This window comes from Physella acuta, unplaced genomic scaffold, assembly GCF_028476545.2.
Source record: "Physella acuta isolate Inbredline_101_S28 unplaced genomic scaffold, ASM2847654v3 ptg000264l, whole genome shotgun sequence".
NCBI classification, from domain to species: domain Eukaryota; kingdom Metazoa; phylum Mollusca; class Gastropoda; family Physidae; genus Physella; species Physella acuta.
Genome location: NW_026731783.1, coordinates 1,238,512 through 1,310,600, shown reverse-complemented (window position 1 = coordinate 1,310,600; position 72,089 = coordinate 1,238,512). Strand labels below are relative to the sequence as shown.

At 33.2% G+C, this 72,089-nt stretch overlaps 3 protein-coding genes and 1 pseudogene across 3 annotated transcripts; 1 reads left to right on the top strand and 3 right to left on the bottom strand.

Annotated features, from left to right (window-relative positions):
- Positions 1-13,372: 13,372 nt before the first annotated feature.
- LOC131939117 (histone H3.3-like) lies at positions 13,373-13,842 on the bottom strand. The gene has a single exon (XM_059297342.1). The coding sequence runs from the start codon at positions 13,812-13,814 to the stop codon at positions 13,404-13,406; it is 411 nt and encodes a 136-aa protein (XP_059153325.1). The 5' UTR covers positions 13,815-13,842; the 3' UTR covers positions 13,373-13,403.
- A 5,669-nt stretch (positions 13,843-19,511) lies between these two features.
- LOC131939075 (KRR1 small subunit processome component homolog) lies at positions 19,512-28,887 on the bottom strand (annotated as a pseudogene).
- A 15,398-nt stretch (positions 28,888-44,285) lies between these two features.
- LOC131939119 (c-Myc-binding protein-like) lies at positions 44,286-44,606 on the top strand. Its single transcript, XM_059297344.1, has one exon. The coding sequence runs from the start codon at positions 44,303-44,305 to the stop codon at positions 44,546-44,548; it is 246 nt and encodes an 81-aa protein (XP_059153327.1). The 5' UTR covers positions 44,286-44,302; the 3' UTR covers positions 44,549-44,606.
- A 7,562-nt stretch (positions 44,607-52,168) lies between these two features.
- Positions 52,169-53,834, bottom strand: LOC131939074 (uncharacterized). The gene is made up of 2 exons (XM_059297310.1): positions 53,325-53,834; positions 52,169-52,198 (listed from the first exon to the last, which is right to left on the bottom strand). Exons 1-2 carry the CDS (start codon positions 53,832-53,834, stop codon positions 52,169-52,171), a joined length of 540 nt encoding a protein of 179 aa, XP_059153293.1.
- Between the last annotated feature and the right edge of the window lie 18,255 nt (positions 53,835-72,089).

Sequence of the window (72,089 nt, the reverse complement as noted above, 5' to 3'; positions counted from 1 at the left end):
GGTAAACCGTTCAGTAGATGCTCATTTAGTAAATGTTGACGTTACTTCTGTTACATCGTCACCACCAAGTCGGACATCTTTCTATTTTTTATTATTTTTTTTAAAAATTAAGTAAACATATTATAATTCTATACAAAAATTATGTTACATTACATTGCTATCGGGTCTTGATCTACTTATATAATTATACTTTACTGTTGCTGAAATCTGAAGATCAGCCAGTCTACATCTATTATTAGCAAATACTAAATGTTGTTATAAGACTAATATATTCTGACAGACTGTAGTTAAATATAGGCCTACACCTAACGTGTCGTCCGCGTTATAGAAAGCCGAAGAAATATGTTGTAGTTGATGCTGCCATAGTTTCATGGGCGAATATTTATACCAGTTTCCGATAATAGAATCTTCTTTAAAAAAGGGGTGTTAGGTTACTGGTATTCGGACCTTTGTCGCATTCGGGCATGTGTCCATTCGGGCATTTGTCGCATTCGGGCATGTGTCCATTCGGGCATTTGTCGCATTCGGGCAAGTGTCCATTCGGGCATTTGTCGCATTCGGGCATGTGTCCATTCGGGCATTTGTCGCATTCGGGCATGTGTCCATTCGGGCATTTCTCGCATTCGGGCATGTGTCCATTCGGGCAAGTGTCCATTCGGGCATGTGACCATTCGGGCATGTGACCATACGGGAAATCGGCCTTCGGGCTAACGGCATTCGGGCAAGTGTCTTTTGGGAAAACGTCGGGCTCCTGATCCAAAATGTCACTAAGAAAACGACACCAGTCATAATTTTGTGAGAACCTTGAAGCTGTACAATGTGGTGAATACAAGATAACTTAAATAAACAATAACATTTGTAATAATTTTTTACTTAAAACAAAATGTCAAAGAAAATGCATATAAACAATATATTTACAAGTTGGTTATTAATTAATAGAAACAAACTGCATTTTCAATGTCAACAGTTAATTAAACCAGTGTCCGATAATATAATCTTCTTTAAAAAAGGGGTGTTAGGTTACTAGTATTCTGGCATTTGTCGCATTCGGGCAAGTGTCCATGCGGGCATATGTCGCATTCGGGCATGTGTCCGTTTAGTTAACTAAACACCCACAGTGCTGGTTAATGTCAAAGCTAACCCTGTCCCTAACCCCAACCCTAGTCCATAAGCCTAACCCTAATTTCTAACCATAAAATTAATCGAGATTATAATACTACTAACAACCCAACACACCTATTTTATTATCAGACATCAGTATCTAAAATCATCCGTTTCATGTAACAACGACAAGTAATGTTATAACAACATGTGTAAGCATATGCACTATATTGTATCAAAAGCTGATTAACCCATTAAAGCCCAAAATAAAACTATATGTAAAAATTACATTTATTTTATTTATTATGACATATTGGGTAGATTATTACAAAAAACACAGAGAAATTCACATAGCCAAAAAGGTAAAGGAGTGTACTCAGCTGGTTACACTGGGCAGATTAGGAGTGAAAATTTAACACTTTTAACAGTATATATATCACATACTGTTTTATCTGGAAATTAAAGTTTTTATTCTGTATTGATGAAAGTTCTCAAATAGTTTAGATACTGGCTAAAACTAAATGTCTTTTTTTAAAACTTAAAATACATATTACTAAAGCCATTTCTTACATAGAAAAGGTAAAGGGAGACCAATCAATCAAACTAACAGAGCTATATATTATAAAAATTTAAAAAACATATGCTTAAGAAATAGGCATATTGCTCATAAAATACATATGTAAAATTAACACGTTTTAGAAAATATTAAAAAATTAAGCAAAAATGCTAAATTTTATATATAAACGCATTAGGTTTTACAACTAAAAACCGTGACTTGAATGTATAACGTTTTTAAAGAGTTATGATCCAACCCGTTTACTTAATGCTTCCTCGAATATCCCATCTGCTTGTGAATAATTTTTAACTTTCATACAATAAAATGTATTAAACTCTCATTTATCAGTCAGAAACAATATAATAACAATACAACGAACTGACCTGTCACGTGGGACGGTCAGCTGACCAAGAGTTGGTCAGTCTGATCAGAAAGGTAAACGATGCTTTTAATTATAAAATAAAACAGTGAGATGTTAGAAATGTAAATGTTTATATAAGACAATGTAACTATATTTGATACATTTAAATAGTCATATAATACGATGTAACCATATTTGCAATATTTAAAAAGGATAAATAATAAAATATAGCACTATATATGATATGTCATAGGTCTATATACAGTATAACCATACCTAATTGCGCCGGGACTTTAAAATGTATACATTGGAGTGACACGAATTATTGCAACATATGTCCAGTAGGTATGTTCTACATGTCTCTAACGGGCCCAGCATATGTCTGGCAAGGGTCTTCTTCTTCTTCTTCGTTTTTAATTATTAGTGTTGAAGGGGATCGATATTTATCTGCCAGTGGGTTTGAACTCTAGACTTTGTTCGAATTTATCAACCATGAGCTTTTTGCCGACTCGACCACGCCTCCAACACAATTAAGCGATACGTGTCAACTGGTTATGCGCCATTGAGGCCATTGACTCCGATTTCAGCCTGCTTTTCTTTTTGGATTTGCTTCCATAGCCTTTGTCCAACCAAGGACAAACTACAAGGCATCAGTTGTTTAATTTTGGAGTTGTCTCTCCTAGAAGAGTGGCTGTCCCCAGCTAACGAGCCTCATCTTCCCGATAGTTCGAACTCGAGACTTTTCGGTTTAGCAACCATGAGCTTTACCGACTCGACCACGCCGACCCCAGATGACCACTGAAGCGTGTGGTACTGTTAGCAGTTGGAGATCGATGGCGTAGTGGTCAGTTGTAGAGTTGGTCAGTAGAGGGTGTAGCGGTCAGTTGTAAAGTTAGTCAGTAGAGCGTGTAGTGGTCAGTTGTAGAGTTGGTCAGTAGAGGGTGTAGCGGTCAGTTGTAGAGTTGGTCAGTTGAGGGTGTAGCGGTAAGTTGTAGAATTGGTCAGTTGAGGGTGTAGCGGGCATACGTTTTAGTTCAGTCGCAGTTTGTCAGTAGAGCGTGTAGAACTGTTGAAATGTGGGTAATGTTAGAGTAGGTCAGTAGAGTATGTAGGACAGTTGAAATGTAGGTAGTGTTAGACCATGCGGGTTTGTTACTTTGAATGGATTAATTAGGTCATTTGATTTGTTTTAGTTATAAAAACTATCACTTTATCTACATGATAGAGACATTGAAGAGTCGGTTATTTATTCGAATATTTATCGTCATTACAAATTTAGTATAAAATATTACTTTTGTTAAAATACGAAGAAACATTATATTTGTTTAAAAGTACTTCGACTTTTTTTACGATTTATTGTTTTTAAACATATTTTGTAGAATTAAAAACTATAACTTTTTTTTTAAATTTTAGCCTATTTTTTTTTTATTGCCAAATTTTATTAAGTAAGAATTATTTGTCCATACCACTCAACCCAAATCCAGTCTCGTCAAAATCTAGAAAAACTGGACACTTTACTACGGATGATTATTGGAAAGGTCATGATTTAGAAATAACACAAAGTGATGCTGAGGATGAACAAAAAGAATCATCTCACACTAATACAAAAATGTCAGGCTGCGACAAATAGTGAGGGAGATTTGTTCAGGAAAATGGGAAAGTTGCATTGATCCCACAACTAAGGTACCATACTTAAGTAAGGACATAACGGTCACTGGGAAAACCATTTGCGAAAACAAAATCCAACAACCGAATCGAGTAGTTGTGAAAAAGCAAAAATGTAAGTGAACAGTTCTTAATTTATAAAAACATGTATACAAAAAAGTAAACGTTATCTTTTGTATTTAATCGCATTAAAGTTTTAATAAAATATTAACTTCACTATTCATTGTATGCAATTTTGCATACATTAAACTTACTTTTATTTTTATTAATCATATAAACTATTGGTTGTGTAATATTATAATGTTTCCTTGTATTAAAGTAGGTGATTTGTTGTTTACTTAGTTTTGTCTCCCTTAAATTTTCTATAAAAATGAAATGGTAAATAAATCTGCAAATATTTTATTTTAATAACATAATATTTATTTTGACATCTAAACTGATTGAAACATTTAATAAAAAAGATACGAATTGAATTATTTGATATGAATGTAATAATGTAGGCTATATGATGAAGTTAATTTAGACATTTAGACACAATTAAGTAAAACACAGGAGAGAGGTAGAATAGTTTAGAATATTATCTATTTTAAGCAGTCTCAGTGGGTAGGAGTAAGTAACAATTACAACGCCGCACAATCAAAAGAGAGTCACGGTCAATTGGTCAGAGATAGAGTCAGTTGGCAGTCAAGCGTGTAGAAAGTCAGTCGAGTGTTAGAAGCAGTTGAGCAGAGATAAGTCAGTTAAGTTACAGTTGTGGTGTTTCAGTTGATAGAAGTGTGAAAATATTGTCAAGAAATAACGGAATATGTTTTATTGAATGAGAAGTGTAGTATACTAGATATCGATATAATTAAGACTTTGGTATTTGAAATTGTGTAAAAATAAAATCGTTATTTTATTGAACTTGGAACAGTGTCAGTGGTGCTATATTTCACAATGAAGAAACTCTCAGGCCTCACATAAGAAAGTCAATCCCCATACACATATACAAACAGTATGTATAAACATTCTCGCATCACAACATATGGTAGAGCTGTGGAATGTTCAGCCAGTACAGAAGTGTGTGAATTTAGCGGATTAGCACAAAGTGGAGAAAAAATGGCGCTGTCGACTTAATGTGATAAGATAAGAACCTTATTTAATCGCTTTAAACGTATTTAGACCTGTGCTGGATTTGTTTTGTACCAGATGTGTTTCCGTCTTCTGTGTTTCCTGTGTTACTCCTGTCTGTTTATTTTTATAGTCCAGTGCAGTTATTTGATCTATTTTTAGCATTGGCTTAACCAGGAATTGATCATGGAAGGGGTTCAAATAACTGTTCCATATGTATAAAATCATATATATATATATATATATATATATATATATATATATATATATATATATATTATATATATATATATATATATCGTCCCCCTAGTATTATCTTGTTCTAATGTTCAGGATCGTGTGATATACTGGAAGGTAAACCGTACAGTAGATGTTCATTTAGTAAATGTTGATGTTAAATCTGTTACATTGCCACCACAAAGTCGGACGGCTTTCTATTTTTTTTTTATTTTTAAAAAATTAAGTAAACATATAATTCTATACAAAAATTATCTTACATTACATTGCTATCGGGTATTGATCTACTTATATAATTATACTTTACTGTTGCTGAAATGTGAAGATCAGCCAGTCTATATCTATTATTAGCAAATCCTAAATGTTGATATAAGACTAATATATTCTGACAGACTGAAGTTACATATAGGCCTTCACATAGCGTGTCGTCCGTGTTATAGAAAGCCGAATACATATGTTGTAGTTGATGCGAACATAGTGTCATGGGGGAATATTTATACCAGTGTCCGATAATAGAATCTTCTTTAAAAAAGGGGTGTTAGGTTACTGGTAGTTAACTAAATGCACACATTGCTGGCTAATGTCAATGCTAACCCTGTCCCTAACCCTAACCCCAATCATAGTCCTATCATACGCCTAACACTAATTTCTAACCATAAAATTAGTCCAGATTATAATACTACTAACAACCCAACATCTATTTTATTATCAGACATCAGTATCTAAAATCATCCGTTTCATGTAACAACGACACGTTTTGTTATAACAACAAGTGTAAGCATATGCACTACATTGTATCAAAAGCTGATTAACCCATTAAAGCCCAAAAGAAAACTACATGTAAAAATTACATTTAATTGTTATTTATTATGACATATAGGGTAGATTAGCACATGTATTACAAAAATACAGAGACATTCACATAGCCAAAAAGGTAAAGGGGTGTACTCAGCTGGGTACACTGGGCAGATTAGGAGTGAAATTGTCCAAAGCAAGGTCGCTCAACACAAAGTGGTTTTTTTTTTTTTTTTGCATTTTTCACATCGCCAGCGGATCCAACTATGGCAAATAACACAACGCAATAGGTTTTCAATTTGCTCTGGATTATGACCATAATTTGTTTTAATCCACTGTAGGAACTGTTGATGATGTTGGACGACTTTTTGTACTTTTCTCTTGTAAATACGATTATGCAATTATTCGTCTGAATGCTAACTGATCCATATATGTCAGCTTATCAATCCTGCTAATTAAAACATGCAGCCGCCAAACATTAGCAATGGTCATTTTTCCTCTTATAGACAACAGGTACAGATTGATTCATTAGGTCGACATCACCCATTCCATAGTTATAATTTATTACAAGTCTCGGGATATTGAAATGAACCTTTTGCTTCTGAGCGTTACACCACCTTTTTTTTAATTTTTCCCACATGCTCTACATGATCAAAGTTGGATCCAATAGTAACAACATTGTTATCCTTCCAACATAAAATTATAATTTCATTTTTTTGTGTCAAATCGGTAAACATACTCAGCTCTAGATTATTTTTTTCACGATCTTCACATCTATGAGTGGACATTTCTTTGTTCGGCTATCTCGTAATGTTCCAGTTGCTCTGTAGCCCGAATAACGCAACTCACATAACAACTTAAGGCTTGTAAAAAAGTTATCGAAGTATACGGTATGTTCTTTTAGGCACAATAGGAAACTTTTCTAGAAGATATTTAACTGCTCTAGCACCTAGAGGATCAACATAAACCTCTTCGGACTTACCACAATACAAATCAAACGCGTGGCAGTTTCCATCTCAACTTGTTAAAGCCCAATTATTATAAGCAAATTGTATGGGTTCTCCTATAATAAATTGTTTGGCTGGATGATGGCTTATGTTGCATGGCATACAATTCGACACTATGGCATTCCAAAATCTTCATCCAAACTCCAATAGCCCGCTTCGTATGCAATTTATGATAACCTGTTAAGATTAGTATTGCCAAAAATGTCTTCAAATCTGTTTGATTCATTTCCAAATTATGTTTGTTATTTTGATATGCGTACACAATACTGTTTTAAACAATCATGTTCGTTACACTTTCAACAAAAACATTTTCGAACAACATAACAGGGTTGTGGTCTTTTGTTGATTTTAAAGTGGTACATCATCCCCGCCGTTTCGGTCTGAATAATTGAGATCGAGATGACGAGGTATTACCTCGATCTGTCCGAATATTTGAAGAGATAACATCATCAACATTTCCTTCTTCTTCGTCATTCACAACAGCAGGATCAGATGGAACCACGAGAACATCATACTCCTCATATTATCATTATCATCAGACATTATCGCTTCAACAGCTTCTTCTAACCCTATATAGTTATTTTGACTTGTAAAGATGCGACGGTTTGCTATTGTAGAAACTGTGTAGCTACAAAATATAAATATTTTTGTACAGATCTGCCCATTGTACTCACTTGAGAACAGTGCTATACAATGTAGCCTAATGCATTGTAATATAAACAGGCTGTAAAAACAATTACACCACCTGTTTTATTTTGGTCTTATTGTATATTTCGATAAAGAAATAGACAAAAAAATTGTATTAGGTATTATTTGTAAAAAAAAATATGTATCTTACCTGTAAACACGTGCTTGTGAGCAGGAAAAACGAACTGACAATAACGACAGTTATCATTGCACTGTCGCCATATTGAATTTTGTGTAGACAACTAGACAATGTGTATATAAGATTCGTTTATCAAACTGATCTTTGTATTAGTTATAAATCGGTGTATAATGTTGACCGGCACACTTACATAATTTTACAATGGTGCTATTTATTTTACAGATCCATTATAGTGTCACTGTCATACTTCAATCAACACCAAAACCCAAGTCTTCTAATTCACCAGACTACGTCATATCTTTTACGGTACCAAACTCTCAAAATGTTCACCTTCGGTATACAGCTTTAGTCTGTAGAATAGTTTGACAATCAAATCGAAGTTGATACAAGATATTATTATTATACACACAACATTTTACATATAGCTTTTGGATAGGTATATAAATCACTCATATAGGATACTTACATAATTATTGGCGAATGGAGACATTAAAAAAAAAACAATAGGTATGTTATATTTTAGTCTATTATTGTAAAATAAATGCTTTTTTATGTTTATAATTAAAATATTAAATCAAGATAAATACATTAACATTTATTTATCTTTTACCATTTCTTGTTCAGATACAATAACAGGAAGGTAACAAACTGATTTGTATAAACCACAATTTTAAATTAATGCTCAAAAAATGTAAAATGTAAGCTAAGTACTAACATAATTATAGAAAATGTATTTAATTTTTTGTAATGAATTTGTATTTTCATTTTACAAGATATATGTAATTAGTATAAAAAGATTTGAATAATGCTAAGAAAAACAGTGCATTTATTTTATACTTGTTTTTAAAACATGCGACAAATTCAAATTAACTAACGCTGAGCTGGGTTTTCAAATGTTTCGCTTTGTTAAGTACTTTAAAAAAAAGCACACTTTCCCCGCCCTCAAACCTCAGGACTCCCATACCCCATAGCCCCCATATCTACATCCCATTTGTTACAAGACCCCACCCATGTGTTGCAATACTATATTAAAGATATAAGAAAATAAAATAAAAGAACAACTCCAGACCCTCGTCCCCTATAAAACATGACCCTCTCTCTACTTCTATGATATCATTACGACTCCACCCATCTCACATCTAGCATCAAATTTGTTTGTGTTTTCCACCTCAAATGTTGCCATATATTCTCTGTTGTCAATGTAATATCTTAAATCGTTTACTCCAACTCAACACGGCTTTTGTAAACTTGAGATGAACTTACGACGTGCGGACGTTGTACTCCACAGGCACTTCGCTTGCTTTACACCTGCCCACCCCTACCCTTTAATTTGCCCTTTAAAAGACTATTTAACACTCCAATCACTTAATTAAGTGGAATTATCTTTTTTTCTATATACTTCGATATATTTTGCCTTGGTGTCAACCTCCTAATTGGTGTCACCTTGTGCGGTACGCATCTCCCCCCCCCCTCCCCCTTCGCTACGCCTCTGCCATAGAATAATTTTTTTTTAATGCTATAGAACACGTTGACATTTTAGGCAACGTTTTTGGTTGATGTAATTATATTTGTGCGTGTTTTAGTACTAGATCACCTTTGACCCACATAGTAAATATGAGAGCTTTTGCTGGGAGTTTATAAGTTTATAATGTGTTACTCTTTACTGTTTACCAGAATACTCACTTCAGTAATATTTAGAGTATTTAGTGCTAGAATAAACAATACCTAAAATCAGCCAAGTACACCAAGCATGCATTTCAATTAGTTCATTGGACGAAATGTTTGAGTGGTCTACTCAGTTTTTGTGAACGTTAACATCAGAGGGGCGGGGTGGTGTTGGTTGATGACACGTGACACGTTTGGACTGGGTAAGCTTTAGCCATTTTGTTTTACATACGTATACAATTGACTAAAGCTATTGTATCGCGTATGTTTTAAGTCAATATTGGATTTATGCAATGTTATCAATCTTATCAGCATTTTTCAGGAAATATAATCACGTTCAATAACTTTTAAAATGTTTATTATTTTTGTAAATATGTTGTTATAGCCCGGGGTATCAGTGCTCCCACTGTCTATACAATCATATATTTTTTTGTTAATATACTTTAAATTATCGCTTGAAAATGATATTTTATTTAGAGCCCGATTTTCTGTTTTGCTAATTGGTCAAATTAAAGGCATTTAAATACTGATTGGTTAATTTATATACATTTTTTAATTACAAAAACAGACCAGGTTTACATATATAATTCATTTTCACGTTTCAGATAGATTGATTTAGATTTAGATTGTAAGGATGATACCTTAATCTGGTATATGTCAGGTCATCTGATAATGTGTTATCTCAAGAAACAGTCGATCTCTACTTCACCTGCAACATGTCATGCAGGTTTGTTACTTCGAATGGAAGAAGTAGATTTTATTTTTCAATTTTTAATTGTGATTATATCACACCAAAAAAAGACAATTAACCGGTTATTATAATTTACATTTGAGATTTCTTAAAAGTACTACATTTTAAAACATATAAATACCGTCTTATAATTTAAATTATGAAGCAATTTTATATTTGTTTAGATATCTTGGAAAACAAAAACAGTTTATAACAAAATAATTTTTAAATATTTAATTTAAAGAAAGAGTATTGTTAATTTTGCTTTTACTGTTGTATTGTTGCTTTTTTTTGTTTGACTAAAGGAATTCTTAGTTATTATTTCCCTTTAACACATTTTAAAGCAAAATGTGAAGTGATAAACAAAAAAAAATTGTGTTTAAATACATGCACATTTTTAATAAAATAGATACATGACTGGTAGGTGTGGCGTGATGGGTGGATGGGTGACAAGTCCTGCAAAGCCGGCGCTATAACAAGTTTCTAAATTAATATTATTTTAAAAAAAAACACAAATTCAATAGTCTAGCCATGTTTAAATACAATGAAATATAATTTGTGTTTTACCTAGTTTTTAACAAATTTAGCAATTTGTTTTACAAGCGTCAAATAAGTAATATATATATATATATATATATATATATATATATATATATATATATATATATATATATATAGCTGTTTGTATTACGGCTGAATGTAAAATTATTCTCTCTATAATTGGTAGGTTTACATACAGGTTTCACCCCTTCCCATATTGGAATCTTTGCTATGCTAAGACTTTTTAATTCTAATTAACTATTAATTAAACTGGCTAAATCATTTTTCTACTATACATTTTTCAATTTTTTGTCTTGGTGTCACCCCTCTTATTGGTGTCACTCGGTGCGATCCGCACCCTCCCCCCGCCCCCGCCTCGCGATGCCTCTGGTAGTACTGTATATTATATAGCTCATAGAATAAAATACAAATAATAGAACTAAAATAACTAGTAACTGGCAAGCCTATAGCTATTGAGGCAAACACCATCAGTTTATATAAACATTCTTCATGACATGTAATCTTTGTCTAACCCTACTTAACGGTAGAAAGCTGGAATGCTAACCCAAAAGTCTCGAGTTCGAATCCGGGTTCAAGTCACATCTAACTCTGATAGGTACCTAACTCAAGTTAGGATAAGTAACGGCGGCTGGGTATAGTGCTGACCACACTATCTCTTCATACGCCTAGATCACTGAAATTAGTGAACTCTACTTCAGTTGCCCCGTAGACCGTCAGGTGTAAAAGGGTACTTTACTTTTATTTACATTTTTAAAACTAAAATAAATATTTACCAATTTCATCAACATTTCAAGGCAAACAACTTTAAAATAATAAACTAGCATTAGAACAGACGCCAAAACATTAATTAAAAAAAAAACTGTTTATTTGTGATAATATTAGTCACACTAAACAGTAAAAACATGTGTTAAATTAAATGTTGTGTTGTGTACCAGTTATGTTAATATAAAAGTTAAAACTTTGATTTAATGAACATTTACTTTAAATATATATTATAATTTCAATTCGTAATTTGTCTATCTTGCAACGTTTTCTCTACAATTTGTTATTGCAATGAAATAAATAAGAAACACTAGGCTTAAACAGCTGGTTGCAAATCGTTGTTGCCAAAAAGCTTATGTTTTAACCAAAGTTTATTATTTTATAATACTTGTGAAGTAAGTACAAAATGACTTCCGGTTTTATTAAGGCTAGCAATATTCAATCAAATAACTATGTAGAGTAAATATGTCTTGCCACATCAAATCTAAACTTATCGATTGACTCAGTTGATATATATTGAAACCATGCAAAGCAATCACTTATTAGATCAACAAAAATAAATCATGATTAGTCTAGCTATGTGTAACACTGCCTCAATGGGGATGCTTATTACCCACTGAGGTGTTGTTGGCTATTGTTTGCCACCTTTGTCATAAAGGCAAATATACAGCTCGTTGTAAAGTAAACAAAAACACGGACTCGTGTGGTTAACGTCAGCAATGTTGTGATGGTCTGATGATTTCATATGTTGTTTGGCTATTACTTTTAGGAACATATAACTTCCTCAATAGTGTTTCAACCAACATCCAAATCTATATATATAATTCTCTTCTGGGAGCCGTTAGAAAACAAGCTGCAAGCGCGCCTTACAGTCCCCTCTCTTCCTCTCTATCGCTACCACCCCACCCCCTCACATGGTCTGGTGAGCTGTGGTTCACGCTGTTTACATTTTACAATCATAGAGACGGGTTTGATGACGGCTGTTAGGGGCTGATAATTTAGTTTGAAACGATTTTAAACTTAGAGGAGGTAACTAAGAGGAGGCTGCTTTCACGTGGAGGGGGGGGGGGGGGGAGGGGGGGTTTAGTGTTTTTACGCAAATATTTTCAGTGGCAGCATTGGTACTGTCGAATTCAGAAATGATAAATTACTGAAACGTAGAGAAAAAAAAAACAACTAAATAGCGGCGTATGATACGCAGCGGGTTGGCTCGTGTTTTATAATATGAGTAGAATGTTTTAGTGTAGTGAGAGGCGAGCAGTCTGATTTAAAGGTAAACACACGAGAGCTCCAGTTTTGATGATCCATGGTGACAAACCACGTCATAATTCAGATACAACACTAGTGTTGTCGGATTTTAAAATATCAGCCGAAATTTAAATTGATTATTTTAGTTATTAAAACAAACCTATTTTTGTTTGTTTTTTGAAGTTATGACGATCAGATAAATGTCTTATGTGCATACAATGACTAATTATGATTTAATGACTTACAAAGAGCATTGACCCAGTTCTCAATTTGATGTTTTAAAATAAATTAAAAAAAACAACTGATTTTACAGTAAAGAAAAACAGAAGTACACATGCTACAAAATGAAAGGATAAGTTATGGAGATTACGATTACAAACATGTTGAACATGAATAATTGAAAACATTGACATCAAAGGAAATCCGACAACATTTGAAAACTTTCACTGAGATTTATGGTCATGTAATATATATTATGAAAAGTAGATTCTGCTGCTGCACTTTTATGTCAAAGGAATATTTTATTACCTGACCACACAACTGAAAGCAAATTACAACCAAAGATGCAATGACAGCATATTTCTCCATTTCATATTTTTTAAAATAAAGAATATCCAATCATAGGTTTCAGTATTCCGTATCCATGAAGAATTTTGAATTACTCATCCAAATACACAGTGGTCAGGAAATAAAATTTTCCAAAATTGTCTATTTTGTCTGTCAAATATATGTATATATATATATATATATATTCTTAAAGAATGTGCATTAAAAGAAAATTAGGCACGCTCTCCTCGAATTCGCCTGGCCAACTGGATATATTTAGGTATGGTAGTAACACGCTTGGCATGAATAGCACAAAGGTTGGTGTCTTCAAAAAGACCTACCAAGTAGGCTTCACTGGCTTCCTGTAAAGCGCCAATAGCTGCACTTTGAAAGCGAAGATGTGTCTTGAAGTCCTGAGCAATTTCTCTTGAAAGTCTCTGGAAGGGCAATTTCCTAATAAGCAGCTCAGTAGATTTCTGGTAACGGGGAATTTCTCTGAGAGCAACTGTACCAGGCCTGTAACGATGTGGTTTCTTTACACCTCCAGTTGATGGTGCACTTTTTCTTCCAGCCTTAGTGGCAAGCTGTTGCCTTGGTGCCTTACCACCAGTTGATTTACCAGCAGTTTGTTTACTTCTGGCCATTCTGATTTATAGTTTATCTCCCGCTTAAGAACTGAAAATAACTTGGTTAAAATAATTGTTTCCTGACAGAAGTCAACCTAAAAGTATTAATTACGCTGAATAAATTGATTGTCTTAGAAAAATGTATACATTAAAGTCACTGCTTTCAACTTTTATAGCAAGAGAGATTTTTAATATATATTAGCGTGACTACTATTTTTTTATATTTTTTAAAAATTAAAATTGCTTTGTCAGATAATTTTTACTGTGACCGTTTTTTTTTAAAATATATCTTTCTAAAATTTACAAAAACCGACCGGCTAGTAATTTGCTTTGTGTTGTCTCCCTTGTAATTTTTTTCCATATAAAAAATGGCAAAGGTCTTTGACAGAGATTTATTTAAATTAAAAAACACACACACACACACATTTTGTTCCAGACATAATCTTTACTGATTTAGAACTCTAACCAATACAGTATGAAATATTAATTGTAATGGTATATGTGACGTGGCCTAGACGTTCATAGCGAAAGCGTGTAGGCACGGAGAGATTGGGTGTGAGAGTCGCCTCCCCTGACAAGTGTGTGAACTCTAGTGTGTAAGGAGAGTGTGTGGTATCGTCAACTTAGGGTAGCATGTAGTCAGTGTTTTTCGTTTTAATGTTCACTGTTTCTCTGTTGTATGTGGAAGATTATATTTTATTGTGATAAATGAACGTTGGACTCTGTTTTAATTTGTATTATGGCTAGTTACAACAATTAAATAGCCCACTGACCATAACAAGTGAGGGCTTAAGTCCGGGATTTGAACACAACAAGATTTTTGAGAAGTTTTTACCCCTAGACAAAAAGGAAAATATCCAGTATCAACAGCAGCGTTAGAGCCGACATGAACATATCTAGTATCAACGGCAGCGTCACAACCGACTAGAAACTTGCTAGTATTAACGGCATCGTTACAGCCGACTAGAAAACATCTAGTATTAACGGCATCGTTACAGCCGACTGGGAAGTGTCTAGTATCAACGGCAGCGTTACAACCGACTGGAAAATTTCTAGTATCAACGGCAGTGTCACAACCGACGGGAAAATTTCTAGTATTAACGGCATCGTTACAGCCGACTAGAAATTATCTAGTATTAACGGCAGCGTTACAGCCGACTAGAAAATATCTCGTATCAACGGCAGCAGTCATCGCCGACCGGAAAAGACTTAGTATCAACAGCCACAAAACTTGTGAACAGTGCTGCAGACATCATGGCCATAAATAATGACATTAAAAATACAGTAATAAAGCTAGGAGAGAAGTTGAGAGAACTTGCTAGCTACAAAGTGGACTACATTAGCAGAGCAAGTAAGTTATCAAATTTTAGAGCTACAATATTAGCATCTCAGTCCTTGATCACATCAGAAGCAAATCATTGCGTCGCCACCAACATGAAAGCTCAAGCTACTGTCCCACTTACAGAAGACCTAATCAACCAGAGACGCAATCTAGGCAACAAGTCAACAGAGTGGAGAACTAGGTCAAGGGCAGCTGAGCAGAAGGTAACTTTAAACCAGTATCAAGTTCATAGTCTTTTTAAAGATACTAATGAGACTTTAATTATAGTTAAAGACTGTGATGTCAAGATAGCAGGATCGAAACAAAAATGTTTGGACACCAGAGCTGAGCAGAAGAGCCAGAGCCAACGTCAGAGCCAGAGCCAGTGCCAGAGCCAGTGCCAGAGCCAGTGCCAGAGCCAAAGTCAGAGCCAGAGCCCGTGCCAGAGCCCGTGCCAGAGCCAAAACCAGAGCCAGAGCCAAAACCAGAGCCAGAGCCACAACCAGAGCCAGAGCCAAAACCAGAGCCAGAGCCGAAACCAGAGCCAGAGCCAGAGCCAAAGCCAGAGCCGGTGCCAAAACCAGAGCCAAAACCAGAGCCAGAGCCAAAGCCAGAGTCAAAACCCAGAGCCAGAGCGAGAGCCAGAGCCAAAGCCAGAGCGAGATCCAGATCGACATCCAGAGCCAAAGACTGTACCAAAATTAGAGTGGTGTACGAACTTGTATTATATGAATAGCTTCTAGTTTTCATTGTCATCATTGACTAGATTTATTTCAACATATCTCACTTCATAAAACGAAAGGGAAGTAACATTGTTCTGATGTATTGTAATTCAATTCAAATGCTTTATTGATGACAAATGTTTTTTTTAAAGACCTTGTTGACTTATAGACTAGACGTATAAAGCTATAAGTAGTTTCATTGTCATCATTGACTAGATTTATTTAAATATATCTCACTTCACAAAACGAAAAGAAAGTAACATTGTTCTGATGTCTTGTGATTCAATTCAAATGCTTTATTGATGACAAATGTATTTTAAAGACCTTGTTGACTTATAGACTAGACGTATAAAGCTATAAGTAGTTAATTCATGCGTACGTCCAACATTTTATTGTAGAGATATAATTTTTTACTCGCCATCATTTATTTATAGGGAGATTTAAAGCATGTAAAAGGTCAGATAAATATTTTGTTAAAATTGTTACTGTACATGTTAAGTAGTTGTGCAGGATAGACCTTAGAAATGCTGTTTAATTTAAGGAAAAATAAGAAACCTCTTTTTTTTAGGGGGGAGGTGTGACGTGGCCTAGATGTTCATAGCGAAAGCGTGTAGGCACGGAGAGATTGGGTGTGAGAGTCGCCTCCCCTGACAAGTGTGTGAACTCTAGTGTGTAAGGAGAGTGTGTGGTATCGTCAACTTAGGGTAGCATGTAGTCAGTGTTTTTCGTTTTAATGTTCACTGTTTCTCTGTTGTATGTGGAAGATTATATTTTATTGTGATAAATGAACGTTGGACTCTGTTTTAATTTGTGTTATGGCTAGTTACAACAATTAAATAGCCCACTGACCATAACAGTATAACTGTAAAATATGTGTATAACGTTTAAATTGCGTTATTATTTTTTTTTTAAACTGTGAAACACCGCAACACTTAAGAAGTTTGTCGCAAATACGTTTTGGTAAAACGTCCTTATAGCAAACGGCGTTCGGGCAATCGAAGTTCGTTAATTTTTTTTTTTTGAATTTGTCATAAGCCGATTGAGTAGAAAATTATCTCGGGTTAGGGGTGTCCATAAATGACGTCATACTCTTAGGAGGAAAAAAAAGGGGGGGGGGGTCCGTAATTTTGCGACGGTGTGTGATGAGGGGGAGGGGGTTGTTTTGCATTGTAAAAAGCAATGCTAGAAAACAAGTTTTAGCTGTTCTTTCTCGGCAAAAAATGTTTTAATAAATTGTTATAAAAATTAATTAAAACAATTTATGTTGACAGAGTTCAGACAAGAAATGGGAAAATATAACTCTTTTAAGGAACATACAACGGAAGTATTGAGGGGGGGGGGGGGTTGAAGGCTGATGTGTGACGTTATTTTATGGGGATCTGGCTTTTTCTGCCTGTTTGACTAAGGGGGGTGGCAGGGGGGGGGGGGGGGGTAAAATCGTAAAAAAAGCGTTAGGTCATTTATGGATGACCCCTAAAGAAGCAATTTTTTTTTTGCCTTGGAAAAATTAATAATTACATATTGTGATTGAGAACAAATTTAGAACGGACAATGATATGAACAATGAAAGGATTCAAAAATGTAGTGGTAAAACATATAGTTATTCCTCAAACATTAGAGATTTGCAGTATCACTAAAAGGTAAATACACCATAGATATATGTATGTATACTCGTAATGTCTAGGCCTCGTACAAACTATAAGTAACAATAACATAATTGTTTTGCTAACTCTATCATATATGTAGGTGTAAAAAGAGAGATTTAAAAACTAAAACTGTTGTGTCAAAAATTATAAAGTGTGCATTCTATCATATCTCTAAATAGCATCCTAACAATAATAAAACGCATTACATAGAAATATAGCAAACAATAGAATCTTTTTTTTTTCAATTCAAGTGCTATAACATTCTATACACAATTAAAATGAAATCTTGTTAATTTATTTTTAATGAGAATATTCAAAATCAAATTCAAACTCAGTACAAAATATAAGATATAACAAAATACATACATTTTTGTAACTTATTTGGGTCGGCCTAGAAACACATTGCGCGACTGTAGACTCCTGTATGTCCTTTATTTAAATACATTATACAAGAATGAATTCATGAATGCTAATTGATTTTGCAAATATGTTTTTATCTGTGGGGATAAGTTCTCACTGTTTATACAATCATATTTCTTTGTGTTTATAAGCTTTATATTATTGCAAAAATCTGTGATTTTATTTAAAGCCCGTTTTTTTCTGTTTTACTGATTGGTCATAGTGAAGTTATTTAAATTACTGAATGGTTAATTAATATAGAGCTTTATAATTATCAATACCACAAATAGTTTACATAATAAATAATAACATTTCACTTTTCAAATGAATGTTTCTCTAAAAATTGTTTGAGGATAATTTAACCTGGCGTATGTCCTGAGATTTAATAATGTGTTCTTTCAAAACACTATTGTTATAACATCATATTATGCAAACTCTATTTTTCAATATTTAATGGGATAAGCTACATCCAGAACGGGATTATCGTGGTGTGTTGTACGGCTATCACGAAAGTCTCGAGTTGGGATCACGGTATAGAGTCCATGAACAGCTGAACTCCACTTCACCTTCCTCAGCACAAGCAGGCTTGTTACTTCGAATGGAATAATTAGCCACATGTTAATTTATTTAAAAAAAAAACTACTTTCTCCTCACTGAGTTCAGCCTTGCACCGTGGCTTGAAAAGAATATTTCTCATAATTACAAATTTACTATAAAATATTATCACGGTTATAAATGTTAACATACGGAAAATCATCATATTTTGTTTAAAAGTACACAAAAAATACACTTTTCTGTGTTAGAAATTAATTCAATCAAAATCTTTTTAGAAACAGTAGTGAATGTAGTTTTATTTGCCTCTCTATATTGTAAATTATTTCTGTTTTATTAAAATATATTATATCAGAAGCGATTTCCCTTAAACCTGCAGTAAAAGCAATGGGAAGTGATGAAAAGCACTCGTTTTTATTTTCTCGTATATAGGAAGTATAGAGAAAGTCTTGTAATCGTGCTAAGATAATCGAGATTTTTACAAATCTCGATTTTTTACACCTCACTGATATACGAATATTCGAGAAAGTTTAGGGGAGATCACTCCAGGTTTATTTTTTTTTGTTTAATAAATGTGCATTTATTTAAATAGCTGTCTATGAGTAGAAAAGTTTAGTTGTTTCTTTTCTACTAAATCGATACACCAACTCTTGATCTACTGACCGTCCCACGTGACTGGTCAGTTCGTTGTACTGTTATTATATTCTCTCTGTCTGATCTATTATCTATAACAGATTGCTAACTTTCTATATATTAAAGTTCTTTTTTTTTTTTGATGCTATAAAAGGTTTTATTAATTTCACATTTATTAACATTAAAATACAACACTACATCTTCTTGAACAGATTTTCAACATACATCAGCCTCACCACTATTATTCCAGTATTCATGTTTCTATTACACAATGCTGTGTGTAAAAGGAACTCACTAAAAAAGATAAAAGTGCATTCTGCGTTTCTTACAACTAAAACTATATAACGAATTTAATAAAATTATCAATGCTCTTAGTCCTATTTAGAATTAGTTGTAAATAAAATCTATAAATATGTCAGCCAGGACAACTGGAGCATTGGTTGTTAAATTTAGAACTATTGAATAAAAAAAAAGTATGCTATTTTAAAATCTGAAAAACAAATTATTTTAAATTTAAATAAATCATTTTAGACTGGGATGTTACACTTTTGGGAAAATGAAATATTTTGTATCCTTTTAACTTGTGAAACATCATTTGCAAAGATTACATTCATGCTTTCTTAGAGATTTTTCCAAATTTCTGTTTCAATTTCTTTAAATCAACCTTGGAATCAGTCTCCACCTTGGCCTTTTTCTTTGCTGGTTCAGTGGATTCTTCTGGTGCAATAAAGGATTTATCTCGCTTCTGTTGCCTGTCTTGCTTTGATTGTTTCTGTTTCTGCTTTTTCAATTCTGCCTTACGTTGTCTTCTTTCATTCTCTTTAAGGAAGTACTCCCCAGATGCAAGCTCTTTATCAATTTTAGATTCAGACTCCTTCTTCTTTCTTTTCTTCAATGGCTGCTTACGTTTACTTATATTTTTACTCTTGTACTGAGGTAAATACGGTTCCCAGTTTATATTCCGCATTTCAGGATTTTTGGCAAGGTCATGCTTTTCCATAATAGTACGAATAACAAAAAAAGGGTGTATATTTTTCATACAGTCTTCAACTATTTTAAAACGTTTTTCTTAACTCAGCTTCGCGTTTGTTTGTTTGTTTGGATGTTTGTTGTTAAAATTGACATCGAAAATTAGCCCACTTCTGATTGCTCTAGAGACCTGAAATTTGGCATGCATGCTACTTTCGCCTAACAATTTCATATGCAATCATAAAAACTAGCAATTAGTGACCGTAATTAGCTTAATTTAATTACGCCCCAAGGACCATAAAATTGAGGACATGATTTCTAAAGATACCGACAAGACTTGAGGCCTATTGACACAGTTACTTCGGCCCCAATCGATGTGAGCGCGCTGGCCGTGATCGTATAGTGGTTAGTACTTCGCGTTGTGGCCGCGACAACCCAGGTTCGAATCCTGGTCGCTCAAGATTTTTTTAGTCCGTGTATTTATAAACACTTTTTTAAAAACCACGTTTTTCATGTGTAGCAACGGACTAAAAATGAGAAAATAAAATACTTAAAAAAAAACTTTTTAAAAAACCACGTTTTTTATGTGTAGCAACGGACTAATAAGGAGAACGGACACGGTAACACATTGTTAACGGTGACACGGTTGGTACGCTGGGCATGCTAAAATACACATAAACACGTTTTTCCTTAACTCAGCTTCGCGTTTATTTGTTTGTTTATGGGAGATTTGATCACGTGATTCGTGAGTAGATCTCCACGCCAGCAACGTAAATTACACCCTTTCTCTGTTTAAAGCGTTTCGGTCGCTTTAAGACTTTTTTAGTCCGTGTATTTAAAAACACTTAGTCAAGTCATACTTAATCAAGTGATTAGATAAAGTAGAAAATAAACTATATAAAAAACTTTTTAAAAACCACGTTTTTCATGTGTAGCAACGGACTAAAAAGGAGAAAATAAAATACTTAAAAAAAAACTTTTTAAAAAACCACGTTTTTCTTGTGGACTAAAAAGTAGAAAATAACTATTTACATACATTTGATGACAAAAAACGTGGGTCGGGCAGATGGGTCGGAAATTTGATGGTGAACGTACCCACGTTTTTTGTCATCAAATGTATGTAAATAGTTATTTTCTACTTTTTAGTCCACAAGAAAAACGTGGTTTTTTAAAAAGTTTTTTTTAAAGTATTTTATTGCGTACTTCCTTAAGACCCTTATGTGGCCCTAAGGCAGCAACTGTGTTACCCTGAACTGCAACATAGCAATCAGTCAGGCATTCAATTGCTTTAAGGGTTGTACCTCCTGGGCCAATAAGCCGCTTGCGACGTTTAATAAACCTTTCTTTTTTTTTTCCACCATGGAGCCTATTTTTATTATATCACAAGCAACATCATCATCTAGAATCCTTTTAGCCTGCTCTAGATCAACACTACGAGCTAGCAATGTAATTAGGTCCCTGGCTTTGATAATAATGTAGGGATCGTAAGTTTTTCTCGTTGTTTTTACACTAAGACTGCCTTTAATGAGGTCCATCTCTGGTTCAACGCCATTTTTATTGAGCACTTCTTTCACCAATGACCAAACTTTTGACAAGTAGCTTTCACGATATTTTGTTAAAGTTGAAATAAATTTATAATCGCTCAGTCAGAAATAGTGTACATTGATAAACGGGTTGGATCCATAGTCATTAAAAACAATATACATTGAAGTCAAAGTTTCTTAAATGTATATCCTAACATGTTTTTAAATTAAAATTAGCTTGTTGCAAAAAAAATATATCTTTTCTAAAATGATTGAATTTTGTTTATATTTATTGCATAAGTATTATGCCTATTTCTGAAGAATATGTTTTTAAATTTATTTAAGTAAATAGCTCTGTTAGTTTGATTTATTGATCTCCCTTTTCCTTGTCTTCGCAGTAGAAATAGTAATATGTATTTTAAGTTATTAAAAAAAAGACATTTAGTATTCGACATTGTCATTATCTAAACTGTTTGAGAACTCTTATCAATACAGTACGAAACATTTAATTTCCAGATAAAACAGTATGTGATATGTATAACGTTAAAAGTGTTATATTTTGTTTGTTTTTGTTTTACTGTGAAACACACTGCAACGCTGAAGAAGGAGTTTGTCGTATTCGGGCACATGTCTTACGACACAACAAAAACGGGATTCGATCAAGTCCTTTGAGAAGAAAATTAGCTCAGGTTAAGCTGCCACCTTTTTTTTTTCTAAACTCAAAAAGGGACAAAAGTAAAGTAAGAGACAATTAAACATAATGTGTTGTAGTAAAGTCTATGGTTATACATCAAACGTTACATATTTACAGTATCTGTAATTGTTATTACGCCAGTGATATATTTATACATAGCCGTATTGGCTAAACCTCTCTCAAACTATAAATAACCATAACATAATCGTATTGTAACTTTAACATATAAGTTTATAGAGACAAATTTAAATATCAAAACAATTTTATCAGAATGTTTTATATATGGTAACTATTTTTCGTGTTTCAGCAATATAAATTACAATTGGATAAGTAGGTCAAGACCAGATGGTAATGTAATGTAACAATCTGTGACACAATGATTCCACATGATGTTTGGCTATCAAACTACTTTGATGATTTCACATGATGTCTTGCTATCAAACTAATGTGATGATTCCACATGATGTTTGTCTATCAAACTACTGTGATGATTTCACATGATGTTTGGCTATCTAACTACTGTGATGATTCCACATGATGTTTGGCTATCAAATTTCTGTGATGATTCCACGTGATGTTTGACCATCATTTTAATGTAAAAGTTCCACATACACCATCATCTGATACTACGTTAAATATATGTTCTGCTTTTAAAGTTCGTTTAAGCTTTGTTGCAAGAAAACATAATGAAAACATGTGATATCGAGAACGGCAATACATTTAACCGAATGTTTTGCTGGTCGTTAAAATATGTAAAAAGCAACATCAACGTTTTTTACTAAGTTAACAATATTTTTTTTTCACAATTTAAACGTATACAACTAAAATAGCATGTAGGTTTTAAACACAATAATCAACAAGATTGTTTACTCGATAGTCTGCATTTTGTTAGTAAATAATGTGCGATCATTAAAAAAAGATCTCTATGAGTGTCAATGTTCGGTTGCCCCTCTTTTATGCCTTATATTTAAACAATAGGTAACAATTTGTGAACAACTTCTATATGTACATCGTATGAAACCCACATAATAATTTTAAGCTTGAAATAAAAAGCTACTGATATAATAAAACCAGATGACAACCCGAGTGTGTCAGTTATACTAAAATTATAATTTAACGTACGATCACTGTTACCGTTTCTTCATGAACTTATGATTTCTATTTTTTTAATTGTTAGCCTGAACAACGGCGACCAAAGATTGTTGTCCCAACTTCCTTGACAAAACCTTTAGTTTATTAGTTTCTTTTTTAAATAACTATTGAATAGTGTCGTCAAAAGTACCATAGCAGTTATCCTTTATCAACACTAGCATCATCTGAGCTGAGGTAGTAGTATATAAACATTTGAGCACATTAATTTTACCTGGGTTTGTTTTGTATGATCAGAACTCCGTGACCCTAACATGACTATATAGTGTGTGGTACAGCTCAAGCAAATGTAAGCGTTTATTAAAGTTTCACATGTTATAAAATATAATTTTTGCTATTTGCAATATAGAAAAGTTGCGCCTATGTTTCACTTGTTTTTCGTTCATGATTTTACGGAAAATAAAGTTTTAGCTAATACTACTTTACTATTTTAAAATTGTGGTATTTTTAGAACAATGTTATTTGGTTCGGGCAATTGTTTATTTAAACATTATACAAATTCAAATCCCTTATCTCAACATTTTAAACTTAATTATTTTATAGAATGTGTTAATTAGAAGTTTGCTATTCTGAGGACAGAGGTTATGGGCCACACAAGTTGTAAAAATAGAACCTGGCTCATACATATATTGTGTGGCTTTGGCTTAAGTGGTACGGAATAATAACTCTTGCTGAAATAAATTTGGAAATACATTTTTAAAAAAAAAGTAACATGGGTGTTATGTAGAGTAAAATGATACACCTAAAAATCTTCGTATATAGTGTGAATCATATAAATCTTTTGTAGATGCAAAATCACATAAAACACAACTACATTGTAAATGCCGTGATTACATTGTTGAATCATTTAGTTGTTAATAATGTAAAGCGTATATCTATTAAAACAAGTATTTTTTATCACTTCCCATTTTGTGATATGAAACATGTTAAGGGAAGTAACTAAAAAAAAGGTATTCCTTTAGTCAAAAAAATATAATACAACATTGATAGGCAAAATAAATAAAAACGCTATTGTTTCTATATAAAATATGTTTGAAACAATGTGCCTTTAGAAAACAAATTGCATGCACTTTTGCGCGTCTTTTAAATAAATATAACGTTGCTCTGTGTTGTAAAATTTATAACCGTATTTAAATGTAATATTATTTTTTTTTTTTTTTATAAATCTTCGATTTAATCGATTCTGTACTTACAATTTTTTTTTGTGAGGTTTAAGTGATATTTTATAAAATAAATGTTTCAAAGAAACAGCAGAGAACAACAGAACATTTGCTAGCACAGCTAGGTTAAACAGAATATCCCTCATGAAAGAACACCGGTAAACATAGTAAAACAACTTGCTCAGACACTTACAATAGTTATTGCTCAACTACTAATAAAACCAACCCACAGAAAAATATAACACATTCTTCTATTAGAAATATCACGCATTTTTCCATTAGATGTTCTAAGGTCAAACTATCACACATGTTTCTATTAGATGCTCTAAAGTCAAAGTATTCGATGTTCTACAATCAATACATCACACTCTCGTTTCCACGAAAGCAGTGGTTCTTAACCTGGGTTAGATATCTAATTCATGAAAATGGTGACATTTGTTTTACAGAGCCACTATAGTGGCACTCTCTTACTTAATTCAAATAAAAACCTTAGAGAATAGTCTATCAATGTTTACAGTCTAGAGTTTAGATCTTTGACGTTTGTAACTAAGTCTCTTGCTTCCCCATTTTCCGTCATTCCTTTTACGAAACCTAAATAAGCCGAATTCGTTAAAAGTCATTATCTTTTAATAAGGTGTAGATCAGTTTGACAATCATATAGAAGTAGAAACAACACATCAAACACATGCCATGCTACATATCTCTTTTAGATAGCTATTTAATTCACACATATAGAGTTACATCAAACTTATATCTTTTCGTTATAATTTTGCGAATTTAGCCAGTTATGTAAAGAATATGTAGATTTTTTTTTTAAATCATGTTCAATTGTAATCAATAATAGTAAAGTTCACATTTATTTTTATTAACTAAAATATTTAATCAAGATAGGTGCTTTGACCACAGGTGCTTTGATCATAGGGGGTTTGACCATAGGGGGTTTGACCATAGGGGGTTTGACCACAACACATTACTTGTAGTTTGAACGAGGCCAAGACATTACGAGTATGCGTACACATATATATATATATATATATATATATATATATATATATATATATATATATATATATATATATATATATATATATATATATATATATATATATATATATATATATATATATAACATGTTGTCTACGCTCGACACATAGCATGTTGTCTACACTAGACACATAACATGTTGTCTACACTCGACACATAACCTGTTGTCTACATTTGGTTCTTTGCTTCAGTTTCCTTTGGAGCAGCTCCTTTCTTTTTACCACCATCAAAGATCTAGATCTATTATTAAATTATTAAATCTAGATATCTAGAGACTATATAATCTATTAATCTACTCCAGCCCATGACTAGATGTAGATCTATGTGATTTCGGATTACCAATGGTTTGAATATTAGATTTATAGATCTAGACGGCTAGGTTACCACCACAGCCATTGTCCTGCTAGCAATACTAATAATACTTTAATGCATAGACTCATTCTATATAAGCTTATCAACTAAACCTTGAAATGCCAATTATTAATAATACATGCGATGGTTACGGTTCAATCAAATATGTCAAAATGAGAGAGACACATGAACACGATTTTAAAATACGCAGCTAATGCTAACTAAAAGCCGGCTAATTCCACTTCATATTACTGGACTATTGGGATACAAGTGACAACAGATGAAGAATGCGATTAACAAACTCTCTAACGACCCAAAGCTTTCACGTGCCACTGTTGTTACTCGAGACTCAGCTGATCTGATGTATCTAAACTAGTGTGATATTTTAGCGGGACCAACATTTATTTCCTCAATGACTAGACATCAAGCTGACTATCTGAATAGTGCCAATGTCTAGACATCAAGTTGACCATCTGTATGGTGCGAATGTCTAGACATCAAGTTGACCACCTAGATAATGCCAATGTCTAGACATCAAGCTGACCATATGGATGGTACCGATGTTACATAGCTAACATCAAAATGTACACTTCCTTACGTCATAACTCTTTGTTGTCGATCTTTTGCTTCAGCTAAACAATATTTAAAAAACCGATGTAAAAAGATATGTTACTCTAAACCGACATACATTGTATTTACATGAAACCTGCTAGTTTGCGTAGGAAAATAAATATGGATGGTACCACAACACACACCATTTGACGTCCTTGTTTACGGAGGTTACATGTAAGTGTTTTGGGTCGCTAGAGAGTTCGTTGCTGATAGTGATATGATACAGGAATCTTTAAGGTACTGTTATGTTGAAGTTTGTTTCAATGCTTGTATTAGGTGTTTTATGCATTAGACAACACAATCTTTGACTTCTCATTTTGGATTCAGAATAAAATGATAGCCTAATTAATAACTAACCCTGCTCTGGTACTTTGAAAAAATCACGTGTTTGGTACCATGTGGTCAGTGTGGTTTAGGTTAAAAGTCCAGAATAACACTTCTTTTTAATTGTATGTGGTTTACCTTAACATAATACTTTATGACAATATGTTAGCTGGTCCAAATAAATATTGCACAATTTCATGAGTGAGTTTTAGGTTATTTCAAACCGCTGTCAGAAAATGTCATTCCTGGCATTTGCTTGGAATATTCTTCGCACAGAAACGGATTACAATCATTACAGACTAAACATTGATTCCTGGGTACCAGGGCAGGGCTATATTTAGTATCGGAAATATCTGCAAAAAGTAATATTAAAAAATTATAACAGCAACATGATACATCAATAACATTTAATGGAATGTTTCGGATTAGAAGGCAAAATGTGTGCGCGTAAGCTACTGTTTCTCATTATATAATTATAGACAATTATAATTTTTTTAAAGTACTTTGCTTAATGACATTGTCAGTTTTTAAAATAAAAACACTTTTTCTAGGTTTAACTGCGTTTTGTTTCTATCACGTTCAACGTAGATTTTTACCATGAACTTGATAGCGACGATTATGCACATTTGTTAACATTGTCTCCCTTGAATAGATTAAATTCAAGCAAAGGCAACTGTTAACCAAGTTTAGTTTTGTTTTAAAAATTGATAAAAAAAAGTTCATAACTACGGCAATTTTAAACTGACAATTTTAATTTACAGTGATCGTCCGTTAACTTGTAATTTTTGAATAGCTGGTTGTCATCTGGTTTTGTTATATCTGTAGCTTTTTATTTCAAGATGAAAATTAATATGTCTGGTGTATAGGCCTACGATGTACATATAGAAGTAGTTCACACATTGTTAACCTTTGTTTAAACATAAGGAATAAAAGAGAGGCAATCGAAAATTGACACCCATAGAGATCTTTTTTTTTAATGATCGCAAATTATTTACTAACAAAATGCAGACTATCGAGTATACAATACTTGGTTATTTAGTTTTAAACCTAGGTAAAATAAATGATATGGTTATATTGTTTAAAAACGGTGATATCGCTTTAAAAATATATCATTGACCAGCAAAACATTCGGTTAAACTATTACCATTATCACTATCACATGTAGTCTTTTTTTGTTTTCTTACAATACAAAAATTAACAAAGCTTTAAAGAACTTCAAAAGCAGTACGTATATTTGACGTAGTATCAGATGATGGTGTATGGGGAGTTATCACATTACCATGGTAGCCAAAACTTTGATAGACAAACAACATGTGGAATCATCACAGTAGTTACATCGTCACCATCAGGTCGGTCAACTTGCTGTTCATTTGTTTTCTATTAACTCAACATCTGATTGTGTCACATATTATGTTACATCACATTACCACCCCGTCATGATCTACTTATCTAATTTTAATTTATATTACTAAAATATAAAAAAGCCTATATTTATTCGTCTACTATTTTGATAAAAATGTTTTAATATTTCAATTTGTCTTTATAAATATATGTTAAAGTTAACAATTCGATCATGTTGTGTTTACTTATAGTTTGAACTAGGCCTAGCCAATATGGTTATTTATAAATATACTAGAGTACCAGTCCTCGAACTTTGCCGCGGGAACAGAAGAGCGTCTGACGAAAAATATAAGAATGGTTTCATCAATGCGTTACCATTCCTATATTCCTAGACGCATGACTTTGTTTTCTAAAATTGATTTATTTAAATGTAAACAATGCCTGCGCTTGGATCATGCTTTTCAGGACACTGGTTTACCTACTTTACCGCATGCAAAACCTTGATTGTACGTTAATCACTCACCAAAATAATGAGGTAGAACACACTTCGGTGACGCCCATGTGTCGGGGACGTAGATGGGCGCTCTCAGGTGCCCCCGGATTACATTACCAAAGAGGCCCTCGGCTAATTAAAACTAACATTGGCGCCATGGTGCTCATAAGATAACCCAGAGTGCCATATAGCATCATGCTAACAATGATGCAGACTGCGTTATTCGCTAAAGTATTCACTATTGAACGATATTTGAAAAAGTCGGCAGTGGTAAGCATGAAACTGTCGTCACTGAGCTAGCTACAGCACGCTGTGGGGCTTGGCATTGTGCCCAAGCGACTTTCAGCTGTCCATATATTTCCTACCTTACCTACTCTCATTGTTCTCTGATGAGTCTTTTTATCCCGTTTAAAGTTGTTTTTTCTTTACAGTGTAATATTTTTTATGAGTTTTAAAAATGATATCAAAGGAGCCGCAATCGGCTTGCGAGCCACAGATTGCCGACCCCTGGCTTATAACTAGTGTTTAATAAATGTAATAACGTTTTTTTGTTTTTATTTACACATTTTATTTTTGTTTAAAAGCACATATTTAAAAATGTAATTTATATTAAGATGAATATATGTATAGTTTAAAATGTCAATTGTTAACTTGAATCTTGATCCTCTTCTTTATGCACCTTGTACGCTTTTGCTGAAGTCATTTGATCTTCAAGGTCATCACCTAATTTTTTGCGTTTCCTTCCTTCATTTTCAACAACTTTAATACCTGGATCAGTGACTGGTCCATATGATGAAGGTGGTGGAACAGCATTCGTCTTGAAATCTCTTATTTGTTGATATGCATTGTCATTGTCTGTGCGTTTTTCTAGCTTGTCCCAATTCAACTCTTTGCTATCTAACACTTTTAAGAAACCAGGTGTATTTTTTTATGCAAGGCAATCATGAGCAGAAGGAAGTGTAGTTTTCATTACGTTAGTATTCTTTTTAGCGCAATTTCCATACTGACAATTGCGATTATTAATTCGTTAGTTCTGGATGGATGGATGGATGAATGGATGGATGTGTGTCCGCAGCTTTAAGTCGTATCTCCTCCTCAACAAAGCAATATCGAGGCCTAGTTCCAAAGCAAATATGTTAAGGAAGTTCCGAGGATGATTGTGGGCCAAAAAAATTCTCGGAATTCCTTCCTGGATTTCCCGGAAAAGCCAAAAAACCTCGAAAAATGCAGTTTTTGGCCCATATCTCGGCAACCAGACCACTTAGCGACTTGAAACATTTACTAATCGATTCCTGCCATAATTTAGAACAATATTGCCGAAGAAAGTTTTCAAAAATATCCTTTCGTTCGGTCACATTTTTTTTTTAAATTACATTCGATAACATAAGGAAATTGCGCTTAACTTTTCACTAGACTTTTTATTAACTTGTTTTCTTCAGATTTCAAATCAATATTAGAAGGATCATTTCCACTTCCAGAATTTCTACTTTTACTTTTGTTGAGAGATGTTGTGTTGAAAAAAAAATTACTATAAGACTAGGCATACTGCCTAGCTTCGCTTAGGTTTTTAAATAACATTATTGAATTTGAATACTTAATTATTTAGCGATGGATTTGGTGTTGAGTGCTTTAATTTAAACAGTAATGCTAACTTTAGAAAAAAAATGTTTTAGTTTGTCATTTAAATACCGTTCGCAGAGAATTATCGGAAAGTACGCAATGTATACGTAAAATGGAATTAGAACTACACAGCTTCCATGAACAGTACATCTCATAGTTTTTATTACATTGCCTTTTGAAATTTATTTATTTATTTAATTGGGATACGTAACTAAATTAACAACTTAATTTTGTACTAAAACAAATGCTATACTTCGTCATTTTCTGTTTCTGTTTAAAATAGTATACAATTATTTGAAAAATAATAATTTAAAAAACGTTACCTCCCTTGAAAACTGAACGTATGACGTATGTCTTTGTTTTTTTATGCTTATATAAGAAATTACGGTATATGAACATATTTAACAACTATAATGGCTGTTTCCGACGGGAGTAAAGTTTTTTTGTTAGCCTCCAGGGTCGGTCTACGACGTCACATAATATTAAGGGGATCGTTCGTCAATTTATTTATATATATATCTCATATAAGGAGAATTTCACTCAAGATCATCTTTTAGCCCTCGTCGAGGGCTTTGAGTCTGACCAACAGTTTTTCCATACGGCCTAGTCATCTATAGTAGTGTATGCAAAAAATTAGCCAGATATACTGAGCTTAAGTACCCTAAAGTCTGCGTTGAAATGACCCTCTGTTTTTCCCATAAAATACAAAGATTATATAGGGAAATACAACTGGTCAGTTTTGACCGCTTTACGAAGTTTTCCCAGATATGCCGAGTTTTTTGTGACACCCCAAGGTGTTCTCCTACCACCTCACAAAATTTCAAGGGGGGTCGTCGGAGGAATTTTTTTTTCGTAATAGAGCTCATATAAAGAGAATTTCACTCGCGGTCACTTTTTAGCCCTCGTCGAGGGCTTTGAGTCAAACCGACAGTTTTCCCTAAAGGTCAAACCATTCACCTAAGAGTATGCAAAAAATTAGTCAGATATACTGAGTTTAAGTACCCTAAAATCTGCTTTGAAATGACCCTCTGTTTTTCCCATAAAATACAAAGATTATATAGGGAAATACAACTGGTCAGTTTTGACCCCTTTACGAAGTTTTCCCAGATATGCCGAGTTTTTTGTGACACCCCAAGGTGTTCTTCTACCACCTCACAAAATTTCAAGGGGGGTCGTCGGAGGAATTTTTTTTTCGTAATATAGCTCATATAAAGAGAATTTCACTCGCGGTCACTTTTTAGCCCTCGTCGAGGGCTTTGAGTGTAACCGACAGATTTCCCTAAAGGTCAAGCCATTTACCTATAAGCATGCCAAAACTGAGCCAGATGTAAAGAGGGTAAGTGCCATAAAATCCGTTTTGAAATGATCCTCTGTTTTCCCCATAAAATACAAAGATTATATAGGGAAATACGACTGGTCAGTTTTGACCCATTTCCCGATTTTTCCCGGACATGGCGAGTTTTTTGTGACACCCCAAGGCGTTCTCCTACCACCTCACAAAATTTCAAGGGGGGTCGTCGGAGGAATTTTTTTTTCGTAATATAGCTCATATAAAGAGAATTTCACTCGCGGTCACTTTTTAGCCCTCGTCGAGGGCTTTGAGTGTAACCGACAGATTTCCCTAAAGGTCAAGCCATTTACCTATAAGCATGCCAAAACTGAGCCAGATGTAAAGAGCGTAAGTGCCATAAAATCCGTTTTGAAATGACCCTCTGTTTTCCCCATAAAATACAAAGATTATATAGGGAAATACGACTGGTCAGTTTTGACCCATTTCCCGATTTTTCCCGGACATGGCGAGTTTTTTGTGACACCCCAAGGTGTTCTTCTACCACCTCACAAAATATCAAGGGGGGTCGTCGGAGGAATTTTTTTTTCGTAATAGAGCTCATATAATGAGAATTTCACTCGCGGTCACTTTTTAGCCCTCGTCGAGGGCTTTGAGTGTAACCGCCAGTTTTCCCTAAAGGTCAAGCCATTGACCTAGGAGCATGCAAAAAATTAGCCAGATATACTGAGCTTAAGTACCCTAAAGTCTGCGTTGAAATGACCCTCTGTTTTTCCCATAAAATACAAAGATTATATAGGGAAATACAACTGGTCAGTTTTGACCCCTTTACGAAGTTTTCCCAGATATGCCGAGTTTTTTGTGACACCCCAAGGTGTTCTCCTACTACCTCACAAAATTTCAAGGGGGGTCGTCGGAGGAATTTTTTTTTTCGTAATATAGCCCATATAAGGCGCCGGTCAGTCGAGGTCAGTTTTGACCCCCTGTCCGTAGACTTTTTGCCGAACCGTCACCGGCCCTCGTGTTCTATCGCCATAAGGCACCTTCGTGCTAAATTTGACGCGCCTGCGGCGCCGGGAAGTGCCCTATCGGGCACCCGACCACTTTGCTTTATATATATAGATAGATACACAGCAGAACCAAAGTATTAAAGTAATAGAGGTGATCGCTTGTTTTTAAAAAGTGTATACATTCAAGCCACTGTTTTCGTATTTTATAAGCTAATCAATTTTATAATTTTTATTAACGTTCGTGCTTAACTAATATAAAATTTTCTAGTACACAAAATATTTTTTTTTGTTTTCTTTGTACTGAGCCCATTTTGTTTTTAATTTATGATTTTAAATTTAATTAGATAAATATCTGTGTTTGTTTCTTTAACTTATCTCCCTTTACTTTTTCTTCTCAATAAAAAATGGCTATTGTAATACGTATTTTAAGATTAAAAAAAATGTTCTAGACAGTATATTTATAAACTGTCTGAGAAGTCTAATGAATACAGTATGAAACTTTTTTTTCAGATAAAACAGTACGTGATATTTGTAACGATAAACGTGTTATTTTTTTATTTTATTTTTACTCTGAAATACACTGCAACTCTTAAGAATGAGTTTGTCGTATTCGTGCAGCAATCTTTCGACAAACGAGGTTCGGACAAAGGGGTTCGATCAAGTCCATTGAGAAGAAATTTTATTTTTTTAAATATTTTTTGCCGATCTTAAAATGGAACAACGATCATGACAGAATAAAATTAAGAGATAATTAAACTAAATTTGGTGTGGTAAAGTCGCTAGTTAAACATCAAACGTCACTTATGTACAACATCAATGAATGGTATCTACGTCATTTATCTATATACTCGCCGTCGGTACCCGTTACACGTGAATGATATGCCTATATATGTTAATGTGATACATGTTTGAGAAAAATATTTTATAAAACAGTTATTGGTCAAACGCAATGTGCTTTGCTACACGTTGAACAGTATTAGTGAAAATGCAAAGAAATAACTAAATAGCTAAAAATCTGACACATTGAAAATAACATAGGCTACCAATACATATTAGAAAAATTACAACTAAATTATATACATTATTTGTCAACAGAACACCAACAGAACACCATATTAAATTTACAAAATTACAGAATTTAGAAAATAATCTAAACTAATGAATTTACAAATTATACAATATTTAAGAAAATTGGCAGTAGGCCTTATGGTTTTTATTTCGTATTTAAAGATGTATAGTATAGTTAAATTTAGGTTAAAATACATTACTACATGCATTCTATACCGTTTTATAGGCCCTACTTATATATTCGATTACAATTACGATTTTTAAAAAAAAAAATTTCACTTTCTTGTATATACGAAGTATAAAGTCTTGTAATTGTGCAAAAAAAAAAAGATTTTTTGCGAATATCGACGTTTTATGGCTCCCTGAGTCGAAAAAACATTGTTTTGCAATCTTGTCCGTATGTCTATGTGTATGTGTGTCAGTGTGTGTGTGTGTATGTGTAAACACGATAACTTGAGTACCGTTACAGCTAGGCTGATGAAATTTCATATATAAGTATTATATCAAAATCGTAGATCCGTATCAACTTTTGAGCGATTTCCAATAACCGGAAGTGGAACGTTGTCTACTTTATTTTTTTAAAAAAGCCTATAATTTGAATTCTATATTAGATAGATAAATGGAATTTCTCATGAAAGTAAACAAAAATCTAATTGTCTTCCTTCTGTCAAATGTCGAGCAATGTTCGTTGATCGGAAGTAGTGATTTTCGCTTGTGAATTTTTAAAGTACTAATAATATTTCGCACTATTATGCACATTTAATTTGCGTTCACTTCGTGTGCAATTCCTTTGTCTACGAATTTTTAAAAGTTTAAGTATTTAAAATGTATTCAAAATCATGTCAATATCCCGAGTTAAAATTCCCTGTTGTTTCATTTAAGAATATTCGAGAAAATTTAGGGGAGATCACTCCCGGTTTATTTTTAACGAGATAATTAATCGAGCTACGTATTTATAATTAAATTATTCTATGGTTACGAATTTTAATCAAATGTGTCGGCGTTAATCTGTGATTTTTTTTTTTTTCCAAAATGATTTTAGTAAAATGTAAAACGAACGTAGGCCATATTGCTCATATGATAGCCCCTTGCGTCAAATCGCGACCTGCCAGGGCGAAAGCTAGAGCGCTTGATTCAACTTAGTAAACGACTTCAATACCCCATCTTATCCATAACGTACTATTTAAAACGAACATAGGCGCTATCGAGCTTATTGGAAAGCCCAAACCGCAACAAACCGGGAAACCGCTTCTGCAATATTGATTTTTTTCGCATAAACCTCCCCTGTATTATTTTCATAACTGTATCAAATCGCATCCGACTCTTTTTTTGTATAGGACCTACCCTATAAAGATAACAATCGAATTACACGCTGCTTCCGAGCCCCCATTTCTAAATTAAAACTTATTTTCAGCAGTCTTTTGACATTCAGATGTGACGTGTTAGAAACCATGCAAACAAGAACTAGTAAACTCGGCTTTACGCTTGTCTTCTATACATATCAGTATAAAGACACACAATTTTGTCTTTAGATACCCTAAATATAGATTTGCATCGAATTATACACTGTATATACAGCTCCTATATACGTGTACATTGATTACATTGTATTATTTTACCAAGCCGTCTGACCACATGCCAACTTGACGTATACGGCCATTGCTACAAAAATGGTAAATATTTTTCGTTAATTTAAAACAAAAAATGTTTATAGTAGCTAATCCACGTGTTTATTTATTTATTGAAAGTCTCATTTAGGTTGATGCAATGCAGATATTTAATTGTTATCTTTTTTATAATATTAATTAATATTTGTGCCCCATTTATGTATGCAATACATTTATTTAGGGGGATAACAAAAGCATAATTTACATAGACAACAAAATCAATGGAGTATAAAAACACAATAAGAACAACTTGAAATTTATATCGAAAAAAAATTAATAAATTTTACTTTTAAATAATTTAAAAATATTGCTTTCTTTGTCGATTTTTTAAAATAAAAAGTTTATGTTGTTAAATATACTGAACATTTCTACTTTAAATACATATTTTACCAAGAAAAAGAAAAAAATCGGTTCAAACTGGGTTGACTTTGTCAATGTTATATCGCCTAATTTTATTAATCGCTTTGTATTTAATAAATATCGGCCAATATTTTTTTTTAATCCGACAACATAATTCTTGTATCTGAATTATGACGTGGTTTGTCACCATGGATCATCAAAACTGAAGCTCCCGTTTGTTTACCTTTAAATCAGGCTGCTCGCCTCTCACTACACTAAAACATTCTACTCAGCTTATACAATGTTTTATTCAGTAAAAAATTTACTTTAAAATGACTCTAAATCGGATATAACTATGCTCTACATTTCAAGTAACGTTTGGATGTTTGTTGAAACACTATCGATAAAGTAATACGTTCCTAAAATGATAGCCCAACAACGTATGAAATCATCAGACCATCACAAAAGTGCTGACGTTAAAAACACGAGTAGGTGTACATTAGTCCGTGTGTTTTGTCTTTCTTTACTAATCTACAACGTTCAGTATATTGGCCTTCATGATAAAGGTATCAATCATAGGCCAATCTCTTCATCTTTTAAAACATTAAACTTGGAGAATGAGAAACTTCATCAACAATTTGTGACATTTGTTTTACTGAGCTCATGTCGTGACACTGCAGGTGTTTCTCTGTGCCACCCATGGACAGAAATAGAAACGACCGTGGGAGAAGTGTCTCTGTAATCACATACTGATCTATCATTCCAAAACTTTCCATGACATAAAATTGACCCTTGGTGATGAGGGCACGCTACCTTGAAATATCCGCCAGTCCGGTTGAGTGGGGTGGGAAGTGTGTGTGTGTGTGTGTGGTGGGTGGTTGAGGTGTGTATCTCTTTCTACCATTCAGGTTGTGCATTTTAAAACCCGGGAAACAGAATACTGTTCTAATGTTAATTTACTTGGGGGCTGATCGAGTGATGTTTGGCTTGAGACTGTCTAAATTAAAATTAATACTTTATTTATTTCTTACCTGTATATTTCTTTTTTCTCAGTTAAGTGAGAGTTCCCAGTCTATGACAGGGGTCGGCAACCTGCGGCTCGCGAGCCGCATGCGGCTCTTTTGATATCAAGATGCGGCTCTCCAGCTCCTTGAACAAATACTAATAATCTTAATAAAAAATAAAATATTTGAAATAAAAAAAAAATGTTAGTGGCTCTTTAAAACCAGGGAAATTTTGAAAATTGTATCTTTTGGCTCTTCCGCTTCAAAAGGTTGCCGACCCCTGGTCTATGACTTAGCTTTGCTTGAAATATTTCTTTTGACTCGTTGAAATTGATTTTTTTTCAATATTTGGCACAAACAGAATAAAATGTGAATAAACAGCTTCAATTGAAGATTTTGAATAAATATAAAATAATTCAATAAATACATAGGTTTACATTTTCTAAATATAACTTAATTTATATTATAGTCATACATTAAAATAAAGTTTATGTGCAACTTAACTAATTTTATTAATATATAAATGTTTTCTGACTACAATTGTTAGTGAATTATTGTATTTAGTTTAATTTACATAATTTTTGTTCTACCAAGTGTATTCCTTGAAATTTATTTCCCCTTAAACTTTTGTGTAAAACTTACAAGGGAAGTAATAAAACAATAAAGAGATACACATTACATTTGTTTGAACACTATGATTCAACAATTTAATCAACGTGATGATATTGTACCTGTGTTTTGATTACTTTCGCAGATCCAAATTAGTATGGTTCACAAAATAGAACGTGGTTAAAACTGCCTCATTGTACTCTATGTATAATAGTGACAGTTGTTTGACTAAGTCCACATCATGACACTGCATGTTATCCTGTCATAAACAAAACTACAGACAGTTGGTTATCAGCTTTTACAATCTGAAGTTGACATCTTCAACTTTTGGAACTCTGTTATTCCGATCCCCATACTCCACACTGTTTGATACAATGTAATCCTCTAATATGCCCATCGTTGTTATAATATGTCATGCAGTTTTAAAATGTCTTGAAAACCTTACATCATTTCTAGACTGTAAACGGTGGATATTTAATTTATTTTCATATTTATGATATTTGTTTGCAGAGGCTGCAACTTTAATTTCTTCTTACAGCCGATGTTTTCATAAATGGCATAGTTGGTGTAGAATTAATTCGCTGCTTTAAAAATTTATTTATATTTCTTTACCTAAGTGCTCAGACCTCCAACAGATGAAAGAATGTCGTCTAATTCATGAAATGTGATTTGTCCTTTTAGGTAGTGCCGCCGCCAGGTTATTTAGCCCTCTTAATATATATATATATATATATATATACATATATATATATGTATATATATAATATATATATATATATATATATATATATATATATATATATATATATATATATATATATATATATATGTGTGTGTGTATATATATATATATATACTAGCCGTCCCGGCCAGGCCCTGCTCTGGCTTCTGTGAAAAACCCTTCTGTTAAAGACCATCACCTGTGTGTTTAGTAATCATCATAAACCCGGCATTGCCCACCCAAACCACAACCAACCAAAACCAAAACAACAAAACGCAAACATAACGCTAACACAATTACAAATACAAACGAAAACAAAAACTAACAACAAACCAACCACAACCACAAACACCAATACGAACACAAAGAAAAAAGCAAACGAAAACAAACCAAATACAAACGCAAAACCAACCACAAACCCAAAGAAAAAAAACACAAAAGAAAAAACAAACGAAAACAAACCAAATCCAAACGCAAAACCAACCTCAAACACAAATACAAACACAAACCCAATGAAAATAAAACACAAACGAAAACGAAAAAAGAAAGAACAAAAACGAACCAAATCAAAACGCAACCACTAACGCAAACCCAACCTAAACACAAAGAAAACACTAACGCGAATATAAACGCAAAGTGCTCGCGGGGCTGAATCGCCTACTTCAACTTAATAAACGACTATAGTACCCCAACTTATTCATAGTCTTTTGCACTCACTTTAAAGAACGTAGGCGCGAAACCGAACACGGGAGGCCCGGGACCCCAAAAAGCACCCTGTCTGGGCGCCAGAGGACGCACCATGACGTCACCGCCTGATTGAACTTAGTAAACGCCTATAGTGCATAACTTATTCATAGTCTTTTGAACTCACGCGAACGTAGATACCATAGCGTACACCGGAAGGCCCGGGGCGCCAAATAGCACCCTGTCGGGGTGCCGGAGGACGCCCGGATTTGATTCACTTAAAGACTATAGTAACCTTTCTTATCCATAGTCTATCGCACTGTTTAAAACAAAATTATGCAGCATAGCGCTCACATGATAGCCCAGGGTGCCAAATCGAACCGTGCAGGGGCGCCGGCGGACGCGCCTGTTTCAATTTAGTGAACAAAAATGATAATACTCCAAGCTTATCCGTAAATGGAAAGAAATAAACGTATATGATTTGTAGGACCTGGCTTATTAAATGTTATTGATTTAAAAAAAAAAAATAATTATTGAACAGTATGTTCAGTGTATAGAATAAATAAAAGGCACTGTTAAAAATACCTAACGACATTGCACTTAATCAATCCCCGCTAATTGTGTAATTATTTTTTTTTCTTAACACCAAAAACAAAGTAATAAAATGTTAATTCTCTCTTCTTAAGGATTTATTTTTCATTAAAGGGAAGTAACTGTGCAGTCAATACATTTCCGAAACAATTTTAGAAATTTTATAAACCGTCGATACACTTTTTAAAAATTTTATGTCGTGTTCATAATTGAAAATTATTCTTCTAAGTAAATAGAATGAAAATTGTTTTTAAAGACTTTCAATGGTAATTTTTTGACTCGTAAATGTAGACTTTGAGTACGATAAAAAATCTAACACTTAAATCCGTAGAACTGTCAACGACAAACTTTTTTTTTTGCCACACGTTACAGAACTGAACTTTATATATTAGATATATATATATATTAGAAGACTTGTCTCACTATATTCTAAATAAAAGCATTTCATTGCAAAGTATATCCATCGTGAGACAACAAATCATACATAGGCTCGAACTCATTACTGGCTTGGAATAATCAAGGTTTAAAATTTCGTATTTACGCATACAGAAATTTAGTGTTCCTTGTTATTTGGCGAGTCGGTCAAAGACTATGAATAATGAAAACTTAATATATGTTTTTTTGTTCTATTGATTTGGAACTGATTTCTTTTTATAGCTTAGTCATTTTTAGTTTTAATTCGCTTAGTAAAAAAAAAAAAAATTATTTCAATTAGTTTTATCGTCATCCCGATTCGACTATTTAAAGGAGAGAATACTGAATAAGTCATGGGAGTGGTTTACAGATTTGCCTAGTTTTCATACTACAACTTACGTAGTTTTTTTTTTATTTTTTCTCTACGCAATAGTGTGTTTCAGTTAATGTAGAACAATCACTGATGCAATCGATTAGTTTTTTTGTTTTTTTTTTTAACCAGTAGTCTATCATGGTGCAAAAAAAATATTATTTTTTGTCGGAGTTTGCTCCTCCCCTCCCCCTTAAAAAGGAGCGCAAACGTGATAGCTAATAATATAAAGAGCTCAATACTGAATTATGTACAGTCAAAATAAAGCAATTGGACTGCTACTTGACATTACAAATTGTTTTCGACATCATTTGTGTGATAGCAAAATAATAAAGCGGGAGTGATCTCCACTAAACTTTCTCGAATATTCTTATATAACACTACGAAATTTTGATAAATCTAGATTTAAATTTTTTGCCCGATTAAAAAAAAAAGTCCCAAATACTCCGGATATTATGAAGCACTCAGGTGTAAAACGGTGAAAACTGTCAAAATTTTAAGTGATTTTTGTGCACAATTACAATACTTGCTCTATACTCTGTATACGAAAACGTAAAAAGGAAATGGGGCTGAACGAAATGGCATTTATATAGAAAATATATACTCTTAACATTTTACGCCCGACCGCCCCCCCCCCCTCCTGAAATTTTTCAAGTGCCCCCCCCCCCCCCCCCGGAAATAATTTATCTGGAAGAACAACTGGTTAAAAAGCGACCCGACCTTTTCAAATAAGGGAGTGGGGGGCATTTTCACCAAGGCGAAATCTTATATATAGGTCCAATTTGAAGATGGGACGCAAAACTGATAGTTCATCCTGGGCACCTAAATAGATCGCTACGCATGTGTATATAGTTATTGTAATCTAATCAGTTATAAATTATTAGGTACTTGTTAATGCGCCCCCCCCCCCTTACGGACAGCGCCCTAGGCGACGGCCTAGTTCGCCTTACAGGTAGCGCTGGTCTTGCTTTTAGGCTTAGCCAATCATGCATGTATATAGTATATTAGAACAATGGTGGTCTGACCTTTGATGTTATTTAATATTGAAAGGCATGTATGGTAATGAACATTATATTTTCATCTTATATGTTATTAAACATTGTTTTTATTAACTGTAACAATATTATTCAGTATTTTTTAAAAATATGTACACGTTTTTATGAAGTAAAAGTAGCACGTCTCTTTAAAGTATGTTAATGACTCGTATAATATGTTCAATCTTATCAAACAATTGTAACATACCATATTAACATGACTTCTAGAATATTTTTTTTTGTAAATATGTTGTTATAGACATGGATTCCGTGCTTGCCTTAAACCAGGGGTCGGCAACCTTTTGAAGCGGAAGAGCCAAAAGTTACAATTTTCAAAATTTCTCTGGTTTTAAAGAGCCACTAACATTTTCTTTATTTCAAATATTTTATTTTTTTATTAAGAGTATTAGTATTTGTTCAAGGAGCTGGAGAGCCGCATCTTGATATCAAAAGAGCCGCATGCGGCTCGCGAGCCGCAGGTTGACGACCCCTGCCTTAAACACATACACTCTCTCCACGTCCCTTCAGACACATCTACCCCCTCCCCCTCTGTCCACTTCACCCTCAGACATGATAACCCCACATCCTCTTTAACTGTTCCAACGACCCTATTACCCACCCCAACATTAATTTTGAATATATATTAATTTACTCATTTAAAGTTCTAAATCTTGCTTCTTACCCCTCATCTTTCACACAGGAACCTTTTGAAAACTCAATGCAACCAGTATATAAACTGGTCAACATATTTTGTTTCCTTACATAGAAAACGCTTCACTGTCCCATTGACCCACCCCCCCAACCCCCCCCCCCCCCCCCCTCTTTGAACAATTTCCTTTCCACTCACCACCCGGAGTCCTGACACTTTCGTTATACCTTCACCCCCTCTACTGCTATCCCATAATCTATTTTATTAAAAAAAAAATTAAAAAACAATTTAAGAAATTAAAAAAATTCCTATCCTATTTGTATTCTATCAAAAGTACATATAGATGTTAGTACAAATGCATTTGTATCATTATCTCTACACTTTCAAAAAAAGGTTTTTCCTTATCTCATGGTGCACGTTAAAGTATTCAGCATTTAATGATAAGCGGCTTATAAACTTCCAGTAGAAGACTACCAGTTTTGATAAAGTCCATGGGCTAACGGGTCTTTTTAACACCATTCTCATCAATATAACTTTCCATCGATACACCGATGGTTATGTGGTAATCATTGACCATCCTGTAAAAATGTCAACCACTTTCGAGTTCTTTACCAGCAAAGTATCACAATCATTCATTTTATATGCTGGATAGTAGTTGACTTTGTCTTTTATTTATGTCAATGCTCCTTGTGCGATAAGAATCTGATACACGTTCACCATTGTAATGAAAATATATCTTATGTTTATATTTAAAAAAATGTGGTCGCAAATTTTAGTGTGAATGAAATAATGTATTTTGGACGGACATTTTTTTTTCCAACTGTATTACAATATACTGTCAGTGATTAAGTACGAGTGAAGTTTGAAGACATTCATCAAATAGAAATAAATTTAAAATTGAGTGACACTATTTAATCCACAGCAGACTCACTGACAGACAAACAGACAACCAAACATACATCGCATTCCCATCTTTATCTATATCTATAGATACGATATTTATTTTTTTTTAAATATTGACTTTCTGAATTATGATACATGAAAGATAGCTCCAACGTATAGTGAAATATTGAGTACAATATTTGTGGTGTACACAATTTCATATACATTGTTTTGTTTGTTCTTACAAGTTGTAGTTGATCGAAGTAAAAATTAACATGTTAAGAAGTGTTTAATTTCTTTACTTCAAGACTTTGACTTTCAAACAAACAAAACATAAAAACAAACACATAATTAAGTTGTGTTTATTCATTTATTTTACTGAACGAAACCGATACACCGAAATAATGCATTAAATAGTTTGAACCAACAGTTGTTGGTTAATTCGCTGTTTTAATCGACACAATTTAATCTTTGAGTGTAGGACTTTTAGATTATATTAATTTTAACAAAGTGAATTGCATTAAAATCATTAGCCATCATATAGAGAATAGTGGCACAGGCAGCAATATCATCCAACACTCACTAAAACATATTTTCTCCACATTATAAAGGTAGTTGTATACAACCTCAGCCATACATTCCCCCGTGTAGCTACCCATGTCTAGGGAAGTTTAAAAAAAAACGTGTAACGGGTAGCTCATCATCTGGTGAAACATACCTCACAATCACAGTCCGCTGATCAATGTTTGGCCGAAAATTACTATTGAGTCATTTTTGGGCCCCAAAGAAAGTTGGGAAACTAACCAAATGCTTGTTGAGCGGATGCATAAATCCTACAGTGTATATAGTTTTGTATTTAAACTAAACGATGTAATCATTTTAAATTAAAATTGTCGATCAGTTTAGAATTGCCGTAGTTATGTACTTTTCACCGCAATTTCCATACTGACAATTGCGATTATTAATTCGTTATTTCTGGATGGATGGATGGATGTGTGTCCACAGCTTTAAGTGGTATCTCCTCCTCAACGATGGATATCGAGGACTAGTTCCAAAGGAAATGTGTTAAGCAAGTTCCAAGGATGATTGTGGGCCAAAAAAAATTCCCGGAATTTCTTCCTGTATTTCCCGGAAAAGCCAAAAAACCTCAAAAAATGCAGTTTTTGGCCCATATCTCGGCAACCAGACCACTTAGCGACTTAAAACATTTACCAATCGATTCATGCCATAATTTAGAACAATATTGCCGAAGAAAGTTTTCAAAAATATCCTTTCGTTTGGTCACAAAAAATTAATTAAGGAAATTGCGCTTAAATTGTTTCTAGACTTTTTATTAATTTGTTTTATATCAATTTTAAAAACAAAACCAAACTTGGTTATCAGTTGCTTTTTCTTGAATTTAAACTATTCAAGGGAGACAACATTAACAAAATTGGATAAACATCGCTATTAAGTTCATGGACAAATCTACGTTTAACGTAATAGGAATAAAACGCAGTTAATCGTAGAAAAATTGTTTCTTTTTTTTTTTTAAACTGACGATATCATTAAGCAAACTACTATTTCAAAAAAATATGATTGTGTATAGTTATATAATGAGAATATTTGGAAAAGGCAGGGGTAATGGATGCACTCACTCGTGTTTTGGTTGGATTGTATGAAGAGCCAGAGAAACCCAACAATGCTATGGATTTCTTGCGACAAAATTTGAATGCCACTGGACCTGAGACAGCAGACGTTGAGACTCTGAAGCTTGAGGTCACCGAACTCAGGCAGAAATGTGAACAGTTGCAAGAAGAAAACAATGACCTCAAAGCACGGCTGCAGCAGTTAGAGCCCACAGCTGAGCCAGACAACCCAGACAACTAAGACCTTACCTGCTTGTACACTCCAATGTTTTCTAATCAAATAAACTACATGCTATACTTCCAATAAAAAAATAATTTGCCGAAAATACTTCCCGACACTAAATCTAGTCTAGCACTGCCCAGGTACTCAGTAATCAATATGTAGCCTGTAATGATCAGTTTCTGTACGCAATATATACCCCAGCAATAACATTTTCTGACAGGGGTTGAAATAACCTAAAACTCACTCGTGAAATTGTGCAATATTTATTTGGACCAGCTAACATATTGTCATATTGTATTCTGTTAAGGTAAACCACGTACAATTATAAAGAAGTGTTATTCTGGTCTTTCACCCTGGACCACACTGACCCCATGGTACCAAACACGTGATTTTTTTCATGGTACCAGAGCATGGTTAGTTATTACTTAGGTTATCATTTTATTCTAATTCGTCATTGATAATACGTCCAAGATTGTGTTGTCTAATGCATAAAACGCCTAATACAAGCATTGACACAAACTTCAACAACAAGGTGCCTTGAACATTCTTCATCATATCACTGTCAGCAACAGACTCTCTAGCGACCCAAAACACTTACATGTAACCTACGTAAACAAAGACGCCAAAGGGTGTGTGTCGTGGTACCACCCATATTCGTTTTCCTAACGCCAACTAGCAGATTTTATGTGAACAAAATGTATGTCGGTTTAGAGTAACATTACTTTTTTACTTCGCTAAATAAAATACTGTTTAACAAAATGTCGATACCAAACAGTTATGACGTAAGGGTGTGTACATTTTGATGTTAGCTCTGTAACATTGATACAATCCAGATGGTCAGCTTGATGTCTAGACATTGGCACTATCCAGATGGTCAGCTTGATGTCTAGACATTGGCACCATCCATGTGGTCAGCTTGATGTCTAGACATTGGCACTATCCAGATGGTCAGCTTGATGTCTAGACATTGGCACCATTCAGATGGTCAACTTGATGTCTAGACATTGAGGAAATAAATGTTGGTCCCGCTAAAATATCACACTAGTTTAGATACATCAGATCAGCTGAGTCTCGAGTAACAACAGTGGCATGTGAAAGCTTTGGGTCGTTTGAGAGTTTGTTAATCACATTCTCCATCTGTTGTCACTTTTATCCCAATAATGCAGGGGTATGAAGTGCAATTAGGCGGATTTTAGTTAGCTTCAGCTGCGTATTTTAAAATCGTGTTCATGTGTCTCTCTCATTTTGACATATTTGATTGAACCGTAACCATCGCATGTATTATAAATAATTGGCATTTCAAGGTTTAGTTGATAGGTTTATATAGAATGAGTCTATGTATTATAGTATTATTAGTATTGCTAGCCGGGCAATGGCTGTGGTGGTAACCTAGCCGTCTAAATGTATAAATCTAATATTCAAACCACTGGTGTTACGTCCAGGTTAGATTCGAATTCAAGAACAACGCTTCGTGTATAACTTCACTCCTTTTATTTGTCTCAATGCATTCAAGCGTACCATAACAGCCCTCGTCCTAACCGCTACTAACCCGCTGACTGCCAACTAACCAACCCTGACACCCATTCACTCCAGCTTTTATACCGCATTCGACCTTGGGATAACAATACACAAACACACCGGGGTTAACAATATTCTAGGGTAAACTCAACTCACACACTCACTCTCCCCTAATTCTAGATCATTCTATCCTATTCTAGTCTAACCTACACTGACCCGTAACAACTGGTAATCCGAAATCACATAGATCTAGATCTAGTCATGAGCTGGAGTAGATTTATAGATTATAGAGACTCTAGATATCTAGATTTAATAAGTTAATAAGATATCTAGATCTTTGATGGTGGTAAAAAGAAATGAGCAGCTCCAAAGGAAACTGAAGCAAAGAACCAAATGTAGACAACATGTTATGTGTCGAGTGTAGAGAACATGTTATGTGTCGAGTGTAGACAACAGGTTATGTGTCGAGTATAGACAACAGGTTATGTGTCGAATGTAGACAACAGGTTATGTGTCGAGTGTAGACAACAGGTTATGTGTCGAGTGTAGACAACAGGTTATGTGTCGAGTGTAGACAACAGGTTATGTGTCGAGTGTAGACAACAGGTTATGTGTCGAGTGTAGAGAACAGGTTATGTGTCGAGTGTAGACAACAGGTTATGTGTCGAGTGTAGACAACAGGTTATGTGTCGAGTGTAGACAACATGTTATGTGTCGATTCAAGACAACATGTTATATGTCGAGTGTAGACGACATGCTATGTGTCGAGTGTAGACAACAGGTTATGTGTCGAGTGTAAACAACAGGTTATGTGTCGAGTGTAGACAACAGGCTATGTGGGTTATTTATAGAGTGTGGGCAACAGGTTATGTGTCGAGTGTAGACAGCATGTTATGTGTCGAGTGTAGACAACAGGTTATGTGTCGAGTGTAGACAACAGGTTATGTGTCGAGTGTAGACAACAGGTTATGTGTCGAGTGTAGACAACAAGTTATGTGTCGAGTGTAGACAAAGGTTTGTTTTATCGTTCTCTCTCAGTCGCCTTGACGGTGTAATCCAAAGTACATTAAGCAGCTACATGGACATTTGAGTAAGTAATTTGTGAACATTAAAATACAATCTGGCCCAATTGAAAAGTATCATTGCTTACATCGAACTGTTGGGATACCTTATATAAGTAGGCCTATAAGGTATCCCATTTATAAGGTATATTGTGGATTATAAGGTATATAATATATACCTTACACATGTATACTATTTTAGCAGTAAAACAAAAAACTATTGTTTAAAAACGGGTAAATCCAGAATAACTGCTACGCTGATTTACATTCATGAAATGGAATCGTTCTTTTGTATACACAAACAGCTTCATAGAAAGTTTTCGTTTTGCTATTAAATTGTATTTCCAATTTAATTTAAAAAATAAAAAAAAAATAATGAAATTGTTTAGAATGGTAAATTAAATTTTAATTAAATTTAACTTACTTTATTGTGAAATGTAGTTACTGCTTTAAAATTTCTGAACAATTCAAGGATTAGCCTCTCTTGGTTTAATAATAATAATATAATGGGGAACAATTTTGAGCTATCACTAATTTAATAACTTAAATGGTGCTTTTTACCTTCTCGTATATGCGAAGTGTAGAGAAAATCTTGTAATCGTGCAAAATAAAAAAAAATAAAAACGGGATTTTTGCAAATCTCGACGTATTACCTTTATTGTTGTGTTGTGAGACGGTTAAGTATGATATATGACACATTTTTTAATAAATAGTTGTAAAATAATTTTACTTTAATCCTAAATTTATTTCAGCTCCATTAACCAACTCGACCGAAAATCAACTTATATGTGTCCTGTAGGTCTTAATCGTGTGTCTTACTTGTGGCTCATGGTGTTTCACTTGTGTTTCATGGTATCTTACGTGTGTCTCATGGTGTCTTACTTGTGTCTCATGGTGTCTATGGTATATTCCGCATGTCTTTAACGGGCCTAGTATATATCTGGCATGGTTCTAACATAAACGTTGTCAGGATCGTGTGATATACTGGAAGGTAAACCGTCTAGTAGAGGCTCATTTAGTAAATATTGATGTTACATCTGTTACATCGTCACAAAAAATGTCCCACATTCCTGGCCGTCTTATAAGTACCAATATATATTTGGGACATTAGAAAAGTATGTGTGCCAAAAGCAATATCATAACACATTGTTAAAGAAAACAAAAATCGTTCATAACCTAATTCCGTAAATAAAGGGTTAAACAATTTAATGAACTATTTCGGTGCATCGTTACGGCTATCTTTCATTTATCACAATTCAGAAATTCAATATTTTTTAAAACAAATGTCGTATCTATAAATTTAAATAAAGATGGAAATACGGTGTATGTTTGGTTGTCTGTTTGTCTGTCAGTCTGTCTGGATTAGATTAAATATTGTCACTTTAAATTACTTTCTATTTGATGACTGTGTTCAAACTTCAATGGTATTTGCATAACTGACAGTATCGTTTGATACAGTTGAAAAAAATAAAAAGTAAATTAAACTGTGTCCGTCCAAATATTGTCGTTCAAATTACTTTAAAATGTGCACCCAAAATATGAAAATAAAAATTACATTTGACAGAAAAAAAACTTCTTTAGGCATTAATGTTGAAAAACTTAACGGAGCAACATTTCAATCGACCGAATTGGTTGTCTTTGGTAAATGTATAACGCTTGGCTACCGTTTTCGTAATTAATTTTATTACCTATTATTTTAAGACACATATAAGAACAGGGCACAATCTTTAGCTAGTATTAATATATTATCTTTGTAATTTAATTGTGTGCAATTATTAGCCCGTTTTATTTTATAAAAAGAAAATTTAATGATATCAAAATATTTTGAAGTCAATTATTAAGTTATTGCCCCTGTAATGTTTTGGACTAAGACTTTCGGAAACATTTGTTTTAATTGCAATATTAAAATTACAAAACTCTAGCCTAATCACGTACTATATATATATATATATATATATATATATATATATATATATATATATATATATATATATATATATATATATATATATATTGCAATATTTTCACTGAAAGTCATACAGTATCAGATTTATCACGCTAGTAATCCACGACATTTCTACTGTTATTTCATTACTGAATTGAAATCCTACCAGTACTTGGCCAGTGGCGCTGAAAGTATTAGCACATGCGCTTTTCCTGACATAATATATTAGGAGTTTGATAAAACATTACATAAATACAATTGTTTTTTTAAACACACGTTTAAATCATGTATGTGTTTAATATATCTTACAATCGAAACGTGGAAGCGCGTTTTCAACGTGCCTTAAATGTGTCTAAAATGTGTTTAACATGTGTCTTAATTGCTTTTAGTCTACACCGGGGCTAGCTTATATCTGATACAAGAGTTTAAAACGGAGTGTTAGTTTTATAAAGTATGTCTGTGTTAGGGCCCTTATTGTATACAGCCGGCATTGGCCAATCATGTATCTATCGCCCATTAATTTTGTCTAGCGATTATAATATGTATTATTGTGATGTGTAACGGCTGTTTATGACAGTGGCATGATTTACATGTTAGTGGCAGGCTTTACATGGTAGTCGCAGTCTTTACATGCTAGTGGCAGGCTTTACATGGTAAAGGGCTGGTAAGTAGGTCACCAACCAGTTATGGCTTACACTAACATGTGACCCGACAAATTGAAACTGAACATTTCATTTGAAAACCTACAAATAATCTTAGAATCGCCACTGATTGGACCTAATTGGTTGTCTTTGATAAATGCATAACCTTTGGCCACTGTTTTGTAATTAATTTATTTACTTACCTTTTTATAAGACACATAAAAGAACAATTTAAAAATCTGTTTACGTGTATCAAAATATTACTTAAATAATTTGATATGATAAAACTATCAGGCATTTTTAGTATTTAGAAAGAAAATGTAATGATATAAATATTTGTTAAAGTTTTTTTAAGTTATTGCCCTTGAAATAAGACGGTAGTATTTTGGAAACATTCATTTTTATTGCAATTTTAAAATTACAAAACTCTAGCCAAATTGCGTATCTACTTAATATATAAGAATATTTTCACTGAATGTAACACATTATCAGATTTATCACGTTAGTAATCCACGTCATGTCAACTGTTATTTCATAATTAATCCCGACATAATCAGTGTTTCTTCCAGACTTTTTTCTCCGGGGGGGGGGGGGGTGCATTTGACATTTTTTGGGGGGCGGTAGACTTTCTTCGGGGGGCGGACACTGTTAAAAGTATATATTTTCTATATAAATTATATAAATTTCATTTCGTTCGGGGGGGGGGGGGGAAGGGGCGGTAGATTTTTTTTCGGGGGGGGGGGGGGGGGGGCCTGATAGAAACTCTGGACATAATGTCTTAAGAGGTTGATAAAATATTACATTAATACAATTTTAAAAACACGTTTAACTCCTCATATGTTTAATATATCTTATACTCAAAATGTTTTACATAATTGTAGAACACTGAACCACAGTAGCAGACCAATGGAATCCAGATAGTGATGACGACAAAGAGAATGATGATGACAGCAGTTTGGTAAATCAGCTTTAACAATGTCGAGTTTAGGTCGACCACCTTCTCTATGCCTATACCTAACACACCAGATAGTTGAATCAGCTTTAACAATGTCGAGTTTAGATCGTCCACCTTCTCTATGTCTATACCTACCACACCAGATAGTTGAATCAGCTTTAACAATGTCGAGTTTAGGTCGACCACCTTCTCTATGCCTATACCTAACACACCAGATAGTTGAATCAGCTTAAACAATGTCGAGTTTAGATCGTCCACCTTCTCTATGTCTATACCTAACACACCAGATAGTTGAATCAGCTTTAACAATGTCGAGTTTAGGTCGACCACCTTCTCTATGCCTATACCTAACACACCAGATAGTTGAATCAGCTTAAACAATGTCGAGTTTAGATCGTCCACCTTCTCTATGTCTATACCTAACACACCAGAAATATCACCCTTGACACACAGCTCTTTGTATGTTGACCAGATTGAAAATGTCTTGAGACAATAGCTCACGTTTTCATTTACCAGAATAGAAAAGACTTAATACGTAACATTCAGCTCCTTAGGGATATGTTTATAAGCAGCATAAACAGCCAATTATATGTACACTTAAAAAAAAAAAAAAAAAAAAAAAACTATATTTCGATAATTGTAATTACTTAAAATTTGGAACCTTAAAAAAAGTAATACAATGGATGCTGTAAATCTGTTATTTTTAAATTTGAAATTGCTACATTTTTTTAAAAATTTATCTTATGCATGTACATTTTACTTTCATGGGGTACATTCAATACAAATGCAAAACAAGTCTGATTGTTCGGCATTATTTGCGACTTACTCTTTTTGATCAGGTATCTAACATTACATTTAAGAATTTATTGGCATTAATTATATTTTTTAACGTATTTAACGTATGACCTTCTTTACAAACCAAAAAAAAAAAATAATCACTGTTTTCCTGTCCTACTCGTCCCGTAAGAATAATTGGATATCCGCCATCATATTGAATCTCTCCGGTATTTGTTAGTTGTATTTACCTTCATCTCCAAAGTTCCAAGAGCAAAATAATATTACCGTGTATTCATATATAGGCGCATAACATACTATTTCTAACTGTACTCAATCTCCAACTGCTTTCTGATATGCGACTATGTCCTACACGTTAGACTGACCAACTCCTAACGCTTGGTCAGCTGACCGTTACACGTGACAGGTCAGTTCGTTCCACTGTTATTATATTGTTTCTACTTGACCAATGTGGGGTTATTGTCTGGTCATTATAGCGTACATTTACGTATTATCGTTTTAAAAAAATGTCATGGAATAGTATCATCGGAACAACTTTATTTTAACCGGATTGATCGTTCGTCTTATTTATTCAAATGCCATGGCAACCATATTTTCAATAGAGTCACTGATGCTTGCAAATATATTCCTTTACAAGTCATATTGACAGTCAGGATAGTATCCAGCTCACAATAATTACATTGTTCTTATAAATACAACCTATGTCGGTATATAGAGATTGTTTTACATGTCTAAAACTTCAATAAGCTTTAGCTGTAGATAAATAAAATTCAACAATACTGGATAAAGTATTTGAACGAGTTGTTTCAGTCATGATAACTAATTAAAAGCATAGTTTACCTTTCAGATCAGATAATGAACCAGTGTGTTCTACTCTCAATGGCTATTTCCTTGGATTACTCGAACTTGTAGCAACATGGGATCATTTTTCCTGCAAGCCATACACCAACAGTGGGAACATAAAACCGTTTTGTTACAACTTATCTTTTTGCTGAAACATACCCAACAACCACAGTGTGGTGGGAGAAGTCTAAGGTTTTATTATATATGTGTCAGGTCATCGACTTTCTCCTTCACTTAGCTTTGTTAAGGCTTGTAATATTACTCCAGTTTACACTGTAAAAAGTACTGCATCGACAGTTTTTTTTATTTACTGAAAGTCTTATTTAGATTGATGCAATGTAGATATTTAATTGTTTTCTTTTTTATAATGTTAAGTAATATTTATAGGATGTGTCCAATTTATTTATTTAAAATGCTATAAGGGAGAAAACAAAAACATAATTTACATAGACAGCAGAATCAATTGAGTGTACACACACAATAATCACAACATGAAATTCTTAGCATAGAAGAATATAATTTTAAATTTTGTTTGTAAAATATTTTTAAAATATTGATTTTCTTTTCATTTTTTGATAAAAAATCCAGCTCTTTGATCTCAGTCAAAAGGCCGAGAAGCGATGAACATATATTTGACCAATTTTTTTTTTTTTTTTTTTTTTTTTTTTTTTTTTACAGGCTGAAATACAATTTAATTTTTTTAGACCTATACAATGTATTAATTTTCATTCAGAGTAAAGATGAAGCATTAATTCAACACAGGTACATAATACATAATACATAATACAAAACTATATAAAGTCTGTGACAGATGACTAGTAAAATTGTGAGTCTTGGTAAACAATTTAAATATAGCATGACTACAAAGCTGTTTCAATAAAAAGTGCAATTTTCAAAAGCTACAACATAATCCTATAGAAAATTTTAAGCAAAAAGATACTGAGAATGTAAGTTGGTTTTTTATTTCTGCTTCATGTTCAGAACAGGATAGATAAGTATTAACTATAAGGGATGAGAAACAATATTCATTTCTTACACTCATCACTTCTTTCTCTTCCCTTTCTTTTTTTTCTTTCCTCCTTTTTTTCTTTTTTCCCTTTCCAGACTTTCCCTTTTTTCCCTTTTTTTTGGTTTTTGAATCTGATGTTTTCTCAACTTTAGGAATTGAAAAGTCTGTAATTTCTGGTACATCAGACTCAACAACAAGATCAGGCATTTGACCTTTCTCAGCCGCTTTTAATACGTTCCATGTCTCTGAATTATACATGCACATGTCTTTAGGAATAAGGCTGTTGTCGTTTCTTGTTTTGAGTTGAGCGCCTTCAGCAACTAGATATTTAACTGTGCTTGTTCTGTTATTTGTAGCGGCCAAATGGAGAGATGATACATTAGAACCTACTGTCTGATCCATATCAACACCAGCATCAAGAAGTATTTTCACAACCTCACTGTGTCCAGCATAGTCGTCGGTTGCAGAAATGGGTATTTTCTTTCTTATTAGTTTTCTTAACGTGGAGATATCCCCTGCCTCAGCAGCAGCAACCATTCTCTTTTCAAAATGAACATTTGATTATAAATTTACATGATTTGAATTTGAAGCAGTCAAAGTTCCCATTTCTTTGATTTTATGCAAATGAAATATAATAATATTAATAATATTAGATCTATGTCGGCTGTTACTTAGATCTTTATTATTTTTACTCTGACACTCCTCGGTAATTTAAATCAAGAACATGTCAATGTAATCAATTATTTTCAATGCAGCATATTCTATCGGACTAAATAAAATAATAAAATGAAAAGCAGAATTTTGTTTTCATAATTGCCTGGCAACTCTCTTATACATATATTTGACCAAATACTTCTAAACAGAAATCAAAGTTACATCACAGAGGGGTTCTCTAGTTTACACAAATGGCTTTAAAGATAGTTATCGTTTTTATTTTCCATCTACGTTCTTTTAATAATTTTAAAACCTACAAATGTAAATGCGTGCAATATCAAACCCATTAAAATAACTTTATAATATTATGATCAATAAACAAAAATTGAGACTATTTTTTGTTTATGAAATGTTGTTATCGTTTATGTTTTCTGAACGGCTCTGAAAGTAACATCCCTTAATTAATAAAAATTACAAAATGGGAGACAACTTTCAGCTGGTGCTAATAAAACATTTTTTTTCTACATATATAACAGAATGCTTACTATAAAGTTTCATGTAATAAATAGCTGTTAACCATGAAGTCAAAATAGAATTCAACAAACTTAAAATGTCTATGAATATTGTTTATGTTCGTTTTTGTTTTTTTAACAATTAAAACATGTATCTCAATGTTCTCAATTTCGTTTTTAATTTGATTAATTCTAATAAATACCCATATTATGTTTAAAATATTAAAATAAAAAAAAATCAAACGCAAAATCTATTTTTATTACAAATGTAATACATTGCTTAATTATGTACATTGTTTTAAACATCCATTGATACAGCTTGTCATACGAATCAACTTGTTATCTCCCTGTTATTGTTTCTGAACAAGAAATGGTAAGTGATCGGCACATTTTCATTTAAAATTAAAATAATTCAAAATCTACTGAGTATTCATCTTGATTTTAATAGCTTAGTAAATAAAAAGACATATAGGCCTACATATAGTTTACTTTAATTCACTACAATTTAATAATTTAATAATTTAAAAAAAAATATTATTTAAAAAAATAAAGATTAAATGTTTCCATTTAATCAACCACTGCACACTGTCCGTATACAAAAAAAAGTAGCTTAAATTTACATACCACTTAAAAACACACGGACTTGTTACTGAAAAGTCTAGTATATTTCCTAAATGAAAGAGCGAGCAGGGGCAACATATGAAAAATGATCAACCAAATGTCTAACGAGATACGACGCTAACATGCCACCCCCCCCCCCCTATCCCGCTAAACTTGATATAGAGAGCCTAGCTGAGTTTCCCCACATATGATATATGATATAGCAGCATACACATTGATGGACTTTATCTCTGGAAGGTATTGTCACCGACTGTATGGTGTCAATATATCAGGGCAGGTAGGATAGTTTTATATCAGCGCTGGTAGGATAGTTTTATATCAGGGCTGGTAGGATAGTTTTATATCAGGGCTGGTAGGATAGTTTTATATCAGGTCTGGTAGGATAGTTTTATATCAGGGCTGGTAGGATAGTTTTATATCAGGGCTGGTAGGATAATTTTATATCAGGGTAGGTAGGATATATTTATATCAGGGCTGGTAGAGTAGGTTTATATCAGGGCAGGTAGGGTAGTTTTATATCAGGGCTGGTAGGATAGTTTTATATCAGGGCTGGTAGGATAGTTTTATATCAAGGCTGGTGGGATAGTTTTATATCAGGGCTGGTAGGGTAGGTTTATATCAGGGCAGGTAGGATAGTTTTATATCAGTGCTGGTAGGGTAGGTTTATATCAGGACTGGTAGGATAGTTTTATATCAGGGTTGGTAGGTTAGTTTTATATCAGGACTGGTAGGATAGTTTTATATCAGGGTTGGTAGGATAGTTTTATATCAGGGCTGGTAGAGTAGGTTTATATCAGGGCTGGTAGGATAGTTTTATATCAGGGCTGGCAGAGTAGGTTTATATCAGGGCTGGTAGGGTAGTTTTATATCAGGGCAGGTAGGATAGTTTTATATCAGGGCTGGTAGAGTAGGTTTATATCAGGGCTGGTAGGGTAGGTTTATATCAGGGCAGGTAGGATAGTTTTATATCAGGGCTGATAGAGTAGGTTTATATCAGGGCTGGTAGGGTATGTTTATATCAGGGCAAGTAGGATAGTTTTATATCAGGGCTGGTAGAGTAGGTTTATATCAGGGCTGGTAGGATAGTTTTATATCAGGGCTGGTAGAGTAGGTTTATATCAGGGCTGTAGGGTAGTTGTATATCAGGGCAGGTAGGATAGTTTTATATCAGGGCTTGTAGAGTAGGTTTATATCAGGGCTGGTAGGGTAGGTTTATATCAGGGCTGGTAGGATAGTTTTATATTAGGGCTGGTAGGATAGTTTTATATCAGGGTAGGTAGGATAGTTTTATATCAGGTTTGGTATGATAGTTTACTGAACATTCACTCAGAACATTGATATGTTTATATCAGACGTTAGCTCAAATCAACGACTAAACATGTATTGGTTATTTTAATTATTTTTCCATGTTTGAGTTGTTGATAAGAAGAAAATGCAATTGCGCACGACACAGAGATAATCATGTAAATGATTTGTTAGGAGAATCGTGTCGGGCTCTATACTTAGTCGTACATAAATCCTAACATTTAACCATTTTTTTTAAACGTAATGTAGTCTATGTATTTATTTATTTATTTTTTGTGAGAAACGCCTACAGAGCCATCATAGTTTCACTCTCCTACTTCATTCAAAGCAAACTTTAGGTTATTGAATTTGTGAGAGAATTTATTGATGAAATAGAACAGAAATGTCACATAACATGGGTACAGCCTAAAGGATCGCAAACAGATTTCCGGCATGCAGACTCGCCTTGAGTTGTTTGGAAAAGATATTGGCTTGATGGAACGCCTGGTACAAACAACTACTTATGGTATTCTTAAATAATTATTGAGGCAGTATTTCATTTTTTCTTCTTTTTTTTAAACTCTTTGTTTAGTTTTTGATCGATTTTTTTTTCATTAACCATAAACAACTGCTAGTATATAAGTATAAATAAAGCTAGTTTGCTTTATTATATGTAAAGAAATAATAGTTATGATTTTAAGTTTATATACCTTGTTGGGGAAATATATAATTTGGTCACTTATCATTTGTTTAAATGCCCGTGAAATACATTATAATTGAATTGATTTTTAAAAAAAAGTTAAGTTTAACAAAAGAACAATTAACATAAGGGACAGTCGTAATGGTCAATACAATTGTGTTCACCAGTGTGACTTGTTGGGATTAAAATGCATAGCATGTTGTCTTTAATCGATACATGGCTTGTTGTCTACACTCGACACATAACAGGTTTTCTACATTAGAAACAAGGAGGAACAGGTTGATGTTAAGGGATATGTTTCATTGTACTTTGTCAAATGTAATTTATTTTATTGTGTGTGTGTGGGGGGGGGTGGACACATATAAGTGTGATGCGAAATACATTTTTTTCGGACGGATACATAGCAGTTGTGTTTTACTTCAAAACTGTATTAAATGAAACGGACAATTATCAAGCACCAGTGAAGTTTGAAGACATTCACTAAATTTAAATGAATTGAAACTTAACATGATTTAATCTACACCAGACACACTGACAGACAAACAAACAACCAAGCATGCACCGGATTCCCATCTTTTCTTAAATTTATAGATAAGCCATTAGTTAAAAAATATTGACTTTCTGAATTATAATACATGAAAGATAGCTCCAACGTTTAGTGAAATATTGAGTGCAATATTTGTAGTGTACACAATTTCATATATATTGTTTTGTTTTTTCTTACATTTTGTAATTTATCGAAAGTAGAAAATTAACCACACGTACATGAAAATAAAAACATTTAAAAACAGTTTTTTTTAACTTCAAACTTTGACTTTCAATTAAATAAAACGTAAATGAAAACACATAATTCTCTTCATTTATTTGACTGAACTGAATCGATGCACCGAAATGGTTCATTATACAGTTTAAACCACAGTTGTTAGTTAATTCACGTTTTTAATCGACACGTTTTGATCTTTGAGTTTATGACTGTCAGATTCTGATAATAAAGTAAATTGTATTAAATCATTAGCCATCATGTAGAGAATAGTGGCACTGGCAGCAATATCATCCAACACTTACTAAACATATTTTCTCCTCATTATAAAGGTAGTTGTACACAACCTCAGCCATACATTCCCCCGTGTAGCTACCCATGTCTAGGGAAGTTAAAAAAAAGTGTAACAGGTAACGACGGCGAAGATCAAAGAACTGTTCTTTTGGCCCAAAATGAGAAATGATGTGTCGCGTTACTGCAAAAGTTGCACGAACTGTCAGTTGGCCGGAAAGCCAAACCAGAAAATTCCTAAGGCCCCTTTGAGTCCGATTCCTGTATTAGAAGAACCCTTTTCTAAAATCGTCATGGACTGTGTAGGTCCCTTGCCTAAAACCAAGGCGGGCAACGAGTACCTACTTACCTTTATGTGTTCAAGTACCCGTTTTCCCGAGGCGTTCCCCTTACGGAACATTAAGGCAAAGACTGTAGTCAGAGCCATGACCCGGTTCTTCACTACCTTTGGATTACCTAGAATCGTTCAAACAGATCAAGGCAGCAACTTCACCAGTCTCCATTTTCAGGAAGCACTAGCCAAGCTAGGCGTTACCCACATCACCAGCTCAGCCTACCACCCTCAGTCTCAAGGCGTACTTGAGAGGTTCCACCAGACCCTAAAATCCATGCTAAGAACATTCGCTAAAAGTAACACCCAATGGGATGAGAATGTTCCATGGATTATTTTCGCCGCGAGAGACTGTGTCCAGGAAGCTTTAGGTTACTCTCCTTTTCAACTTGTGTTTGGACATTCGGTCCGTGGTCCCCTGAAGCTGATCCACGAGCGTTGGACAAGTACCAGTGATCATCCAGTGGAAAACTTTGACGATTTTCACATTCGACTGAAGGCCGTGTGCGAAATGGCTCACAAGAACTTAAGAAAGGCCCAAGTGAGAATGAAAGGACTGTATGATAAGAGTTCTCGTAAACGAACATTCAATCCAGGCGAGAAGGTTCTTGTGCTAGTGCCTAATCTGAACAATGCGTTATCCTTAAGATATTGTGGACCCTTTACTGTGCATTCAAAACTAAGTGATTTGAACTATGTTGTCAATACGCCCGACAGAAGAAAGAAACAGACAGTGTATCATGTTAACTCACTGAAAAAGTATTATGATAATTGTAACAATTTTCATTCCACAGCTAAAATTACTTTACCTGTATGTTCAAATGTTTCTGATGATGTGATACATGATAAATTGAAACCCCCAAAATTGGTAAATTCTTCCTTTTTAGATAATTTAAATGTCCACCTTATGCATTTGTCCACAGAGGAAAGCCATAAATTGTCTCAATTATTTGAGACATTTCCCTCTATTTTTGGGGATGTCCCCAAAGAAGCGAAGGTTCCACCTCATGATGTAGACGTAGGTGACGCAAAACCCATCAAACAACACCCCTATAGAGTTAACCCGGAAAAAGCTGTTTTGATAAAAGATGAAATTGATTATATGCTCAAGAATGATATTATTGAACCCAGTTTCAGCAACTGGAGTTCCCCATGTCTCTTAGTACCGAAAGACGGTGGATCTTTCAGGTTTGTGACCGACTTTAGGAAGGTAAATGCGCTCACCAAAGCTGATTCCTATCCATTTCCTCGAATAGAAGACGTTATTGATAAAGTTGGTCAAGCTAAGATAATTTCCAAAATTGATTTACTTTCAGGATACTGGCAAATCCCCTTATCTGACCGTGCAAAAGAAATATCTGCTTTTGTAACCCCTAATGGTTTTTATAGATACAAACGTATGCCCTTTGGTATGCGAAATGCTGGTCAAACTTTCCAGAGGGTCATTAACTCTGTCATTGCTGACATAGACCAATGTGAGGCCTACATAGATGATATAGTTGTATTCTCTAATACTTTTGAAGAACATATTGTTCAGTTGACTAACCTTTTTAGAAAATTGTCTGAAGTTAATTTTACTGTAAACCTGCATAAAAGTGATTTCTGTAAAGCTTCAATTACCTATTTGGGTTATCAAGTGGGAACGAACCAAGTTAGGCCCATTGAAGCTAAAGTAGATGCTATTGTAAAGTTGCCTCATCCCAAAAATTGTAAAGAAATCAAAAAGTTCCTTGGGATGGCTGGTTACTATAGGCGGTTCTGTCAAAACTTTTCAGCTGTTGCTGAACCTCTTACTGCATTATTGAAAAAGGGTGTTGAGTTTGAATGGTCAAATAAATGTCATGAAGCTTTTTTAACCATTAAGTCATTTTTATCTAATGCTCCTGTTATGGCTGCACCAGATTTCAGCAAGCCCTTTAAACTTGCCATTGATGCTAGCAACTTAGCCATTGGCTCAGTCTTATTTCAAGAAGACAACATGGGGATTGACCATCCAATTGCTTTTTTTTCCAGGAAGTTAAATGAGAACCAAAAGAATTACTCTACTATTGAAAAAGAAGCTTTAGCTTTGGTTTTGTCCTTACAACATTTTGAAGTCTATGTCACTTCTTCAACCAATCCAGTCAGAGTGTTTTCTGACCATGATCCCCTGAAATTTACCTCTAAGTTAGGACAGAAGAATCAAAGAATATTGAGATGGTGTTTATATTTCCAAAATTTTAATCTGGAAATTTCACACATTAAGGGTATTGATAATGTTGTGGCTGATTGTTTGTCAAGGATGTAAAATCTTATTACACCCATTGATCATGTGACATGTTTTGTGGTTCATTAGGACCATACACTAGTTTTGTTTAGGTGAAACTCACATGAATGTGAGTGGTATGAGTTTTGAATTTTATCAAAATTTCAATCCTGTTACAAATTTTGTTTATTTTCAGGTGAACCTTAATTAAAGGTGGTTTTTGATTATATGTAATCTTTTATGATAATATGTCTCATATGACTCAATTGATATTGTAGCTAGTCATTGAAATAAAGGTTTTACCCTGTCGGGTTTACCACTTTTAATATCCACATGGAAATATTGTAATACCCCTATTCTGAGGGATTTTGATGTATAATAATTTTTTGAAAGGGTTACTCCCCTTTCACAAATTGTAAAAGTTTGAGTTACTTCCCTTTTATGTCCGGGGATATTTTCATCTGGTATTAAGATTTTGATTGCCTACATTTGTAAAACATTTTTTTTATTTCATTGCCAGATTGGTTCCTTATGTATGTTTTTGTGGAACCTATCTGTCACTTCCAAAAAGGGAGGGGATGTGACCTACTTAGGTCTAGTCATGTTTTATTTTTAGTTTGACATTGTTAATACCATATATGGATTGATGGTGCAACAACCGGGTTTTTTCCACTGTCTTATTAAGAGTGTCTAAGACTAAGAAATTTTCCATCAAGATCTGATTGATTGATTCAGATCAGATGACCACCCCAACCAATGGCTACATGAGTTGAGGATAATCTCCCCTGTTGCCTAAGTCTTTAACTAGATCGCACACAGGCAGCACGAGGCAGTCCATCTTGACCAGGCCGTCCATTTTGTCCGGCAATTCATTCTGACCATTTGAACGTGAGAGATCTTAAGTCCTGAGTGTGCTATGCATTCTTAAGTTGTTTAAGTATTCTAGTATTATATTACTTGTCGCCAGGTGATTCTTGATGCTATAGCAGTGTTGTGTGACCTGTGGCTATTTTTATACAGTGTTAGAATCTGTGATAGTATTTTTTCTTACGCTTTGTAAGTTGGGTTTTGTTATTTTCTAAATTAAATATTTTATCTTGTTTAACCTAGTGTTCTGCCACAACTATGTTCGCTTATTAAAGGTTGTATGCAGATTGGATGCGTTGTTAACTTCAATAGTTTCACTAGTTTTCCCTAGACATCAAAATCGAGCCCTAGTGTGTTGTTGAGTTAGTGTTCATTCATTTAGGCTTTAGGTCATTTGCATATAACCCCAAAAAAGAATCCGGGGGCGTTCACCATCTATCTGGCTGGTAGATAGGTGTCCGTTACACTCATCATCTGATGAAACATACCTCACAATCACAGTCAGCTGATAAATTTTAGTCCCTTTTTTAATTAGTCAAACTGTGTTTAAAAAAAAAAAAATTAAAAAAAATAAAAACATGCATTAACGTCTATTCCTGATTCTCTTGTTTGGCTAGAAAGAAAATTATTTGCTGTTTGTTATTTATCTGCTCTGCTTGTTGCCAGTCTATTGTTGAGTCAGTTTGGGGCTTGTTTTTTTTAATATCACTTTTTAATACAAATCTAAACTTGCATATCAATTGCAATTTCCTTTACTTAAACTGAACAAGGGAGATAACATTAAGGAGATGCATAATATTCGCTTTTTAATTCGTAATAATAAAGAATTAAAACGTTTTAGGAAAAATACGAGATAAATATAAAAAAAAACAATTTTGTGTTTTTAAAACCGTGAAGATTGTGAAGCTGATTGCTAATTTAAAATTTTAAAAAGTATATAATTATATATTTTGAAACAGTGATCTGTATGCATGCATGTTTTTGAGAAATGCAAAACATGATATGCAATGCTGTTGCATTGACGTATATTATACTGGAAACTTTTTTTTGTGTGGTAATAACCGATACATAATCATGTCTAGTAAAGCAAGGGTCTGACATAGACATCTTCAAGATCGTGTGATATGCTGGTAGGTCAGGGGTCGGCAACCCTTTGGACGGAAGAGCCAAAAGTTAAAATTTACCATATATCCCAGTTTTCAAAGAGCCAATAACACTTGTATTTACATATTTTGATATTTGATATTATATATATATATATATATATATATATATATATATATATATATATATATATATATATATATATATATATATATATATATGTGTGTGTATATATATATATATATATATATATTTAAATATGAAATAATATTTATTCAAATTAAAACATAAACATGGAATAATAAAATCAGTAATCAAATTATATAACTTTAATTATTGAAAACTATTTACAACAGTTTCACCTTGCGAGCCTTTTGAAAGTTTGTTTAAACCTGGCTCATAACCCGTTTTCAGTTTCAAGCACGCCTATTGGTTTTTATTAGTTAGTTGGCTTGTATACTTGGTATTATATTAATGCAAGAAAACGTTGCTCGTATGAATATGTTGACCCGAAGATCGTCAGCACTCCAATGTCAGCCAACTTCTTCACCTCACTGTAGCATCCTCTTAGACTTTTCCATGCGTCACGTAATAGGGTCTCAACTCGCGACATTTCTTTTAGAGCTGTCCAGTTGTACAGTGAAACGTGCATGTTTTACTGGACCTCCAAATCATCTAACTTGCTCTTGAGATCAGTAAACTTACCGCTCCACAAATGTTTGGTTTTCAAATCTAGCAATTTAATTTGAAGCGAACCAGCATCAATTCCAAACAGCTCAAAGTTAATCTTATTTGTTTTTGTGTTGAGAGAATGTACACTGACTATGAACGTCAGAGTACTTTCATTTCTTTTGATTTCCTCAAATCTCTCAGTGAACCCATCCTTCATTTTGTTTATAATAATGCTGAAGTGATTCATGTTAATAGCAGCGTTGATTTTATCATGATAATTTTTTTCAGATTTTTCAAAATAAAGTAATTAACCGCGCTCCGGGTTTTCAACAAAATGAAGTAATTTTTTTTTCGAAACAATTATATTCTTAAAGCAAGGCATAGGCTGGGTTTTCCTTTCAATGCAGGTTTAGATTTAGCTCGTTTAGTTTCTTTTGATCTCCACCATGAAGTTGAATGTTTCAGTTTGGGATAGACAGGTTGCCGACCCCTGTGGTAGGTAAACCGTACAGTAGAGGTTCATTTAGTAAATGTTGTTGTTACATCTGTTACATCGTCACTATCAAGTCGGTCAGCTTGCTATCAGGGGCGGAACTACAGTGCCGCCAGACCCCGCATTGCGGGGGGGGGGGGGGGGGCATTTAGGGGCCAACAGCCGACCAAAATCAATTTTTTTTACAGTTAAAAAAAATAATGTTCTTGCATTTTTGACTTGATGGTTGTTTTGTAAAAAGAATATTGTAGCTGCGGTTGGATTATCTTTATTCTATAGAGACCAGCCCCAGTCCTCTTTCTCCTACAATCAAACACACGCTGTTGTCGGCAAAATTCTTTGAAAATAAATCCAACGCGTGAAAGATAGGCAAACGTTCAAACCACTTCCATGACTTATTTCCCTTTTTTAAATAGTCAAATATGTGTGCACTTAAGCACCTTTTAATAGATTTGCACTAAACAAATTAAAAAGCAATTTTTTCTCTTAATTATATTTTTTTATTTTAAATGCATAATAAAGAATGACAAAGCATTCAAAGGAAATGTATTTAAAACTAATAGTATAAATACAAAAAAAACATAAAAATAAACATAACGCGAGAAACCATTACACATACATAACTTTCATACTTAATATTATTTTTACCGACTAACAGACAGCAAGCATTATAGTCAATATTCATTAAAACAGAGATTTTCGATAGCACTCACAAAAATGACATATTGTTGAAACTTGTTTTAATTTTTTTTTTTTAAAAGAGGTATTTCCAATTTTTTTTCTGAAATTCGAACAAGCCTGAAACGAGTATTCTATGTTTTTTTTTTTTTTTTTTAATTAAGTAAACATATAATTCTATACAAAAATTACCTTACATTACATTGCTATCGGGTCTTGATCTACTTATATAATTATACTTTACTGTTGCTGAAATCTGAAGATCAGCCAGTCTACATCTATTATTAGCTAATCCTAAATGCTGTTATAAGACTAATATATTCTGACAGACTGAAGTTAAATATAGGCCTACACATAGCGTGTCATCCGAGTTATAGAAAGCCGAATACATATGTTGTAGTTGATGCGAACATAGTTTTCTGGGGGAATATTTATACCAGTGTCCGATAATAGAATCTTCTTTAAAAAAGGGTGTTAGTTTACTGGTAGTTAACTAAATACACACATTGCTGGCTAATGTTAATGCTAACCCTGTCCCTAACCCTAACACCAACCACCCTAGTCCTACCATACGCCTAACCCTAATTTCCAACCATAAAATAAGGCGAGATTATAATACTACTAACAACCCAACACACCTATTTTATTATTGGACATCGGTATCTAAAATCATCAGTTTCATGTAACAACAAGTTTGTTATAACAACAGCTGTAAGAATATACAATTAGGGGCGGAACTACAGTGCCTCGGGGGGGGGGGGGGGGGGGCACGCCATTTAAGGGCCCATAGCCGACCTAAACAAATTTTTTATAGTTAAAAAATTTCTTGCATTTTTGACTTGACGTTAAATGCTTTTGTAAATATTAAACAGATCTACTACAGTAGTGATGTTATACAGTAGCTAACAAATCAAGTTGCGTAAAAAAAATATATATTCCTGAGCTGTAGTGTGAAAGATAGGAAACGTTCAAAATACTCCCATTACTTATTTCCCTTGTTTAAATGGTAAAATAGGGGTGCTCATAAGCTCCGTTTAATATATTTGTACTAAACAAATTAAAAAGCAATTATTTCTCTGAATTATTTTTTTAACTACATACTAAATATATCGTAAAAGGAAATATATTTAAAAGAATGAATACAAATTAAAAAAAACCCGATCAGGCCAGAAATGACTATCCATTGTTCGTATTCTGTATATATATATATATATATATATATATATATATATATATATATATATATATATATATATATATATATATATATATATATATATATATTTATATATATATATATATGTATATATATACATATATATATATATTTATATATATATATATGTATATATATATACATATATATATATATATATATATATATATATATGTATATATATATATATATATATATATATATATATATATATATATATATATATATATATATATATATATATATACATACATATATATATATATATATATATATATATATATATATATATATATATATATTTTTTTTTTTGCGGGTTGGCCCTTTTTCTCTAGTTCTGCCACTGTATATAATACGTTGTATCAAAAGCTGATTAAATATATTTGATCAATCACTTACAATTTATATTTTTGTCCCCGAAAATCTAAGGCAAACAACACACATTAAATAATTTAGTCAGTGTTTTTTCCAGACTTTTATCTCCGGGGGGGGAGGGGCACTTGAAATTTTTTTGGGGGGGGGGGGGGCGGTAGACTTTCTTCGGGGGGGCGGACACTGTTAAAAGTATATATTTGATATATACATTATATAAATTTCATTTTATTCGGGGGGGGGGGGGCGGTAAACATTTTACCGAGATTTTAAAGAGATGCCTGGAAGAAATTCTGAATATAGTGTGGTTTCTAGAAGCATCAGAATGAAACACATATTACAAATAAACGAAACAACAATTTTATTTTTGTAATATAAGAAGTATCTTGGTCATTTTGAGCTACCTAAGTGCTTTTTTTTTCTAAATTAAAAGTTGTATGTTGATGTGAACAACAAAACATTAGCTCTAATATCACATTTATAAACAAATGGATTTTTTCGTAAATTTATGTTGATCTGTTTTGAAGTTTTATTTTCATATTGAATGTATTCAAAGTTGCAATCTAAAAGTACTTAGTGGGTCTATTCTATGTGAAGATTTTTAAAAAGACCGAAAACGATCGCTTTATTAAGCCAATGCGTGTTCTACACAATTATTTCGCCCGATTCTATATATTACGAGTTAGAAGTAATGTATTGCGTGGAATAGGGTTGAGTGATATGGACTGATAACTCTTACTGAAATAAATTTAACAAACAAAAATGAGACACCTTAAATCCTCGTCTATCGTGTGAATCAAATACATGTTTGGCAGCCACAAAATCACCTAAAACACAGCTACGATGTAAAGGCCGTGATTACATCGTTGAATCATTAAATTGTTAATAATGTAAAATCTATAGGCCTATCTATTAAAACAAGTGGTTTTATCACTTCCCATTTTGTTGTATGCACTAAGTTAAGGGAAGTAACTGACAAGTAATTCCCTTAGTCAAAACAAAAATAAAGTACACCACTGATAGGCAAAAATAAATAAATACACTACTGTTTCTATATAGCATGTGTTTGAAACGCTGGGTTTATATAAAATACATCGTTTGTGTTTTGGCAGGACTTTTAATTAAATATAATGTTGCTCTGTATTATACAGTTTATAGCATTATAAATATGTTAAATTAATTGTGTATTTAATGTAATTCTTCGCAGTAATCAGGAATTATCTCGTCAGATACTTTTGCGGATTAAGTTATATTTTATTAACTAAATGTTGTTTCACTAAAACAACCCACTACAAAATAACATACGATAACTCAGCTAGGCTAGACAGAATATTCACTCATGAAAGTATAACGGTGATCAAAGTAAAACATCTTACACAGGCACATTTACAGACCACAAAATAATTATTGCTTAATTACTAATCAACCCCACTCAGAGTAAAGATATCACACATTATTATATGTTCTAAAGTCAAAATATCACACTTCTTTCTAGTAGACGTTCTAAAGTCAAAGTATAACGTATTAGACGTTCTAAAATCAATACATCACACTCACGTTTCCACTAGAGCAATGGTTCTTAACCTGGGTTAGATATCTAATTCATGAAAATAGTGACATAATTTGTTTTACAGAGCCATTATAGTGGCACTCTCCTACTTCATTAAAAGCCAATACCTTAGATAATCGTCTATCAACTTATACAGTCTAGAGTTTAGATCTTTCACGTGTGTAACTAAGTCTCTCGCCTCCCCATACGTTGTCAACCATTTTACAATACCTAACTGGGCCGAAATCATATCAACTTTATATAAGATGTATATCAATGCTACAATCAGATAGAAGTAGAAACAACACAATACATAACATAACTAGTTTAACTAAGAACGTGTTGTCTACACTTGACATATATCTAGGTGTGATTATGTTGTCATTCGCAGATTGAATGCAGGGGATTGTTAACTACTGGTGTTGAGTATGATGTTTATTACTATCGTTTATTATTATAGTCCAGTGCAGTCATTTGATCTATTTTTTGTATCACTTCAGCAGCATTAGAGCGAATATCTATGTTGAATATTAGTTATATATATATATAATTAAATTGAAATCCTACCAGTACTTAGCTAGACGCGTGGAAAGTTATAGCAGCTTACCATTTTCTCTATACAATCTCTTATGAAGTTGATAGTTATTGCATTAATACAACCGTTTTTTAATATATAAAAATAAAATTCAATGATACAAATTACTATGGAAGTTATATTTTCGGTTATCACCCTTCGAATTAGACAGTAGTATACTAGAACCATTCATTCTAGCCTAATTGCGTAATTAATTAATATATATTGGGATATTTTCAATGAATGTAACACTGTATGGTATTTATCTCATTAGTAAAGCCACTTCATTTCTACTGTTATTTCATAATTAAATTGAAATCCTACCAGTACTTAGCTAGACGCGTGGAAAGTTATAACAGCTTGCCATTTTCCCGATACAATCTCTTACGAAGTTGATAGTTATTGCATTAATACAACTGTTTTTTTTAACACACACGTTTAAATCATGTATGTGTTTAATATATCTTATAATCGATATGTTAAAGCGCGTCTTCAATGTGCCTTAAATGTGTTTTAAACGTGTTTTTCATGTATCTTGCATGTGTCTTAATTGATTTCAATCGCCAGTGTTAGTTTTATCAAGTTTGTCTGTGTGCGGGCCATTATTGTATCCATCCATCATTCACCACTCATGTATCTATCACCCATCCACCCATCACCCCGCACCTACCACTCATATACAATCTTATGTCAGCAAAGTCCTTATGAGATTACACTGATGAAACATTATGAACGGAAATCTTCTGTTTTTTTTTTCAAGTCTATGTTTTATTTTCAGTTTGTAGTGCTAAAAATAAACATGACCTAAAATTAGTCACTTTATTAAAGTATTAATTAATGGCGCTGAAAGGTACACAATACATGTTATTGAATGAGTTATATAGTTGTAATGTTTAAGTGGTCTATTAAGTTTTTGTTGACGTTAGCATCAGAGGTGGGAGGATGATTTGGTTGTTGACATGTGACACGTGTGGACTGGGTGAGGACTGAGGGGGTGAGGGAGGGGTGTAATATTTCAAATATTTTCGGTCGCCATACATGGTTAGATAACTTTTATTCGATATAATACAAGTAATTTTGAAGCGTTTTATAACTAGCTCACCCGAATGTAAAAAATATTATGTTTTAAATGCATACGTCTTGTCATGCATAACTTGTGTTTTAAATATTACGTGTTTACCATGTGTGGTGTATGTGTCAAAGAATATTATTTGATTTGGCCAATGGTTTATTTAAACATTATAATAAAACACAACTAGTATTACAACATTTTAAGCCCGATTATTTTAAAGAATGTATTAATTAGTAATAGGTTATTCTGTGGAGACAGGGTATACGCTAATATAGTTGAACACATTGAACCTGGCTTATACAATATGTATGTACACATGTAACCTGACTTATACAATATGTATGTACAAATCGAACCTTGCTTATAAATGCATGTACAATTAACACCTGGCTTATAACTTGTTTTGTTTTGATTTGGGTTGAGTGGTGTGGACTAATAACTATTACTGAAATACATTTGAAAATTTAAAAACTAAATAATAATATAAGTAACTAATTAAGTTTTTGTAGCTGCAAAATTACCTAAAACACAGCTACCGTGTAAATGTTGTAATTACATTGTTGAATCATTTTATTGTGTTAATAATGTATAAAAAATGTGCAAGTATTTAACAAATGTTTTTTATCACTTCCCATTTTAAGGGATATAATTCCGTGTTAAGGGATATAATTTTTATGATTTCCTTTAGTAAATAAAACCAACAACAGTCAAAGCTAATTAACACTATTTGCTTTTTTTATATATATATTAAATATGTTATAACTTATTGTTATAAACAAATATTAATATTTTTTCAGGATATCTAAAAAAATATATATAATTGACTCATAATTTAAAATGTTTAACGGTATTAATATGTTTTAAAATTTAGTACTTGAAAGAAATCTTCGATGAATATGTTTCACTTATTTCCCATTTTGGCTTGGTACTTTTGCAATTATAATTGAAAATAATGTCTTCTTCCATCCGAAGTAACAAACCTGCATGAGATGTGGCAGATGCAGTAGAGATCAACTGTTTCTTGAGATAACACATTATTAGATGACCTGACATATACCAGATTAAGGTGTATATCATACCATCTTAATCTAAATTAATCTAGCTGAAACGTAAAAATGAATTATATATGTAAACCTAGTCTGTTGTTTGTAATTATAAAGCTTTATATAAATTAACCAATCAGTAATTAAAATGCCTTTAATCTGACCAATCAGCAAACAGAAAGTTGGGCACTAAATAAGATCACTAGCAATATTATAAAGCTTATTAACACGAACACATATGACTGTAGAGACAGTGGGAGCTTATCCCCAGAGATAGCCTGGGCTATAACAACATATTTACAACAACACAAATTTAAAAAATATACATACATACATTTAGAAGTCATTTAATTAAAGTGAATATGTTTCCTAAAAATATGCTGATAAGATTGAAAACATTACATAAATCGACTTAAAACATACGCGATACAATTGTTTTAGTCGACTGTGTACATTTGTAAAACAAAATCGCTGAAGATTTGTTTTACAGTACATAAAAACAATAAAACACAGTTAATGTATGTGAACATTTTTTTTTTCAAAAATCTTTAACTGTACCAAACTCTCCAAAATGTTCACCTTTGGTATACAGCTGTAGTCTGTAGAATAGTTTGACAATCAAATAGAAGTATATAGAACATATACACAACCCATTCTACATACAGCTTTTAGATAGGTATACAAATCACTCATATAGGATACATTTAACATAATTATTGCGAATTGAGCCCTTTATGTAAAATAGTTATGTTACATTTTAGTCTATTATAGTAAAATAAACGTTTATTTATGTTTATAATTAAAATATTAAATCATAGATACATTTATATTTTCTTAGCTTTTACCATTTCTTGTTCAGATACAATAACAGGGAGATAACAGACTGATTTGAATAAACTAAATGTTTAATTTAATGTTAAATAAACCGGGAGTGATCTCCCCTAAACTTTCTCGAATATTCTTATATAAAATAACAGGGGATGAGAACTCGGGCTATAGACATGATTTTTAATCCATTTTAAATACTTAAAGTTTTAAAAATAGAATAAAATCTCGTAGACAAATTAATTGCACACCAAGTGAACGCCAAATAAAAAAGCGCATAATAGTGCGCAATATTATTATTACTTTTAAAATTTACATTAGTTTTTTGAGAAATCGGAAGTAGCGTAAAGTACTACTTCCAGTCAACGGAAATGACTCAAAATTTAATAGAAGGTAGAGAATTAGATCTTTTACTTACGGGCGAAATTTCATTTATCTATCTGAAATAGTACTCAAGTTATAGGCTTTTGAAAAATTCAAAGTAGGAAAAGTACCACTTCCGGTTATCGGAAATCGCTCAAAAGTTGATACGGATCTACGATTTTGATTAAATACTTATATATGAAATTTCATCAACCTAGCTGTAACGGTACTCAAGTTATCGTGTTTACACACGGACACACAGACACACAGACACACAGACACACACACAGACATACGGACAAGATTGCAAAATTATGTTTTTCCGTATCAGTGAGGTGTAAAACGTCGAGATTTGTAAAAATCTCGATTTTTTTTTGCACGATTACAATACTTTCTCTATACTACGTATATACGAGAAAGTAAAAAAATGTAAAATATAAACTAAGTATTAAAATAGTAATGAAATATATATTTATTTTTGTTTTAATTTTATTTGTATTTTGATTTTACAAAATATATGTAATTGTTTTAATAACGTTATTAAAATGTTAATAAAAGCAGTGCAA

Bases quoted from the DNA above. Each gene is read 5' to 3' on its own strand.
- LOC131939074 (XM_059297310.1), bottom strand. From the start codon at position 53,834: ATGGTTGCTGCTGCTGAGGCAGGGGATATCTCCACGTTAAGAAAACTA. The intron at 52,199-53,324 runs GTAAGAAATGAA...ATTTATCTACAG, and splicing joins AAGAGAAAGAAGTGATGAGT to CTAAAGCTTATTGAAGTTTT.
- LOC131939117 (XM_059297342.1), bottom strand. From the start codon at position 13,814: ATGGCCAGAAGTAAACAAACTGCTGGTAAATCAACTGGTGGTAAGGCA.
- LOC131939119 (XM_059297344.1), top strand. From the start codon at position 44,303: ATGGATGCACTCACTCGTGTTTTGGTTGGATTGTATGAAGAGCCAGAG.